This window comes from Cupressus sempervirens, chromosome 1, assembly GCF_028749045.1.
Source record: "Cupressus sempervirens isolate cs-2001-9-10 chromosome 1, ASM2874904v1, whole genome shotgun sequence".
Lineage (NCBI taxonomy): Eukaryota > Viridiplantae > Streptophyta > Pinopsida > Cupressales > Cupressaceae > Cupressus > Cupressus sempervirens.
Window position 1 is genome coordinate 643,732,896 of NC_143118.1, and position 72,089 is coordinate 643,804,984.

The following is a 72,089-nucleotide window of genomic DNA, read 5'->3' on the forward strand; positions in this document are numbered from 1 at the left end:
TGTATGTGAAACCCATTAGGGTTTTAGGATGATAAAACCTTTTGCAAATATAATATATGCTTAACATAACATTCACATATATTATAACAACTGCAGGTTTTTAAACCCCATTATAATAGCAATTGATTTCAAAAAATAAACTTTGGGTAAATATAGACCCTTTTTAAATAAAGAATATGGATATATATATATATATATATATATATATATGACATGCCAATGTAGCATTAGGAAAATACCAAGTACATGAACTCATAACCTTAAGCAACATTGTTAAATTAAATTCAACATAGGCCAATGGATTAATTGAAATTAAATCATACCAAAGCCCCACAAATGTCCAATATACAACGTATTAACATTAACATTAATAGGTGAGAAGATTCCTCCCCTTCACTCGAGTGGTGGGCCACCTGGGGCCTGGGGGTGCTGGTCAAACCTATTTGGAGTCAAACCATCAGGTAAGTTGACATTTTTGAAAGTCATTGATAAATCAGACAAGAAGAAGGGTTTCTTTGCTCTGGAAGTTCCTCAGGAAATTATAGACCACAATATCCTTAGTATGGCGAATACTCTGGTGGGAAAATATATAGGGCTAAGGCCCAACATTGATGTTGTGAGGGTTTTTACCAGGAACAAATGGGATTTAAAGGGGCATGTAGAGGTGATAGCAATGGCTAAAGATTTCATGACTTTTGATTTTTCTTGCTCAGAAGACTTTTGCAGAATCTTGTGTGCAGGGAACTGGTCTCTGGGGAGATCTACTTTAATCTTGCAGAAATGGTCTTCCAATCTGGACTTAAATAATGATTTCCTATCCCAGGCTCCATTTTGTATTAGACTCCCAAAATTTCCCATGGAATACTGACATGAGGATGTCTTTGATGGCATTGCTAGGTCTTTTGGAGAACTTCTTTCCATTGATCCTATAATGGCAGCTAAGAAGAGACTTACCTATGCAAGGATATGTGTAGGAGTGACTGAAGGATAGGATATGCCTCAAGTTATAGAATTTCAATCTCGATTGGGAAGCATAATCCAAAAGATTGACTATGAAAGTGTACCTTTTGCGTGCTTCTATTGTAAGAAGTCAGACCACAAGGCTGGATTCTGCCCACTATTCAAAGGAAAGGGAATGGGGGGAAAGGCTTGCCCTCAATGTGGGAAGAAAGTTTCTCATGTTCCCAAAAAGATTTGGAAGAAGAAAGAAACACAAGTCAAGAAAAATGGAGAGACTGAAGGAAAAGCTAATGATTCTGTTCCTGATCTCCAAGTTGAACCCTGAGACCTCCAGGTTGTAGTGGAAGCATTGGAAGGAGAAGGGAAAGAGACAACTGAGGACAAAACCAACCCTTCCCAAATGAAGGAAACCAATGAAAATCTTTAAGAGCCAAGTATTATGGAGTCTCAAATCCTTGAGAGTTCTAAGGAGGTTGATCTAAATTGTTCCTCTGTCCTGGACTCTATGGAGGAACAAAAGGAAGGGGAACCAATGTCTCAAAACTCCACAATCCCAGTTAGTAGGGAACCACCTGTAATAATGAATAGAATCTTAGAAAGGCTATCTACTTCAACATCGGAACAACTGGCCAGGCTAGATGCTTTGTTTGATTTATGTAAAGAAGAAGAAGAGCCACCCTGGATAGAAGTCAGAAGAAGAAAGAAGAAGAATAGCTGGGACCTCTCTCCTACCTCTCCTGCTTCAACTAGAAGCAAGGCCAAGGTAGATCTTGGTCATAAAACCAACCCGGTGGGAAGGAAAAATAAGAATGAAATCACGAAGGAGGAAGCAAGAAGAAACATCATGGATGGAATGCAACACACCATCCAAGAAGCTTGCTCATCAATTAAAGCATGAAGATCCTCTCATGGAATATTCATGGACTCAATGGAATCCACAAGCAAGAAGTGGTAAAGAATATGATAAGGGATCAAAGGCCTGATATATTTCTTATTCAGGAAATGAAAATGAAGAAAGAAAATTTGGAAAATATTAGATTCAACAGCAACATGAATGGAATTGCCTCAAACTCAAAAGGAGCATCTGGAGGGCTGCTGCTATTATTCAATAACAGACATTTCAATATCGTGCTCAAGTATGATGAGGATAACATCCTCTTCTGTAGAGTTCAACATTTGCAAACTAATGATTGCTGGTTTTTAGTGAACATTTATGCTCCCAACAACAAGAGAGATAGAAAAAATTACTGGGTCAAAGTTGGAAAGTTGGTGCAAGCCAGTGACACTAAGAAAGGCATAATCCTGGGCGACTTCAACTCTCCGCTAGAGGACAACGAGAAGATGGGAGGATTGCCCCTGGATTGGGAAAGTAAGTAGGATCTTTCCAATTTCATCAATGACCTAGCCCTAATGGATTTGGAGCTCTCGGGGGGTACCTTTACCAGGTCTAACAAGAGAGCTAGTCAGGACTGCATTCAGGTCAAATTGGAAAGAGCTTTAATCTCCCTAGATTGGTTGCACTCTTTTAGCTATAGATTATCTCTGCTTCCTAGAGTTGGTTTTGACCACTCCCCCATTTCTCTTTTGGTGTCCCCTCTTGAGCCCAGGAGAAATTGCCCTTTTAGGTTCGAGAAAATGTGGACTACTCACCCTGACCTATTGGATAATGTCAAAAGATGGTGGGGGATTGGTGTTGATGGCTCAGCCATGTTCAGAGTCTGATTTTGGCCATATTTTCCATGACAAGGAGGAGTTGTTAGACAATCTATCTATTATCTAAGATAGTATACAGAAGGAAGGATATAATGAGAGTAACAGGGAGGCTAAGTTGTTAATCTTGTCTGATCTTCATAACATCATCAACAGGGAGGAAAAGTTCTAGAGGCAAAAATCTCGAATCACATGGCTTAAGGATGGAGATTGGAACACGAAGTTCTTTCATCTCTCCACCCTAAAACATAGGGCTAACAACAAGATCTTTGGAATTAGGAAGGGGCAGGTGTTGTTGTCTGAAGATCCAGATATCTCGGCTGAAGTGGTCTCCTTCTTCTCTTCTCTTCTCTCTGAGGACCCCCTGCTTTCCAAGGTGGACCAAGAGGATATCATCTCTTGTATTCCTTATATTATTCAACTCCACCATAATAAAATTCTCTATGCTATTCCTAATGCTTTGGAAGTTAGAGAGGCCCTTTTCTCCCTACCTAGTGACAAATCACCTGGTTCGGACGGGTTGCCCACTTTTTTCTTCCAAATGTACTGGCCGATGGTCATGGGGGATGTGGTTAAGGTATTTTAGGAGTTATTTGAAGCTAGAAGTATTCTTAAGGAGATAAATTCTACCTTCTTGGTTCTCATCCCTAAATCCCTAGGGGTTGACTCTTTTGACAAGTTCAGGCCCATCAGTTTGTGCAACTCTATCTACAAGATCATCTCTAAAGTTCTCACTTCCAGAATGCTTAAAATCTTGCATCTAATCATTTCGCAACAAAAATCAAGCTTTTTTCCTAGGAGACAAATCTTGGACTCGGTGTTGATGGTTCATGAGGTTATTCATTCTTTAGAAGCTTCCAAGTGGGAAGGTATGTTGCTCAAACTGGATCTTTCAAAAGCCTATGATTGGGTGGACTGGTATTTTCTTGGGAAGGTCCTTTAGGCCTTTGGTTTTGACAATAAAGTGTGCAAACTCATTTCTCAATTGGTGTCTACCTCCTCTCTTACTGTTCTGATTAATGGAGCCCCCTCTGATTTCTTTAAACCTTCTAGAGGTCTCAGGCAGGGAGACCCCCTATCACCTATCCTCTTCATTATTTTAGCTGAATGCATTGGGAGGCTTATTGAACATAAAAAGTCTGATGGAAGTCTTAAAGGGATCAAGCCTTCTTTGAGAAATGTCCCCTTCACTCACTAACAATTTGTGGATGACACTATAATGGGGGGGGAAGCTTCTGTGAAAGAAGCTAAGACTTTGAAAGAGGTTCTTGATACTTACTCCAGAGGGACTGGACAACTGATTAACTGGAACAAAAGTTCGACCTTCTTTGTTAACACCCCTGAAGTTAGACAAAGGAAAATTGCCAGAATCCTTGGTTGTGGGGTGGGCTCTCTCTCTTCATCCTATCTAGGGCTCCCCTTGGGCTCCTCTCCCCCTGACTCTTTCTAGAATGGTATTCTAGACAGATTCAACAAGAAGATGGTTGGATGGAAAGGTGCCTCTCTCAGCCAGGCTGGGAAATGTTTACTAGTCAAATCCACTCTTCAGAACCTTCCCATTTATGCTCTGAGCCTTTTTTGAATTCCTATGAAATTTGCAGAGAAAATGAAGAAAATACAAAGACACTTTCTATGGACCGGACTTGAAGGAAAGAAAAGGTACCCTCTTGTTACCTGGGAGAAGGTCTACCTCCCCAAGAGGTATGGGTGTCTAGGCATCAGAAATCTTACTCATCTCAATAAGGCGCTTCTTGCAAAACAAATCTGGTGAATCTTCAATAACACTTGTGAATGGAGAGACATTCTAGAAAATAAATACCTCAGAAGACCCTCTCTTCATTTTACTTTATTCAATGAGGACATCCCTAAAGGGTCAACTATTTGGAATGGTATCCTGAAGGCCAGGGACCTGCCTAAGGCAAGGGTCTCTTGGAAACTAGGCAATGGGGAGGATATTCAGTTTTGGTTTGACAGGTGGTTATGTCAAGGCCCACTTTCTAACAACCCAGTTTTGGAGAGATGGGTGCAAGATTGCACAGAGCTATATGGGTTTAAAGTAAGCAATTATAGGGTTGGTCAAGAATGGAGAGACCTTTCCCTCATTTTTGAGGACTTGAAACCAATAATAACTATGCTTAACACTTTGATCCCTAGTAATAATAAGGATGAGCTGGTCTGGAGGGATAATCCCAATGAAAGTTATTATGTTTCTTTTGGCTACAATTCTCTCTGGGGTTTAAAGGAGAAACCCCCTTGGGCGGATTCCTAGATCATGGGTCTCACTCGTAAGATCAACATATTTTATTGGCTGGCCCTTTAGAACAAAATCCTAATGCAAGATAATCTCATGAAGAGAGGCCATGTTATGCCAAGCAGATGCCCACTCTGTAAAAACCAGTCTAAGTTGGGAAATTATATCTTCATTCAATGTGACTTTGCTAGGGAGGTGTGGAATTCTCTTAATTAGGAAATGAAGAGTCTCTGGTGCTGGCCGGATAACCTTATCGACTTTTTCAGTCATTGGAAAAGCCTCTGTAAAATTGCAGACTGGCAGGATAAATATGCCTGGTTTTTGCCTCACTTCTGCTGGAGCATCTAGAAGGAAAGAAACAACAAAATTTTTAGGGACAAAGAGGAGCCAACAATAATTTTGGGAAGGAAGATTTTGAAAAACATAAAAGAAAACCTTCAAGTGATGAAGGAGGGGGAAGTTGATATAGGGGATAGAAAGATAGTTAAAGAAAAAGACAAGGATCCCAAAAGACAGGATGCTAGATGGATTCTACCCCCAGAAGGATGGTCAAAAGCTAACTTCAATGGTGCTTCTAAGGGCAACCCTGCCCCTTTGGAAGTGGTGGAATTATAAGAAACAGTTTTGGGCAGGGGATTGCAGCCTTTTCTCTCCCGCTTGGAACCCAGACCAACCATTTGGCCGAAGCCAGAGCTGCGTGCAATGTGGTAAAGCTGGCTTTTGAAGCTGGAATTTCCAAACTTTGGCTTGAAGGGGACTCCAAAAACATAATTAACAATATTAATGGTATCTCCCCTCCCTCGTGGTCAATTGCAATTATAATTGATGAGACATGTGTCACCCTCACAAAATTTGAGAAGGTCCACGTCACTCATGCATTTAGAGAGGCAAACCCAGTTGCTGACTAGTTTGCTAACAAAGGGGTGGGAGTAGACAAAGAGATGATTTGGCATTCTAGAAAAGATATTCTGATGGAGGCTAAGTCACTAATCAAGCTAGATAAAAACCATAGAAGTATGGGTCAATCTAACTGTAATCATGTTTAATAAAGAAAGAATGGATGTTGGTACGAGCCATAATAAGTTTCTTGCTTTTTGTAATCTCAAGGAATTTTCTCCGTCTTTTTAACACATTTGGAGGATCGTTATCATTTTCACTTTCTATTGTATCAGAGAGGCAAATGATCACGAACCTAATAATAGAAACAGAGCCAAAATCTTGGCTGGAAAAAATTTGCAGAGATTGAGGCTCATGAGAATTGTTGAAGAAAAAATGGATGTCATGACTAGAGAATGGAGTAGAAAGGAGCTGACGGGTGAAGTGGAGAAGTGGAAGAATATGGGCAAAGTCTGGAAAAAATTGAAAAAGTGCGAGGTTGCAATTTTTTTTGAGAAACTCCATGGTTTTGACCCTAAGGTCACCAACAACATGGTGAACTCATGGAACAATGGCAAGGTCAAGGTGAACGGGGTTTCTTTCCAAATCACAGAGGAGGTGGTTGTGGAGGTTACTAGTATCCTTATGGAGGGTTTCAAATTCTATAGGGACAAGAAACTTTTCCAATGCAGTCAAGGAGTTTGTGAAAAATTCTATAGAGATGAACAAGTTGGAAAAGAAAGAGTCTTTCTATGTGATGGAGACTATAAAGAAGTTCTGGAGGTATGTTTTATTTTCCCTCATTGATTATGTTACCCTGGACCCTAGGTTTGATCAGGTCAGAACTCACCATTTTGTGATTTTAAATCATTTTTTCCATAAGAAAAGAATTTCCATTCCCTTTTACCTTCTCACTTTTATGAACAAGGAAATCTCTAGTTTCAAGAGGAAAGACACTATTAACCTTGCTTTGCATGAGGGATTATTGCTCCTCATCCATGAGCATTTCAAAGCTCAATCTATATGCAAAAAGCCTCTTCAAGTTGAGGATGTTGACAAAGGTAGCTCCACCTTTTCTTCTGAATCTGATGACATTAAGAGCATTAGCTCGGAGTAGGAGAATGTTTCCTTAGGAAAGAAGAAAAAAGGTCAAGCCAAGAAATAGTCCATAGCTATAACTCCCAGCAGGAAAATCCCTAGGGATCACGGCCAAGCTCAAGAAAAAGAGGGTTATGTTGAGGAGGAGGAGGAAATGGATACGAAAGATTCTGACAAAGTGTCGGAGGAGGAGTTGGAAGAGGAGAAACTTGGGAAAAAATGAAAGAGGGAGGTAGTGAGAGTTGAGGAGACTAGAAATTAGAGGATGGATGCTATTCCTCTTCCCCTCTCCCCTATCTAGTCTCAGCCTCCTTTGAAGGAAAAAGTGAATGTCATCACTAGTGAGAATGAGGGGGAAGTGCAGGTCAAAAATAGGATAAAGGCCTAGAAAAATTTCAATGTGAGGACTGCTATGATGGGGATTTTTAGGGAATTTATGAACCCTCAGATCCTGGTGGACAACCTGGAGCAGCCTAGGCTCAATGAGCTCATAGACCTAGCTATCCTGGCCATCTCAGACAATGCAAGGGAGACTGGAATGAACCTTCTAAATAATGCCTGCAGTAGTATGATTGACAACTTCAGATCAATCAAATGGCTCTTCCATGAGCTAGAGGAAGTTAGAGAAAGGGTATCCCAGATGGAAACTATTAAGAATAAGACAGGTAATGACAGCCAGGAGGACCAGGATAACAGAGAAAGCTTAAATGAAAGGAGATTAAGAAATCTTGAAAACTACAACCACAACCTGGCAAGTCAGATGATTTCTCTCCTGAGTTCAATGAATGACAACATCCAATCCCTTACTGGTAAACTTAAAGACAGGGGCTTGCTAGTAGAGGAGGGAGGATAGAATAGGGATAAGGCAAGGCTGAATGATGACAAGGCCACAATCAATACATTCACTAGTATGGATTAGGGCATGGAGAAGGTCTAGGATCAAATGGCAAAGGAGCAACAAAAGATAGTCGAGGCAGCTCAGACTATGCAAGAAATGGAGAAGATAATTGAAGACTAGTTTTCTTGTATTTTTTCTTTTCATCTTCCTGGCTTTTGGCTTTTGGACAGGCTTTCTGTAGTCTATTTTAGTTTGTTTGTTTTTTGGCCTTTCTATGGGCCTTTGTTTTGGGCTGGGCCTTCGAGCCTTTTTTTAGCTATTGGACCTTTGGCTGGGCTTCTTTTGCTTATTATCAGCCTTGTTTTTGTAAAACTTATGGGTTTCAGGATCCCTTAAATCCTGTTTATCTTATCAAAAACATTAATACTATTACACTGAATATAAATCATGATAATCATAAACAATATGCTGACATGCAATAAAATATGAAAGCTACAATCATAAAACCTGAGCTTAATTTAAAAAAATTTCAATAGTTTTACCAGTCATATTTTACCTGAAGTCTATACATAGCATTATCGTTTAAACTAGAAACATCAGACATTAATTCTAAATACATCAAAAAGTTTGTCAGATTCATAAGTGCCTCTACCAAAGCTCAAAATAGAGTATTTCTGAAACAGAAAAGTTTGTCCAATAGTAATCACATGTCCCAAGGATATTAATAAAACCAAGTTCTATAGAAATGAAAACATAACATCTGAAAGGAACTTATAACAACAAAGTCCTAATATGAAGAAAAATTGAAGTAGTGATCAGGCATGACACCCTCCCCCACTAGGCTTTGACTTTCTCCTGGAAGTCAGCAAACAAGAATGGATGACCTACTCTCATCATTTTAGTGTCCTCCCAAGTAGCAGATGTTTCATCATTGGGGTCCCATAGGCCCTTTAACTACCTTATTTCTCTTCCTCTTATACTCATAGTTTTGCTTTGCATGATTTGCACAGGTTCCAGTGAGATTTGACCATCCATAATCTGCAAATTTTTCCAATCAAGCATGTGAGCAATATCAGGTATATGCTTACACAAAACTGAAACATGAAATACAATATGTATGTGTGAAAGTCTCGATGGCAAGGAAATTTTATAGGTAATAGGTCCATTCTATTCTAGAATTTCAAATGGACCTATGAATCGTGGTGCTAACTTGGATCCCTTTCCATAACGAATAGGCCTCTTATGCGATCTTACCCAGAGAAACACTTTATCACCCACCAAGAATTGATGGTCAATTCTATGCTTATCAACATATTTCTTCTATCTATCTTGAGTAGTAATAAGGTGCTCTCTGATCCTCTTAACCTACTACTCCAAATATTACAACATATCAGGTCCTAAAAGAGTCATGTCCTCCAAATTATCCCAACTGAGAGGTGTCCTACAAGGTCTACCATACAATGCTTGAAAGGGTGCCATACCTATGGAACTATGATATCCATTATTATAAGTGAATTCTACCAAGTGTTGATACTCCTCCCATTTATTCTATTTATCCATTACATACATTCTAAGCATGTCTTCTAGAATTTGGTTGACACATTCAGTCTATCCGTCTATCTCTAGGTGATAAGCTGAACTAAAATTCAGCTGAGTACCTAACTCTCACTGCATGGATCTCCAAAGAGAAGAAGTAAACACTGGATCCCTATCATAAATAATTATTTTAGGAATTTCGTGTAACTTACCTACCTACTCCATATATATCTTGGTAACCGTTGCTGCATTACAGGACGATCTAACTAGGGTAAACTGGGCTTTGTAAATTGATCCACTACCACCATAATAGCATCATGCCTATGAGTTGTAATAGGCAATCCAGTAATAAAATCTATAGAAATGGTGTCCCATTTCCATTTTAGAATACTATATGGCTGCAATAATCCTGCAGGGTGCTGATGTTCAACCTTAACCTGCTGACATTCGAAGCATCGAGCCACAAAATTTGCTATGTCCCTCTTCATTCTAGGCCAATCATAATGTTTCTTAAGGTCAGCATGCATTTTCTTGACACCTAGATGAGCTGAATACGGTGCTTTATGGGCCTCAAACATAACCAAATCTCTCAAATCACACAACTCAAGAACGTACACACTCCCTCTAAACAATAGTAAACCTTCAGAATTCACTGAATACCCTTCAAAATTCCCTTCCAAGATGCTGCCACTATCAATAACAGCCTTAACATCTTGAAACCAATGATCGAGGGAAAGGTTCTATAAAATCTTATCCTTCAGCTCCACTATTAGGATTAAAGAAGATAATTCATGTCGCATTTTGCTAAGTGCATCAGCAACCACGTTCTCCTTCCCTTGCACATATCTAATCTTAAAGTCATATTTAGATAGGAACTCCATCCATCTTCACTACTTAGCATTGAGGTTTGGTTATATGAAAAGATATTGAAGGCTTCGTTGATTAGTATGTAACTCAAATCGTTGACCCAGAAGAAAATGCCACCACTTGGTCAAAGCATGCATAATCGCAGCATGTTCAAGATCATGAGTAGGGTAATTCACCTCATGAATATTTAGCTTTCTAGACTCATAAGCTATAAAAAATCCTTCTTGCATCAACGCTACCCCTATGCCATCCAAAGATGCATCAGTGCAAACCACGGACTCCTTAGCTGAATCAGGGACTGCAAGAACTGGTGCACTAGTCAAATATTCCTTAAGTTTTTGAAATGCTACCTCGTACTCCTTTGTCCACACAAATATCTTCCCTTTTCTCTGAAGAGAGTTGATTGGATGTTCTATTCTGGAGAAGTTTGACATAAATCTGCGGTAATAGCTTGCTAAGCCCATGAAACTTCAAACCTCAGACACATTCATAGGTGCTGGCCAATCTACAATAGCTCAAATTTTGGATGGATCTACATAAATTCCATCCCCTGAAATGATATGTCCTAAGTAACAAATATTGGATTTGAAGAATTCACACTTCTCAGGATTAGCATATAGTTTTTTCCTATGAAGGCATTCCAAAACCTACTCTAAATGCTACTCGTGCTCCTTAGCAGTGTTAGAATACACCAAAATATCATCCAGAAAAACCACTATGAACTTGTCTAGGTAAGTTCTAAACACACCGTTCATTAAGCTCATGAAGACAAAAGGTGCATTTGTTAACCCAAAAGGTAATACTATGAATTCATAGTGCCCATACCTGGTGCAAAAAGCTATCATATGAATATCAGCTTCCTAGATTCTAAGTTGATGATACCTGAATTTTAGATCAATCTTCTAAAAGACTCAAGCACCCTTGACTTGGTCAAACAAGTCATCAATTCTAGGCAAAGGATACCTTTTCTTAATAGTGACCTTGTTTAACTGTTTATAATGTATGAAAAGTCTTAAGGAGCCATCTTTCTTCTTGAAAAAGATTACTAGAGCACCCCAAGGTGATACACTAGGATGAATCAAACCTTTCTCCAAAATCTCCTCCAATTGAAATTTAAGTTCAACCAGCTCTTGAGCTATCATTCCATATGGAGTCTTGGAAATTAGTTTTGTTCCTGACACTAAATCAATTCAAAAATCAATTTCTCTTCTCAGAGGTATTCCAGGCATCCCCTCAACAAAAACATCCAAAAGACTCTGCAAGACTAGATGATCGAGAGAAGAACCTTTAACTATGGAATCTTCTAAGTCGTTTACTGATATGGAAAACAAATTATAGCCTTTTCGAGCATACTTTGCCAATTGCTTGGCAGAAATTGTCCACAAAGAGATGGGTCTCATGATTCCAGCAATAACCCTAGCTGATCCAAAATCATCTAAAAAATTAATTGTCGTATCCTTGCAATCCATAACAACTTGATGCTATTCTAACCAATCCATCCCCAAAACTATGTCATATGATCCTAAAGGTATAACCCTAAGGTTTTCTGAAGTAGTAAAAGATTTCATTTGAATCTTATAGTGAGGAGCAACAATATCAACATTCACCTTAGAACCTGATGCTAACTCCACTTGTCATCTATTCCTTTCCCTAACCATAAGAATTCCACTATATGAAACTAAAGTAGAAGAAATAAATGAGTCTGTAGCTCCAGAGTAAAATAAGATAGATACTTTCATACCTTGAGTATTACCCTAAGCTTCAATAACCGTGTTCTAGTGTTCAGCCTACTTCTGATCCAAGGTAGCAAAAACATGGTGGTTCTTGGTAGAATCACAAATTGTCACTTCAGACCTAGCTGGCTTAGGTCCAACCTTTAGCTTATCCCAGTTAGGGCACTGAGACAGGTAATGACATAATTGTCCACAATGATAATACTCAACAGATTTCTTGAATGCCATGTTTAGACTAGAAGTGCTAGGAGATGGATTATTACTTTGCACACTCTGAGGTGGTTGAGATGGTCTAGGCCACTCTAATACCAAATGTAATGCTACAATAAACATAAGTAATAAATTTGAAACAAAGGATAAGTACAATGTATGTAAATTTTTTATTTATTTTTAATATTCAACATAATACAAGTACAAGAACAATGATTAAGCCACTCTCAATTCATAAACCTCAAAATAAAAGAAGATATCATCAAAAATAAATTTCCATTATAATGCTAATACATATTGAGTTCAATACAATAATGAAGTACAATATCATTCTTAAATGCCTATGTCCAACATATGGACCCTACAAGTAACAAATTTTGTTTCTAGATGTAACTTCAACAATCATCCTTAGCTACTTGTTAATCAACATGAAGCACCTAAAAACACACAGAAATGCAACACAACACCAAGAGGGCTCAGTACACACTGAGTTGAAAAGTGTAATCCACCTGCATACATGTTAGAATAAATATATACATAACCATAATGCAGATATCTAATCCACTTAACATAGTACAATTCCAAAATTAAAATGCAAGAAGTAAACATCTACTTAACAATGCAAAATTAAACTCAAACTAAGAATAACCAGTAAATGAATCATATATATACTAAAGTGTCATCGTTATGGCACTAAGAATTCTGCACCCATGTATGGTATGCTCATAGTTGACACATAACAAAATTCTCTATTATACTTGCCAATGATAGAATAGAGGTTTTCCTTGTACTTCGTACTTAACCAATTAGGTTTAAGTCATAGGTAAGGCCAATTATCTTTACCTATGTAATTAGCCCACCCAATTCATTTTAAAGTTATCACTAAATTAATTAACTAAATAGGATAAACCAAATTCAGCCACCCCAATATATGCTCATCACAGCTATTCTTAAAATACACATCAAATAGATATACTAAGAATGTACATGCAATGGATATCAAACATGATACTACATTCTTCATCTATTTGTAACTTATCTTCTTCTACCAATTTTGAAAGTAAACTTAGGTCACTATAGAAACAAGAACAAAACTATAATATTAAGATCAGATAAATATAATGAAACTGAAAAAATAGTTTAACGATGTTTACCAATCTTAATACTATACAATTGAACCCTTTTGTCATAATAAACTAAGTTTATCCGTCGAAATGACTAAGGTAATAAAATCAAACTACATATGATATTCTTGTTTTAAAAATGAAATTTCATCAACATATATCATAAATCTACCCTTTTATTTGAAAACAACTTTCCAATTCAATCATAAACTGCAAACAATTTTGAATTCAAATAAATAACAGATTGCATCTTTAGAATAAAAAAATTCTATTTCAAAGCATTTTATTTAAAAAAAAAACATATAAATGCTAATGAATTACTTCATATTAATTGACAGATTTAAAAATGTCCAAATTCTATCAATTTTAATAGCAGATTCATAACCATGATACTGATTATTCAACTACACATTTGAATATCCAATAGCAAGTTCTTTTTAAGGACAGCTCATAAGCTAAACCTTTTAAATTTACACAATTTGTTTTACAATATTCAAAAACCCAATTCAAACTACAACAGGATAACAAAATTACAAGTATGAAATCAAATCATAATGCCATTCTCATAGATGTTTACTTTACAAAAAGATAATTAACATAATAAAAATTATGTTGTCATAAAGTAAATTTCACTATGTTTACATTTCAAGATAATTGTTTGACAAAATGTTGATGCTTATCAATACAACTATCTGCTACAATATCAATGTTCTCACTTTCTATTGTAGTATATATATATTAGCTATATCATAGGTTTCAATAAATCAAACTACCATCTAAGGTTTGCTTAAAACCACTGTAATAAACTTCAAACCATAGAATGGTCTTTAGAACATACCTATGTGTGTGTATTACTTTTCATAAGACAAACACTTTGTTAAACACATTGAATGCCTGCTGTGTATAATGAAATTGGCTGCTCTATGATAAACATATTTTGAAACCTCCATTACTTGCTATGTTCGACACAATACATCTAATCATGGTTTCAAATAAACTATACGATAAGTTAACTATGTGTCATTTAACAACAAATCAATAACTATTGTTTACTATATAGTAACTATTTTAATACTCTAACTCTATTTCAATTTTCTACAACCCTATAATGATTGAGTCTGAGTGTTAATCAATTGTTTGTTAAAATGTTTTACTCTAGTTCGTATGCCTTATTAGGGTAAATAATAGTTCCCACATAATACATGCAAACCATATGTTAAAATGCCCAAACCCAGACTTATAAACACAACATGGTATTAAGATTGTGATATATATATATATATATATATATATATATATCTCACATGCAAATTTTTTAACAAAATATCAAATAATAATATACGCCAAAACTTAAAGCACACAAAACTTGGCTCTATGGAAGCCGAAAACATCATAATGTTACTCATTTCCATAACATATAACAAAGCTCTACTACAAGCTACGATACCAAGGTGATTACACCATACCCACATCCAAGTTTGGGGATATGCAAAACTCAACAATTTCATTGCCGAACCCTACATACACCCACACTTGGGTGTCAATATGTGACATCTTCAACAAAACAACTTTTAACATTCGTAGTTTGCAATTTCAAAGTGTAACATACACAACAGAAAGAGGATAAGGATAAAGAATACCCCTACGTGAGATACAGTAGATGGAAAATTATCAACACAATGCTCTACAATAAAGCTCGTTGCCAAAGCCCCAAATGCCATGTCAAAACCACACTTCCCAATTGTGAACACTAACCAAATAGCATGCAACTGTGATAATGAAGTATAGCAGAAAAAACTTAAAAAAAAAGAAATAGAAAATCTTGCTGTGAGTAGCTTAACCACACTCATCTTCATAAGAAAGTATCTCCTTCCAACCAAAACCCTTCATGTTGCCAACTCTTCAGCAACAAAACACAAGTGTTATGCTTACACAGAGAAATAAGGTCAAATTATCGGCATTGCTTCCATAGAAGCCAAACTTGCAATGGTATGGGCGACCAAGGCCTTCAATGCTATTAAGACCACATTAAAATGCAATGAATGAATCTGCAACTCACATAGTGTCGTGCATATGGCTACCTCATAGCCACCGCCATATTTTGGCGTGGTTGTAAAACAATATTAAATCCCTTAAGCATATTGTATGCAAAACCCATTAGGGTTTTAGGATGATAAAACCTTTTGCAAATATAATATATGCTTAACATAACAATATAATAGCAATGATAAAACCTTTTGCAAACCCCATTATAATAGCAATTGATTTAAGAAAATAAACTTAGGGTATATAGACCCTTTTTAAATAAGCAACACACACACACACACACACACACACACATATGACATGCCAATGTAGGGTCAGGAAAATACCAAGTATATGAACTCATAACCTTAAGCAACATTGGTAAATTAAATTCAACACAAGCCAATGGATTTATTGAAATTAAATCATACCAAAGCTTTGCAAATGTCCAATATATAGCATATTAGCATTAATACTGTTATACTGAATATAAATCATGATAATCATAAACAATATGCTGACAAGCAATAAAATATGAAATGTACCCTATTTTTTGTTCATGTTTTGTGGCCCATTCATAGATTAGTTTTGCATTACGAGTTGAAAGACAATCATGTATGATTCTATGAATAATTAGATGAATTCCATTTCACTTTGATGTTTTCAGTATAGTGATTCCATTTATGTTCCTCAAATATGGTTTTGTTTCTTCTCTTATTAGTTTCATAGTATTGTTAGATAGTTTCATTGGGAAATGAAAGATAAATGTGTATGAATCTATTAGTTATTGGTTGGATTCCATTTTATTCAAGGCTAATAGTGATAGCAATTTCATTTTCCATCATGTGCATATCTTCTTCATTATTGAACTACATTTAGATGGTTAATTTTCATTTAGATTAGAAGTGAGGGTTATAAATATCAAGATAATCTACTATAGCCATTCCATTAAGTGTGATATGTTATCCAAAGCCATCTTGCTTGAATTGTTTCTACTTAAAAAAATTTGGTTATCCTTTACTACTCTTAGGTTAAGAGCTTATAATGTCAAAAATTATAATCTCATAAAAACATATTCATTACATATCATTGGAAATCATAGGGATATGTACCTAATAATTTATAGGGTAGTGATAGAATTCATACACTAACTCATTTGTTGTTAAACATCCTTTTGTCTCTCCAAAACATTCAATATCAAAGAGTCAGGTTATAAAATCTAATAGAAGGAAAAATTGTTAACCAACAATTTTTGGTGACTCTACTGGGAAGGATTCAAGTGAAATTTCTAAAGAATTTTCCTTCATATTAATTTTCATTTTAATTACATGTATTTGAGTTGCAAGAAAGGACTTGTGGTAGTCACATGTTTACCATAAGAACTTGATACCAGTTTTATAGCCTCAACTTGCTAAAGAAAAGAAGCAAACCCAAAGTTGAAGACTGGTAAAGATAAATTCAAAACATGGTTTTTCTAAAGAATTTGATACATCCTAGATCCCAAGTATACTAGGAGTGCTAAAGAAAGATGAAGGATTAGCCCAATATATGAAGAGCTCAAGAAGGAAAACTTTGCTATCCTAGAAGATCTTTGCAAAAGAAGAAGAGCACATGTAAAGGAATCTTAGACTAAGAGCCAAAATACTCAATTGTCTATAGTTGTTCCTCCTAATAGAAAACATAGAAGTCAATCTTCTTCTCTTGTTGTGAGGACTTTCATTCCTACTAATTAAAATGCTTTGATGTTGATTAGTGCAACACTTCTAGTTTTGGTTACTTTTTAAACAAACAAGAATATTATACTAGTAGTTATGACACAACCACGAGGAAATTATATTGGTCCTCTTTCTCTTGGGGCTAATAATGATATTCCAAGAGAATCAAGGAAGAACTTTCCAAAATTTAATGGTGATGGTACTATTGGTTTTTTGAAACATCATGGTTTCAGATTACCTTGATGAGAACTAGATAAATCTAGGTGAAACTGCTTCCAATCTACAACATATTATTTTAGACACCAAGCCAACTATAAGGCTAGACCCTTCTTCTACTTTAGGATTTGTAAAACCTAGGTAGGTGAACCTTAGATTCACTTATATTGTACTAGTGCTAAAACATACACTTGAATCTAAAAAAGTAGATAAAATCCTTAATCTTCTAACACTTATACAAAGATCCCAGACATGTAATAGCTAATAACATGGCCTAAGAAATTGATAAGCTAAGTGAGGGCATCCTTTTTCCTCTTATATGAAAAGGGAAATGGATGATTTTAATTTTGATTTCAAAAAATCCCCAAATATGCAACAGTAAGAACAAGTTGATCCTATAGCTGATCAATGTCTTATCTATTGGACAATTCCATGAATCACACACATACATCTATGATACCATTGACATATTCCATACATCAATAGATCAGATCTATCTTATCACTTTTTGAATCAGACATCGGTGTTCATAAAGACCACATTCTCATGAAGTATCCTTCTCAAATAACCAAAAACCCTATCAAATACATCAAGTATTTACTTGGCCCTTTGTTCCAATAGAAAAATATAGCAAACATACAAAGGGGATGCAAATGGGTCTTAATTCTTTGTCCCTAAGCCACATAACATTGTAGATTATAGAGATTGGAGATGAGAATCAGAATGAAACTAAGATATTCCTACTCATATGTATTCATTTCTTTGAGAGTATACATTCAAATGCATGCTACAAGCTCATAAAACCACTAAATAGATCAGAACTATCTATATTATCTTAATTACTACTATTCATACTAGAGAAATATGCTAAAGAATGTTGTGGAATCATAGCTCTAGATCCAACAATGTGGCCTCACAGACAAACTAGAACCCCCCTTACCATGAATTAGAAAGAGAAAGATATATAAAAGGAATGAAATCCTAGATCTGATCTAGAAGTGACATCTTTCCAATTGTTTCTTCATTCCATGTTGTTGTAAAGAATCTCTCATCTTTCTACCCCTAAAATCTAATTTTATTCTCATCATTGTTATGTAACAAAGTCAAAATATCTCTTCCTCAATGATGAAAACATTTGGGTTGCCAAAATATCTAAAATTCTAATAAAATCTACATTTAACTAACTTTGAGGCAAGCAAAACTACCCCTAACTACACTCATACTATCTCTTATGTTCATTCAATACACCATTTCATTAGAAATCAAATCTGAACTACCCCAACTGAATAAAATTGAAAAATGGACACCTGAGACAAATCTTGGCATAACTTGAACCAATAGCTTCTTGCTCAAAAACTAAATCAAAACATGGAAAGTTTGTTCTCTCTCGATTCTAGCAATATATAATAGTGCCATATCCACTTATTAGAAATATCCAAAATGCCATTTTGAAAATCAAGCTCTTGTACTAGCTCTCTGATTTGCATTTCATTTCTCAAAAATTTAAAATCTCCTAAAGTTAAAACTTTAGCTTATAATATTTTTTATTTTAAAATCCCTGCACCTAATTTTTTGGAAGAAATAATAAAATATTGATTTTCTAAATTTTGAAAATTTTCACCATTTTCCCTCTGGGTCAAACCTATTTGACCAAGTTGTGACACATGTTACACTTTGATTGGCCCATTTCCTACTCAGTCGTTTGACACCTGCCACCCAAGCACCACATGTCATTATCGTACTAGTCTTTGTCCCGCCACATGTTAGCCACATCATTGGTCATTGTCTACCTCAGTATGGTGCCATGTCATCACAACATAGTGATGTTGCAACATGTGGCACCTCAGTCCAAATTATCACCTTGACATAAGTGCCAAGTCATCACCTTGTCATCCTACCATGTCATCGATTGCTATGTCGTATGACACCTCAACATGGTGCTACATCATCATGACATAGTGATATCATAATATGTGGCACTATTTGCCATGTCACTACCTCAAGAAGCATGCTGAGTTTGGGTTACTTTTCCATGTATCACTCCATGACTCATCCTTCTATCGCCACATTTCATGAATCAATTTGTGGGGAAGATCCACATCAATGTCTCGATTGGTGCATTTTGGTCAAAATCTATTCTTTTTCTAATTGGTCAACAAGTCCCACCCTGTGAGCCTAATAACATACAAAATCTTTTTGTCCTTAAGACACATTGCAATAGAGTGACTTTGTATTTAAAGACAAAAAATAGTCTTGCAGCATGCATATGGGACTAAAGTTTTGGTCTGTAACTCAAAATAATGGCCATACATCCCTTGTGTTTATCAACAAGTTTTGTGGGAAAACACTGAGGGTTCTGAATGTGAGCCACCACACCTATGGTCACCATGGGTGAACTCACCTTCTATGCTTTGTGCTTTGTGGGATTTTGAAGAAAAAATACCTCAACAACCTTTATGAAATTGAATCCATATTATAAGAATGAGTAATGATGATGACCCTAAGATTTTCTTCAAGTCTAGTTTAGAGGAAAATATTGCTCCAGAATACTCTCCAATATTGACATTAGAGAAATCTTCCTATGACATTTTTAGCAAAATGAGAACACTTCCATCTCAAAACTACTTCATTTCTCCCTCTTTTTGTATAACATTAAGATTATGGTTTTTCCTTATTGCTAGACAATGTACAAGTAGATGAGAAAATTGTATAAATAGCACTATTGAGAGCAACATTATTTTAGAAGCCATTTATAATGGACATGATGGGTTTAGGGATGGATTTTAGAGTCTAAAAATGGAAAATCATCATAGTTTAGTTCAAATCACTAAATATATTAGACTTTCCAATACTACTCATTTCATTTTCACAATGGCTTCCACATTTGCATTTGCCTACTTCCTCTTTCAATCTGCACAAATTGGTCTCACTTCTGGTTCAAATGCCTCACATCTTCATGGTGGAATTCTCTTTGTTTTAGGACTACTCCTTTTATACCACATATGCTCCTCTTGCATTCAGTGCCTTGCCCATAGAAGATCATATAAGATGCAAATAAAATGCAATCAAAACACACTAGAGTCAGTATTCTGAGATTTTAGATGTCAATCCTTTTAGCATTCAATAATTTTTATTCATTTGTATGCATAACATCTCTTTCTTCATGGGTTTTGGCTTTCACATTGACTATAGTATGCATATATTTGGGCAAGCCTAGATGATGATGACTTCTACATTCACATTAGAGGATCAAGCACTCATATAACTTAGTTTGAATGTAGAAGGAACCATGGAGCATTTCAAGTAGAGGGACTTATGGGAAATACAAACTTATATTGCTATTTTCTGGAGCATCATCCCACCATTAAAGTCTATCTAATTTTCCTAGAGAAAGTGCTTATAATATTGCTACAAAGACACATTAATTTTTTTTTCCATTCAAAATAAGCTCATTATCTTTAACAACTTCTCATGGCTTTCCAATTGAGCTTTATGAAGATGTTGAAGCAATTGATAATATCCATGCTCAAAACTCTTATTTTCTACTAAGGAATGACACCTCCCCTATAGTTTTTTACTTGTAACCAGATTGTCATTAAAATATGTGGATTGTTCATCACTCTAAAACCTTCTCTCCATATGCCACTCCTCAATCAGGCTTTCCAACAAATCAAGAAGATGAGACTTTACTAGAATGCTATTGAACAACTACAAGATACTCTATCTTATAAAGAAAATCTTGTCCAACCCTTCTAGTGAATGTTACTACAAGGGTATCCCTCTGATAAACATTGGGACATCATTGATACTCTTCTTTTCTTTCTTCATATTTGGGCATATCTACATATTCCATTTTGGTCTCCAATAATGATATATCCATATGAAAACATTATAATTGTTTGGAGTATTGCAATCACCTATGTTGAGCATTTTCAATTCTCACTATCTTGTTTATCAGGTGACTTTAGCTAGGCCCCAAAGTGGGTTTGGATAAAAAAATTTTGCATTTGAAATAACCAATTCTCTCAAACTGATCTAGTTTACATGCCATACTAATTTGAGTCAAATTTCATCATTGATTCAACCCTTAAAAACCATTTTAAAACTCTTATGCAAACTACCAATTTCATGCCATGGGCTCTTCTGGTTGGCCTTGAAAACTGACCAAAACACCTGATTAAGCTCTAAGCTCTGATATGTTGATTCATTGTTCCATATTCTTGTACCTTGTCAAATCTTGTCTTATGATGAATTCTTAGTCAAAAGATATTGACTATCAAAGTTGCCTTCTTAGAACTGCCTGCAAGAAAACATGTTAGGAAATCATAAAATATGTTCAAATCTAGCTTTGAAAATAGGGGAAAATAACACTTGGGGGCATGAAAACTAGGGCATTGGTTCATTGGCATGAGGATAATATAAATCTATGATTATGGCTCATGATGAATAACTAGGCACATTTTGTGAATGGTCAAAGTGGGCTACTCAAATGTAGAGATGGGAACAGTAGCAGAAAGTTATTTTTGACAAATAGAATGGACCTAGGAAAGTGTGTAGATGGATTAATCAAAAAATTGTAAATTAGTATGCTTAAATTTTTTTTTAGAGTAGAACACAATGGTACAATCTATTTGATCTCACCTATCACAAACTTTGAGTTATGACATCCCAAATAGAGGTACCAATCAATCTACATCTTTTGACACCAATAAAACTTTACAAATTGCATATGGAATCGCGCATCCAAAAACTAATCAAATGGATTTGTCATAAGCTCAAAATTGAAACATAACAAGTCCTTGACCTCTAGAATGAAATGTTATGTGGTTTAGGGACAAATAATTGAGACCCATTTGCATCCCCTTAAGGTTGTATGTATGATATATTTTTCTATTGGAACAAAGGGCCAAGTAAATGCTTGATGTATTTGATAGGGTTGTTAGTTATTTGAGAAGGATACTTCAAGAGAATGAGGTCTTTATGAACACTTATGTCTAATTCATAAAGTGATAAGATAGATTTGATATCTTGATGTATGAAATATTTTAGTGATATCATAGATGTATGTGTTTGATTCTTGAAATTGCCCAATATATAAGGCATTGATTAGCTACAGGATCAACTTGTTCTTACTACTGCATATTTGGGGATTTTCTGAAATCAAAATTATAATCAACCATTTCCCTTTCCATTTAAGAGCTCAAAGGATGCCCTCACTTATCTTATCAATTTCTTAGGCCATGTTATCAGCTATTTCATGTTTGGGATCTTTGCATAACTGTTAGAAGATTAAGAGTTTTATCTACTTTGTTAGTTTCAAGTGTATGTTTTAGCACTAGTACCATATAAGTGAATCTGAGGTTCACCAGCCTAGGTTTTGTAGAGCCTAAAGTAGAAGAAGGGTCTAGTCTTATAGTTGGCTTGGTGTTTGAGAAGATATGTTGTAGATGGGAAGTAGCTACCCCTAGATGTATCTTGTTCTCATCGGGGTAATTTGAAACCATGATGTTTCATAACACCAATAGGTACCACTTCTATAGAACAACACTTAAATGCTTTCCATAAGGCTCATGGTGTAGTAAACACTCAACATCAAGATGTGGCTATTAAAATGTTTGTAGATACACTGATAGATAATGTCACTGATTCGTTTCAAGAGCTACCTATAGGATGCATCACAAATTGGGATACCATGAAACAAAGGTTTGAAGAATAATATAAAAGTATAGAGGCTACACAAATATTATTATCACAATTGGCATAGATAAAGAATGAACCATAATTTTCCATGAGAGATTTTAATGCAAAGTTCTATAAACTCATCAAAAGAATACCAACTTCAAGTGCACCTACAAATGATAACAAAGAGACTTTCTACATTAGCTCTATGCCTCCTAATTGGGGATATCAAATTATAAGAGAAAATGTAGCAAATTTGCAAACTTCCTAGACACTAACTATGGAGATGGAGGATGATATGATAGCTTCTAGTAAATGGAAGAGAGAATTATAATCTAAAACCATAAGTAATACATGTAGTGCTTCAAAAAATAGAGAAGCCATGCTTCAAAAATTATCTAATGAGCTCATTTCTTTGAACAAACCAATTAACAAACTTGCTCACTCTTTTCATCAACCTCATTAAGAAGGTTCAAGATACCCAAATAGAGGTAAAACATTGCAAATACCACCTATTCAAAAGAGATTAGCAATTGAACCTACTCCAAAAAGACAAAATATCTGTGTTTTTCACTTAAGAGTAGATCATGATGGAGATACATATGATGATATGATCAATAATAGGAATAGGGTGGATAATTTTATATATATATATATATATATATATATATATATATATATATATATATATATATATATATATATATATATATATATATATATATATATATATATATATATATATATATATATATATATATATATATATATATATATATATATATATATATATATATCCTAAAAGGGAGGATGATCATGCTCCTTGTGGTGACTTTGAAAATTATTTCTTGGAGTATGAATTAGATTTAGAAGTAAGAGGTGACTATTTTGCAACTATAGAAGGACCTCAATTAACAGTAATGACTAGAGGTTAGAAGAATAGAAATCAGACTAAGAATTCATTTCTTGTCAAGAATAAAGCACCATCAAACAAAACCAATAAAGATAGTGACATAGAAACTTCATCTTCACAAAAGGAGCACAATGGTAAATTAGTTAATTCTTTTGACATCATGCAATACTATGAAGAGGTAAGAATCCAAATATCTCCTTTAGATTACTTGAAGTCTAATCATGATCAATTGCAAAGAATATCTAAGCATTGTAATAGTAAAGATATAGGTCATGTTAATATTAATGCTAATATTGATCATCACAATACAAATAGCACTAGTGGAACTCCTTTGATTGATGAAGATTTTGCACTCCCTAAGTTGTTTAAAGAAGAAGAAGCTACTATATTAACCACATACCCAAATTAGAAGCTAGATCCCTTCTAAATTTCCTTTTTTATCAATGGAAATAGATTGAGTAACTGCATCATAGATTCAACAACCTCTAATAATGTAATGCCTACCTCTATAGGAAAAGATTTAGGCCTTCCATTAACTAAATTTTTTGGTAGATGTTATTCAATGAATGCAAACCAAGTCCCTTTTCTTAGATAGATGAAAGATGCTCAAGTTTCCCTTGTTGCTTACCCCTTCAAAAGACTTAAGCTCACTATTTTAGTGGCAAACATTCTTGCAAGTTATGGAATGATTCTTAGAAATTTTTTTTGTAAAGACATAGGTGGAGAGATTAAACTAGACTAGTCTTGTGCTACTATCCATGTTGGAGATAAAAAGGTGAAGTTAGAACTAGAAGAAAAGGAAAAATTTACTATCTTGAAATAAGATGACTCTAGATCTTAGATCTTGTATCATGAAATATAGTTTGGTAATTACTTATTTTCTCTAACACTCTTGATATCTCATAAGAATGAGAGAAAAATATAGGTGATCAGTTGTGGACTCTAGAATTTGATGGCAGTTGTGCTAATGCTAGTTTAGGTGTAGGGATAGTGTCGATATCACCTAGTGGGAAAATGACTTGCTTGGCTTATAAGTTAGATTTCAAAAATACTAACAATACTACAGAATATGAATTTCTTCTCCTTGGAATAATGGATATAAAAATAAGGGGCAATGCACTTAAAGCTCAAGGTGCTAAAAAGTTGGTGGTAAGACAAGTCAAAAACCAATATGCAGTAAAGAACTCAATATTGAGAAGCTATTGTAATAAGGTGTGGGATGAAATTGAGAGTTTGGATGCTTTCTCAATTACATCTGTACTTAGGGAATTCAATTCAAGAGATGATTCTTTTGCAGTTTGTACATCATCACTTCTACCACATCCTGATTTCAAAGATCAAGTATATAAAGTAGAACTTCTATTTAGGCCTAATGTCCCTAATAATGAAGATACATGACAAGTGTTTAAAAATGATAAATACTGTTGGATACAATTTTCTAATTGTGTGTTGTCTTTGATGTCACACAAATGTCACATCAGTTGTCAGGTAGTGTCTATCAAGCTCACTCAGGCATTGAAGGAAATTATAGTAGAAAGTAGTGTTAATCGAGTTTCCATGGTTAACAAAGGAAATTTGGTTAGAGTTAGTATTAATTGAGTTCATTTAGTTACCAAAGGATTTTTGTAATTTTGTAGTGTTAATCAAGCCTTTTTTGGTTAACACAAGAAATTATTTTAGGACTAGTGTTTACCGAGCTTGGTCAGTTATCAAAGGATTTTGTTGATCTGGGATATGAAGCTTAATTATTTCAAGTATTGGTTCCAGCTAACTATGGTAATGATTATTGGTCATTACAATTTGTATTGAGCTGGCTTGACAGTGTAGATGATATAAATAGAAGGTCAAGTTGTTATTTTCAAGGGCATGCAAATGTATTGATTGAATTGAAAAGGAAGGTTGTGAGAAAACTTGAAGGATAAGTAGATATCCTTGTGGAGCAAAAAAGTGATATTTGATTAGGAAGGATCAAGTTTTTGTGAGTAGAATAGAGATCTAGATTTAGTAATTCAATTGCATATCAATCAGGTCATTTCATTGTTACTTTCTAACCATTGTAGCAGTGATCTAAAATCTCTTAACAAAATTGGTTTAATAGCTAGTTGTAAATCCTCTAATAGGGTGACAATTTCATTGAATTATTTTAAAGACCTCTCACAAGGCCACTCCTAATAGGGTGATTAAATCCTCTAACAAGGTCACACCTAAAAGTGTGTTTTTTAACCTTTAATAGGGTTAGCTCCTAATAGGGATCACTTCAGAAGAGTGAAAATAATGATTAGTTACATTGGTGGTTTTTTCCATATTGGGTTTCTACATTAAATTGGGTTTCTCTTGTGTTCATTTATTTTTTGTCATGTTTAGAAGTTATTACTATTGATGTTAGATCTACTAAAGTAAGAAATACTTTGCATTTATCAAGTTACAAAATTTTCTATATGTTTATCGGGTGACAATAGTAATTAGTTTTATTAGACATCTAAGGGATCTGTGGATATATTTTTGTGGTAACTGATTCACCCCCCCTCTCAATTACTCTATTTATATTTCTAACAATTGGTATCAAAGATTTTGGTGCTTGCACAAAGGTTTCAAGGACCTAAGCTAAAGATCAAGATGTATTATAATAGAGAGATCCCAAGGCTTAATACATATAACCTTTTAGCATGGTAGGGACTCATGAGGCTTCATCTAGCTATCATTAGTGATTCATGATGCAAATACCTTGATGCAAAATAAAAAACTTTGATTGGTACATTATCTATTGAAGATCTTGCTAAGAAAAATCAAATATTGTAAAATTGCTTTTGCAATGTGGAAAAAACTCAAGGACATCTATAGAGGTGATGAAACTGTAAGGAGAGTCAAATAAGAAAGTCTTAGAAGAAAATTTGATCAGATGAGAATGAGAGAAGATGAAAATGTTGCCAAATATGTGGAGAGAGTCAAAGCTAATGTCAATTCAATTAGAGCATCTGGCGGTAAAATCAAAGAAGAGACTGTTCTAAGTAAAATTCTCAGAACCTTACTTCCCATCTATGTAATTAGAATATCTGCTATACAAGAAGTGAGATGTGATTCAAGTAACACAATAGGTTTTGATGTTGCAGTAGGAAGATTGATAGCTTTTGGGTTAGACAATTTTGATAATTATGTTCCAGCTTCCAAAAATGTTGAGTTTTCTTTTGAGACCAAACTTTCACTCAAAGAAAAAGGGAAGAAGATAAAGGAAAATTAGTCAAATAGTGAAGAAGAAACTAAGGAAAGCTCAAAAATTGATCTTGAATTTGTTAAAGCTTTTCTTGCAAAGAAATATTTTAGATGCAGAGGAAAATACAAAGGTAAAATTCCCTTAATCTATTTTTCATGTGAAGAAGTTGGTCATATTTTTGCTAGGTGGCCAAACAAAGATAACAAGGCTAAAAAGAAGAGTCACAAGTACAAAGGAAAAAAGGATTTCAAAGGTCATAAATCACAGAAGGGAAAAGGTAAGAAAACTTGTTTTATGGCTAAGGATTTTGATAATAGTGAAGATGAAATAGTATACATTGTTGTGAAAGATGAATACGATGATGAATTAGATAAGATGGCACTTATCTCTCATGTTACAAAAAATGATACATGGATCATAGAAAGTGGATGTTAACATCACATGACTAGAGATGGAACCAAGTTTGAACATTTTGAACATTATGATAGAGGAAGTGTAAGATTTGAAAACAATGAACCTTGTTGCATAAAAGGAAACGGTGGTATCTCATTAACTGATGAACTTGTATGTGAAAATGCTTATTTGGTTGAAGGACTAAAGCATAATGTACTGACTGTGGCATAGCTTATCAACATTAGATTCAAGGTAGAGTTCATGCATGGCAATGAAAGACTATTAGATGACAAAGGAAAACTAATTGGATTAGGAAAACAAACAAAATGTAACCTATTTTACATTGACCTTGGTGTTTGCTTATGCTTTATTGCTCAAGTTGAAGAAAGTTGGTTATGGCACAGAAGGTTATGTCATGTAAATTTTTATAACATGGTGAAAATAAGAAAATTCAGGAAAGTAAGAGGTATTCCTAGTTTGAAGAAACTAGATGTTGCTTTGTGCAAGAACTGTTAGATTGGAAAAATGGGAAATACTAGTTTTAAAAGAAAAAACTATCAATTTGAAGATATATTGGAAATTGTGCATACTAATTTGTGTGGACCTATTGGAGTAGAAAGATATAGTGGAGAATAATTCTTTATTCTTTTTGTTGAGTACTACTCTAGAATGACGACTGTTATGTATCATAGAGAGATTCAGAAGCATTTGAGAAATTCAAATGGTATTTAGCAAGAGTAGAGAAGGAAACAGGAAAAAGATTGAAATGCCTAAGATCAAACAAAGGTGATAAATTCATCTTTAATGAATTTAATAACTTTTGCATTGGAAGAGGAATCAAAAGGTAGGTATCAACACCTGGTACTCTCAAGTAGAATGGAATAGCTAAAAGGAGTAATAGATCCATCATGGATTGTGCAAGGACCTTGATGATTGACAAGAACATTGCTATCAAATATTGGAAACAAGCTATCAACACTATAGTCCATACTTTGGATTGAGTTTAGTTCAAAAAGGATTCAAACAAGACTCCCTATGAACTTTGATATGGCTACAAACCGAATGTAAGTTACATAAAAGTATTTGGAATTAAATGTTATATCTTGAAAGATTCTAGAAAAGGAAAGTTTGAAGTAAAAGATGATGAAGGTATATTTCTAGGATACTCCAACAAAGGCAAGGCATATAAATGTTTGAATTTGTCTACACATAAAATCATAGAATGTGCACATGTGAGAATTTATGAGTTTGTAGAAAAGGCTAAAGAAGAAAGCAAGAAAGAACCAAAGACTACAGAAGATTTGTCTACTATGAATTTGACACTTTGCTAGGTATATTTGATAATGAGACTTCATCTACCAAGACCTGTATAGAGTTGTAAGTAGTTTAGACCAAGTCATAGGGACTCAAGTTACAATCTAAAGCTACTGAGCTAATGCCTACTAAGCCTGAAGGACCCAAGCCATAGAGAAAAAAAACTAAGTCTCAAATTAAAATTCAAGAAGAAGACAATGTGATTCATTCAAAAGGAAAGTAACCTATATTAGCCAAGTATGTTAGAAGGAATCATACACCTAATCATATTATTGGAAATAAATTAGAAGGTACTATGCTAAGAAGTAAGCTAAAAGGTACATGTTTACTTGCTAAATTTGAACCTAGAATTGTTAAAGATGCATTGGAAAATGAAAGTTGAATTGAGGCTATGAATGAAGAAATAGAACAAATAGAGAAGAACAAAACATGGACTCTTGTACCTAGGCCCAAAGATAAAAATGTGATAGAACAAAATGGGTATTTAGGAATAAGCTGAATGAAGATGGTAAGGTATCAAGGAAAAAAATTAGATTGGTATGTGAAGGCTACTCTCAAGAAGAAGGCATTGATTATGGTGAAACTTTTTCTCTTGTTGTAAGATTGGAAGGTGCTACAACCTTACATGCATATGCAACACATAAATGATTTAAGGTATATCAAATGGATGTCAAATCTACGTTTCTCAATGATATTCTTGATGAAGAAGTCTACATTAAACAACCAAAAGGTTTTTTTGATCCAGATAAAAGGGACATGGTTTGCAAATTACACAAAGCTTTGTATGATCTAAAACAAGCTCTTAGAGGTTGGAATGAAAGATTACATAACTAACTTATACAAATTAGTTTTTACAAAACTAATGATAATAATAGTTTATACATCAAGGAAGGACTAGATAACAAGATTCCATTGGCAAAAATATTTGTGGATGATACTTTATTTATAGGGAATGGTGATCTATGCAAATAATTTTTAGAGCAAATGACCAAAGAGTTTGAAATGTCTATGTTTGGTGAGATTAAATTCTTTGATGGATTTTAGATACAACAAAGCAATAATGGTATCTACATCACTCAGTCTAAGTATATCAAGGAGATACTAAAGAAGTTTGGTATGGAAGATTCAAAACTAGTTGGAACCCCCATGTGTACTGGATTAAAGATTACCAAAGATGATGAATCAAAAGAGGCAAATTAGACCATGTATAGATCAATGATTAGAAAATTATAGTACATAGTTCATACAAGACCTGGTATTGCTCTTGTAGTTGGTATAGTGGCAAAATTCTCAGAAAAACTTAGAGAAAATCATATGATAGAAATCAAAAGAATCTTGAGATATTTGAAAGGCACTGAAGACTATGGTTTATGGTATAAACATGGAGGAAATATAGATCTAAAAGTTTTTACTAGTGCTAATTGGGTGGGGAATATTGATGACATGAAAAGAACAAGTGGTGAAGCATTCTTTCTTGGTAAAAGGTAAGTATCTTGGACAAGAAAGAAGCAAAATTGCACATCCCAATCAATGACTAAAGCAAAATATGTTGCAGCAATAGTCAATTGTTCTAACATTGTTTGGTTTAAACAATTTTTGCAAGGTATGAAGGTTGAAATCAAGGAACTAGTTGTCATGTTTTGTGATAATACTAGTAAAATTAGCATACCAAAGAACCCAGTGATGCATTCCAAAACTAAGCACATTGATATAAAATATCATTTTGTCAGAGAACTAGTGTAGGACAAAGAAATTAGATTGGAATATGTCCATACAAAAGAATGGATTGTAGACATATTTACCAAGCCATTACTCAAGGATGCATTCTTATATCTAAGAGGTAAGTTACGGGTCATTCCCCTATCTAAAGCTCGCTAAGTGAAGTTTTAGTGATGCATCAACAAGAACCTAGTTGAAGATCAATTACTTGATGTTGCATAGTCAAGAGAACATTGCATATGAATTAGTACTTAGAGTACATTGATACTAATTCAATATGTGTTGTCTTTGGCATGTGCAATCAAAGAGGGAGAGTTTACTATCATATCTTTCTGAACTTTTTTTTTTGTCATTTCATAAGGAAGAGAGTGCATAATTTCTTCACAAAGGGAGATTACTACACAAATGAGAAGCTTATGATATAAAATCTAAGAGGGAGAATCTTTCTATTAGAGAAAGTCTTGTTCTCAAATTTCATTATGCTATGACATGTTGTGTTGGCATCAATGACAAAGAGTGTGATTTTTGGATACAATTTTCCTTTGATGTTATATAAATGTCATATCATTTGTCAAGTAGTTTTTTACTAAGCTCACTTGGGCATCGAAGGAAATAATGGCAGAAAGTAGTGTTAATCGAGTTTCCATGGTTAACGAAGGAAAATTGGTTAGAGTTAGTATTAATCAAGTTCATTCAGTTACCAAAAGATTTGTGCAAGTTCATAGTATTAACTGAGTCTCTGTTGGTTAACACAAGAAATCATTTTAGGACCAGTGTTTATCGAGCTTGGTTGGTTATCAAAGGATTTTGTTGATTTGGGATATGAAGCTTAGTTATTTCAAGTATTGATTCTAGCCAACTATGGTAATGATTATTGGTCATTATAATTTTTATTGATCTGATTTGACAATCTAGATGATATAAATATAAGGTCAAGTTGTGATTTTCAAGGGCATGCAAGTGTATTGATTGAATTAAAAGGGAAGGTGTGTGAGAAAACTTGAAAGATGAGTAGATATCCTTGTGGAGCAGCAAAAAAATATTCAATCAGGAAGGATCAATTTTTTATGAGTAGAATAGAGATCTAGATTCAACAATTCAGTTGCATTTCAATCAGGGCATTTCATTATTACTTTCTAACCATTGTAGTAGTGATCTAAAATCTCTTATCAGAGTTGGTTTAACAACTAGTTGTAAATCCTCTAATAGGGTGATAGTTCCATTGAATTGTTTTAAAGACCTCTCACAAGGCCACTCATAATAGGGTGATTAAATCCTCTAACAAGTTCACACCTAAAGTGTGTTTTGTAAGCTTTACTAGGGTTGGCTCCTAATAGACCTCACTTCAAAAGAGTGAAAAATAGTTACTAGTTACATTGGTGGTTTTTCCCATATTAGGTTTCCATGTTAAATTTGGTGTCTCTTGTGTTCATTTCTTTTCTCTCATGTTTTCAAGTTATTACTATTGATGTTAGATCTACTATAGTAAGACATAGTCTACATTTATCGAGTTACAACATTTTTTGTATGTTTACTGAGTGACAACAGTAGTTAGTTTTATCAAACATCTAAGGGATCTATGGATATATTTTTGTGGTAACTAATTTACCCCCCCCTCTCAGTTACTTCATCTATATTTCTAGAAAAATACATACTAGAATTCATTGAAGGAGAAGATTCTTTTGATTGCTTGTATTTTGAAGGAAGCATTAATGCAATTGGTGATGATTTAGTGATAGGTAATATAAAGAGAATAGAGCCTGATATGATTCAATTAAAAGGTAATAAAATTCCACTTCATCTAATCTCTTTAGATTTTTTTTTTTGATAGGAATGATGCATACATAAAGATAAAACAAGATAAGAAAGGAAAAGCCTATGGTGAATATGATGGAATCTATTGGGACTTAAAATTTAGCATCTAATTTTGAGCACTGTTCTAAAAATCAAGCCCTATAAGGACTTTTTAATGCATGTATACTTGAACATCCTTTTGAGGCCTAAGAGGTGTTTAATGTTTCTAACACCTTGCATTTAGTATGTCTATGCATTCCATGAAGATAAATTTTGATTCTGAGTCATTCCATGAAGTTATGTTTTGAGCATTGTCTAAATCTTCATTTTTGCCTTAGTGTCAAACAACGACAAGAGGCCTTGTTTGGATTTGAATATCTCACATCTAGTTATGTTTCATGACTCACTACTTTAGGAGTATTTGAAATCCATACTAGAGAACGTATGTTTCAGATTTTGAGTCATTTCAAATTTTTTTTACTAGATTTTGAAACCCTCAAAGTCAGCCATTTATGGTTATCATGTTGATTGTGAATTGTTCAAAATTTTGGGAGGCCCTATTTGACCAATTATAACTTTGACTCAGTTTACCAAAATGAGATTATTCATTTTGCATTGTATTCTAGAGGTCAAAGAATTTTTATGTTTTAGATTTGAGATTATGATGAATATGTTTAATCAATTTTTGAATGTGATTCCATATGCAATTTATAACTTTTTACTAGTGTCAACAAATGAAATTTTTGGGTACCACTATTTAGGATGCCATAACACTAAATTTGTGATAGGTGAGATCAAATGGATGGTACCATTGTGTTTTAATCTAAAAATTCTTTAGTTATGCTAGTTTGCAAGTTTTGATGAATCCATCTGTACACTTTCCTAAGTCCATTCCATTTGCAAAAATCACTTTTCTACCAGTATTTCTAGCCTACAAATTCTAAGTAGCCAACTTTCACCGCTCACCAAATTCACCACATTATTTTTCATAAACCCTAATCATAGATTTCTATTCTCCTAAGGATATTGAACTAATGCTATAGTTCCTATGCCCACAAGTGTCAGTTTGACCTATTTTCAAAGCTGAATCAAAATGCTTTTTATGGTTTCTTGACATTTTTTCTTGCAGGTAGTTTTAAGAAGGTAACTTTGACAGTCAATATCTTTCGACCCTGAAGTCATCATGAGATGAGATTTGGCAGGGTGCAAGAATGTTGAACAAAGAATTAGAATGCCTAATTTTAGAGCTCAGTTAGGTGTTTTTGTTAGTTTTTAAAATTGTTCAAAGGACCCCTTGGCATGAAATTAATAAATGGAAGAAAGAAGGTGAATTGAGTTTTAAATTCTTATTCAATCATCAAATTTAACTTCAATTAATGCCATATGTTCATCAGATTGATTTGATAGTTTAGTTGTTCGAAAAGAAAAAAACATTTAGTTAGACTTTGGGGCTTGACTGATTTTGTCAATTTGATTTTCATTATGTAAAGGAAGGGGTTAAAAGGAATTATAATATTTGTAATCCTATAATCTCTTAGCCTTTAGTTAGCAAAATCATGGTGTATATTGATGAGATACAAGTCATTTCCTTGAAACAAGATGTTTTATTAAGTGTTCCATGAGGAATTGGAAATTAAGAATTTTAATGTTGGTAATATTGTTAAAGAATCTATTATTAAAGAAGCAGGAAATACCATAGCAGATGGTATAGAGCTAGGTCTTAGCTCACTCTCCTCTTTGAAAAATTTGTTCTCGATGTCCAAAATATTTGACTCTTCTCATGAATCTCTAGAATATGAAATCCATTACCTCGTGTTGGTATTTGAATGCCAATGAAGGTAAAGATTTAATAATGGATGATGACTCCATATTGCTACAAATGAGCTATGAACTATATGCCACAAATTTTTCTTTACTAAAAAGAGACATGTAGCTTCATCATATCTAGGATAAATCAATGGAAGATTTGAGGGAATAGGACAAATCACAAGCTTAGCTCATATCCATGAAAGAATGTCTAAGGAAAAGGAAAAGGCATGTAGTGCCTGCCCTCATTCACATTCTTCTAGATACATTGTTGCTATCATGGTCGAACTCTATTAGACTAGTTTTATGTTGATGGTTAGTAGCATTGTTTTGAGACTATCAGATATTGTGTTATGGATTCAGTAGATATGTGATGAGATTATCTAGACTCTACATTTCATGTATGCATGATGATTATTACATTATTTCTAGTTATTGATGATGATTAGTCAGATGGTTTATGATCACATGTGTTTTCTTATGGATACTTACCCCATACTTGCATGTGTATGGTGTGCATGTTTGTTCTCTTATTGTATGGCATTTCTGATGTGGTTAAGGAAGGGAGTCGTAGTCACCTACTAGTCAAGATCTACACAATGCACCACTTCCTGACATTGCCTGTTTAGCTTAGCATATATATATATATATATATATATATATATATATATATATATATATATATATATATATATATATATATATATATATATATATATATATAGTATGTACATGCATGGTTTTTATGCAGGTTGCAGGTACCAGGTATCGACTTTCCTGAATTGCCAAGATAAGCGTACTCTATCACACTATCTCAATGGTAAGAGAGGGGAGATAAATTCTCAAGTCCAAATCCTAAACCCTTAAACCATTTGTCCTAGAAAGGTAGGAAAAGTATCTGAGATATTTTACCTTCCGACTGTGTCAGATGACATAATTCATGATTTTTAACCCTTTATATGGATTGTTCTGTGATGGGTTTTCATATTTTATCTTGGAGGTCAATGGTGAATTTTTTATTAATTAAGTCTAAAATTAAAAGATTTAATTAATAATTTAATCATTTTGGGTTAATTAATATAATATCAGATCTTTTGATATTTTGATTTTAATTAACTAAATGTGAATTAATTGAGAAAAAGAATTAAATAAAAGTAACTAAAAATAATAATAATAATAATAGAAATAATAATAAAAAATAATAAATAAATAATAATAATAGAAATAATAAAAGAATTAAAATAAAAGTTATAAGTCTACCTAGGAGTAAATGCACCTCTTGATTGCACATATGTCTACAAAACAGGAGTTAGCACACAAATTAAGCACATGGTGTCTACAACCTTGTGACTCATCTAGAATGTTAGAAAAAGCTTGTGCTTAGTTGTCAATGCTTATCTCATCTTCTAGTTGTTTCTAGAGACATTGTAGATGCTTCCTAAGAGTTCTTTATATTCAAGCACTCCTAGAAGCTCGGGAAACATGTTTGGAGGACCCAAGAATGTTGGAGAAGGAAGGAGCTTATTTTGCAGTTTCTGAGGAGAAGTGATTTAGCATCATTGTCTAGGTAGACATTTGTGATTTTTGCATATGCTATTTTTACTTCTTGCACTTCCTATCTTCTTCATATGTTCTGAATGCTTTCTGAGGATTTTCATATGTTGAATATCTTGGTTGTATGCATTTTTTCATGGGTAGTTAAATTCTTTATGAGAAAACTTCATTTGTGTAGATCTGAGGAATCTATGGGGTTAGGGTTTTTAGATGCTTATGGACAAACCTATTAGAAGGATTAGTGAGTAAATTTAGAGAACAATTATTTTAAAGAGAAATTCTTAACTTATAGATTTGGAAAGCCCTTTTTGTTTAAAAACTATGTATATGTTCTCTTTTTAAACATATATATATATATATATATATATATATATATTAGAGAACAATTATTTTAAAGAGAAATTCTTAACTTATAGATTTGGAAAGTCCTTTTTGTTTAAAAACTATGTATATGTTCTCTTTTTAAACATACAAATCTGCATACATATATATATATATATATATATATATATATATATATATATATATATATATATATATGTTTATTATAAAAAAATGCTATAGTAGTAACAAGCTAGGTGTATATACACACACACACACACACACACACACACACACACACACACACACACACACACACACACACATAATTAAATGCTGCTTATTTAAAAAAAAATGCAATGGAAAGATATATATTAAAAAATCCAAAAATGCATATGATAAAATATTTAATAAAAAAATGTTATAATAAAAAATGATTTTAAAAAGTGGGAGGGATGGACCCGTGCCCCATGCACCTGCTAATCGCAGGTACCTACCATTGTAGGTACTGCGACATCAGTGGGTACTATGTACCTGCTACCACCGCAAGCCTTGTGACAACAAGGTTTGCATGCTGCGACAATGGATATGAATATGTAATGCATTTTTTTTTTAAATTTTTTTTTTTTAATGTTATATACTCATTTTAAAAGAATTTTGTTTATTATAATGTTATAAGATATTAATAGTTCTCAAATATTGATTATTATATATATTACTAAATATTAATTATTATATAATATTAAATATTATATAATATTAATTAATATATTATTATAAATTAAATTTTTATGGAATATTTCTTTTAATAACTAATCATTTTATAATATTTTAATCTAAAAATATAAATCTAATTTAATCAAATTTAAATGAAGGATGATAAATGAGGATGAATTGTATTTGTTTACATTGAATTTTCTATGTGTTCTATTGGATCACGATGGGGGTCTTTTTCAAATATTGTATACTCTTAGAAAGGTCTTAAAATATTGATTTAATCGGTTATGGGGAAAGTACTTTCATCTATTAAACAAATACGTGGGTTAGGTAAAATGTACAAATTTCTCCACTCAATATCTAAATTTGAAAACAAAAATTAAGACCTCCACACTTTATTCAACTATGTAATTTTAGCAAACCAAAACATGTGCTTGAGTTTGTGTTTTCTCTATGCTTCTTGTTTTGGGTTTTTGGGTTGACTAGTTGTTGACTAGATATAGGACATCTAGAAGAGGCTCGAGGGTTATGATTATGATGTCATGATGATGTCTTTTGATCTCGATCTTTATAAACCCAACCATGGTTATGTGATGACATGTTGATTGATATTGTTTTCAATCTTCTTGTGTAAGCTGTGACATATGTAACCTTTTTATGAGTTATCGATCAGTTGTATTTGGATTACTTTCGAATCACTTTGATGGAATTGAATTGTTTATCTAATCTTGATGATGTCATGTTTTGACTTGACCAATTTGGAGTCTTTGATCAGTACTACTTTGAGATACTTTTTGGTTTCTTGTTGAGAACCAATGTATATTATGTTTACCATTGATACCTGTTGGTGTTCTTTTTGGTAAAGAACATACCAGGTAGATTTAAACCTAATACCAAGAAACAAAGACTAGGAACATGCCTAAGGACGAGCTAAATCCTATATTCAGCAAGGCTAAATCTTAGTTCTTGGCCAATTAATAGAGTCATATCAGGACTCACTTCACTTTAGGCTCTGCAAAGCCAAGGTGGGCAAACCTGAGGGATTTGTCTAATTTATCTTGATACTTCATTACAAGACTACCCTCTATAGCAGATATGGTCAATATTCTTCTTCAGTTTGATGGTAAATCTCCTGATCATAGTAGCTAATCATAACCAAGGAAAGTAACCACAAATAAGCCATGACCTACACTTATAGTTCTTCAAAACATAAAATGGGAAAATAATATTCATTTTGATTTGGTTTCTCAGCATAATCAAGTATGCAACAGAAAAGAAGATGCATCCTTCAAGCTGACTAGTCCCTTATCCATTGGGCACTAACTGAATCTTCACATACAGATGGATACCTAAAATATAATCATATATTTAGGTATATGGTCTATCTGCTTGACTTGCAAACATACATCAATATTCATTAAAGCTCTCATACTTATGGTGATATCCTTTTGGTGTAACCTACAATCCTATCAGTATAAACAAGCAATTTACTTGGAACTTTGTTCCAACAGCAAATCTATTCTGATATACAACCTTAAGGGGATGTAACTGGGTTCAAGCTCTTAGTTCTTAAACACAAAATATTGCAAGTAACAAAAGTAGGAGATGAGAATCAAAATGAAACTAAGGAAGGTGAAACTCTTGCATTAATTTCCTTGGAAACAATATATCATCTGCATATCAAAATTCAAAAAATACACATAAAATGACTGTGTAATACAAATGCCTCAAAAGGAATAAAATATGCTATTCATAACAAGAAGAACACTAAGAAAAATTGGTATCACAACTCAGAAAAATTGGAGCTAACCTTTTGGTCTCCCTAATTCTAAAAAATTAGAACCTCTCAAATGATAGAAAGAAAGAAAGATATAGACAAAGGTGAATTCCTAGATTGAATTTGCAATCAACATTTGTCCCTTCAGAAATTCCCTCTCTTTGAAAATGAAAAAGCTTCTCTCTACATTCTCTCTTCCATCTAATTTCATCATTGCCTTGTAACTGATTTCTAAATATCTTTGCTCAAATGATGAAATCCATTTATGCATCTAAAAAATTTGAAACCTTATGCAATTCTAGTGAGATTGTGAGTTTTTACTGATTTTAATGTAACCAATTCAACCCCAACTGCATTATTACCATCTTTTATGCATATTCAAGTCACTACCTTGCTAAGAACCAATTCTGAACTTCCTCACCTGAAATCAGTGGCAATTTGGAAACCTGGGAGAAAACCTCCTATAGTTTGAACTAGCTACTTCCTGTGTAGAAACTGACTCTAGAATCAAAAAGTTCATCTTCTCTCAATTTAGACAATATATAATAATGCCTATCTGGCCTTTAGGAAACCCCTTGAATCTCATTTTGAAAAAGTCCTCTTTTGCTACAAAACTCAGGATTGCAACTTCAAATTTTAAATTTTTAAATTTCAAAAATTTAAAATATCTAAAGTTGGCACTTTAGAATAAATCCACTTTTGAAATTTTAAAAACATGACGTACATTTTTGACTTAGTTTTAAAAGAATAAAATATATTTTTTATTCTTTCACATTTATCCTTGGTCTTTTAAATCTGAGGTCAAACCTCGGCTGACCAAGCGCCATGTGGCACTTTGTGATTGGCTCACCATCTGAGCAGGCCTGATCATCACCTGTTGCCTTCCCACTTTCTCACACTTTTTATCTCTTGAGTATCTTTATTTTGTGAAATTGCGCAGACCGTCTGATCTTGCCACATGGCAAAATCTGACAATCTCATCTTGTTCTGCTTGTTTGGCACCACATCACCACATTACTGACTCAGCCCGTGCTGCCACATGGCAATTTTTCCTTTCTCGCATTTTTTTATTTAGCGTGCATCTCTAAAATGTAGAAATGCCCCTATCATTTGATCAAACCTTGTTTTGGCATCTCGTTCACTATCCACTTTGTGCACCATGTCACCACTGATGCATTTTTGTTTAAAATTACACTTTTACGTCCAGCTAACGTTAGCAGACTTGGTTGGCTACAGGGGTCCCGCGCATACCTTTGCCTTTACAAAAGGCCTCTTTCTTTGGACAACACATGTTTACAAAGACTTTTATTTAAAGACTTTAAAGCCCTCCCACATAATCAATATGGGATAAATCTAATGACATGTTCTCATTTCACTACATTTAAAATTGACTCCATTCTTCAATACAGGTGGAGCCTACTCTTTTATAAAAGGCATGGACTATGTTCCTTAAAACTTTCTAGAACTTACCTTTTAAAAGTCAACTCCTTCCTCCATTTGTCTGTCGCTTTGTGTTCTTCAAACAACGGCTCCCAACTTCCATCCTCTTGCTTTTAGTGCTAGCTTCTTCAATCATTTCTTTGTTTTGGAGGCTTTGACTTTTATGTTTTCTGGTCCTCTATGTTTTGCGCTGATTCCATGTCATCCTTGCCTTTTAAAAATTTGATGATTACCTACTATGGGCATTTTTCTCATGAGTTCCTCTGTTGATGGCATTTTTTCTTATATGGGTTGCCTGGCTTCTTTGAGAGACTCCTCCCTCAAGCTGTGTGTGAGCTTCTTCCTTGATGCACTGCATTCATTCTTTGTTGCATTGCATGAATTAGTTTCTTCTAACGTTGACTCTTGTAGGGATCTTCTTATCTGCCATCATCTCTTTCATGTTTTCTATTGACTGGCATGATGGAGGATGAGTGCTTGAACTCATTTTGTTTTAACATGCCCCCTACTTGGTGTTACACTATGAGTTGGGCACCTTTAATCAATTTGGTTGTAGTTTCTCTTGAACATGCAATTCCTTTGAAAATGCCTTTTCAATTTTGTTGGCTTCTTCTTTTTATTGCAATGTCTCTGAAGGGTGAGTGTACCATTTCTTTTTCATGGCGTGCATTCTCCCTATCACACGTTATGACTAGTCACATTGATTTTTAGCTTCACTTTGCTCACGCGACCTTTTATGGATTTGGTGCCTCCCCTACAGCTGATAAGAAGGAACCTTCTTATCACCATTGAGTAATATCCTCCTTGCTATTCAAACATGGACATTCTTCATTGGTTGTGTGGGTATGTGTAGGATCATGGTGTACCAAACTATGGCCTTAAGTGGCAGTGAAAAACCAGCAAATCAGGGTTATGTCAACTTGACACATAATTTTAAAGTGGTTCTGGACTTTATATCAAAAATTTGTAAGAAAATAATTTGTAGGAAATTGAATCTAGTTTCTAAACTATAAGGCTTTATCTAGAGAAAAAAATATTTGATTGGTCAAAAGTTTGGATTTTAGTGCAATACTACAAACATTTCAGGGCAAAAATATAAAGTAGGTGTATGTCTGACCACCTTAATCATAATCAAATGATACTATTTTTAAATATAATTTTAGATATTAAAAGTAGACTAATGCTTGGATGTGATGCATATTTTTGGGAATTTTTATTCCAAATAAATAATTAATAATGAATTTTTTACTATACTATTTTCAAAATTAAAAAACTCCTGTGTCTGACCACCTTAACTAGTTAAAAAAAATTCAAAATTAAGTTTTTTAAAATTTTATCTTATACTAGTCGAAGCATAGAATGTGACACATCTTTTGGATTTCACAAATCTTATACAGTTTGAAAGTTATAGCTATTTTTCAACCAGTATGTCAATCAACACTTTGTAGCTAACTCCATTAGAAAATAAGTAATAATTACTTACTAAACTCGTAATTTGACAAACCTTACATTTATGAAAAGATAAGAACATTCTTAAGAAACCCTTTTCATTAGATCAAATTTTGGTTTAAAAAAAGTCATTAGCTACATGCTTGAAGTAAAAAAACACATAAGAACATGCCAAAAATACATTTTCGGGATGTTTTAAAGATGACCATATAAGGTTGGTATCGAAAGATATAGTAGGAATTATAAAGGTATTAATGGTTTTCATTTAGTGTCAGGATGGGTGGGAAAAAAGTTGGAATAGATTTTGAAATTCTTTGAGGCATTTCAGAACTACATATTTTTCAGATCGCCACTTTTTGGCACACCATAATCTTGCACATACCCGTGTGTGACTATTCTTTTATACTGTCGGCTCCCTGTTCCTTCTCATGCATGGTTTCCCCTTTTAATACGATTGACATGCTTTAGTAAACTATATCTACTCCGTAGTTTGATCATTAGATTAAAGCATATCCCAAAGAAATTATTTAACATTGATAATTTATGACTTCTTCCTTGATACGGCTTTAAGATGGGGGCTACTTTATTTAATTTACATAATGTTCCTGTGCCTGTGACTTCTACAAAGAGTCACACATTCATTTTAAAAAATTAAAAATGAAACTACATTGCCTACCAAAAATGGTAGCCTCATCTATCCTTTAACGCCATGGGGTGTTTTCATCAATAGAAACTCTTTCATTGTATTTGTGAACTTTATTCATACATTCAAATAATTTGAATTATGATAATATTTATTAAATATTCCCAATCACCCATGCCTGAAAACAGTCGGACTCCAAAGCGGGTCCGGCTAAAATTTTTTTTCCTTCTAAACAACTGGCATGCTTGTATTTGTCCCTTGACCCCATTGGACATCTCAAATTGATTGGATTCAAATCCAATCATAGATTCATTATTTTAAAACTCACTTTTAATCAAACCTGCAAATTGTGAATTTGTGTTTGGAGGCTTGCCAGCTGGCCTTAAAAACTGATTCAATCAAGTAACCAAGCCATGAAAATTGGCATGAGTGTTCAATCCTACATGTTCTACCATACTGCAAATTCTTAGCCCATGAAAAATTCCCAATCAAAATATTTTAATTACCGAACATCCATACTTCAAATACCCTACAGGCAAACAATGTTAAAAAACATAAACTGGGCTCAAGTTTGGCATTATAAAACTAGGTTATTGATCACTTGGGGTTTTGAAAACTAGGATATAAGTTCTTTTCCATGGAGAGAATATAATTCCATGTTTTGGACTCATGAAAAATCACATGGCACATTTGGCGAATTTCTGAAAATAGGCACTTGGAAATTTTAACTGGAAATTGTGTCAAAGTAATTTTTGGCAAATGTACGAACATGTGAAAGTATGCAGAAGGATTCATCATGACTTAAGAACTGGGATACTTCAAGGATTTTTAGGACACAATACAATGGTACAATTCACTTAGTCTTACCAACCATAGGATCAAATTTATAATGTACCGAACAAGGATGTGAATCAATCTGGATACCTTAGTCGTAACAAAGCAATGCAAACTGGGTTTTTAATCTTGTTAGAAAATTGATCAAATGGATTCATCATGACCTTAAAACTTGAGCATATGAAGTGTTTGAACCCTAGAACACAATGTAAAAATAATTTCTTCTTTTGGGTCAATTGGGTCAAAGATATCATTGGTCGAACAGGGCTTCCCAGAATTGTGAACTACACATGCACAAAATAGTAAATGACCAACTTTGAGGGGTTTGAAACCGAGTCAAATGGATTCACAATGACTTGAAAACTGAAACATAGGTTCTTGGGTATGGAAATTAGATATTCTCAAAGCAGTGAGTCTTAAAACATTTTTGGGTATGAGATATTCAATGGCAAATGCAACCTCTTGCCACTATTTGACACTTAGGACAAAATACAGATTTGACATTTGCTTCAAAACAATACTTTGCCAAATGACTCAGAATGATGATTAATCTTTATGGAATAGGTAGACGGGCTGAATGGAAAGTGTTAGAAACATTGAACACCTTTTAGGCCTCATATTGATAGCCAAGTACAATCTCATCAAAAGGGCATTTTTAGAGCTTGGTTTTTGCAAAAGTGCTAAAAATTGACCACGCAATTTTTAGTGCCAAAAATACCTTCAGTTGCCAATAGAGAACTATTATGGTCATGATTATCTAGGGATGCCTTTTAGTTGCTCATGGAGATTTGATGCTTTTATTATGGATTATCTTTTGGTATTTCTCCACTCACTTGTACAGGGCCATGGTGATTTTGTGATTTATGATTCCATGAGCTTAGGGTAGGTTATCTAATTGTAGTGTCAAGAAGTGGCTTGCAATGGGGGCCGGGGCCCTAAGTGGCTGCCAGGGTAACTCATTGTAAGTTGTTTTAAAAAGTGAAAACATTAAACCTAATACTAACTTAAATGAACCTAATAAGATAATTGTTTGTTCTTGCCCATGCCTCGATTGCTAGTATAGACTAGGATGGGAGTAGAGAGAATGCTTGGTTGTGACTTTGCATTTCGTAGTATGCCTCGTCAGTATGAAAGGATACTAGTGACTATGTAGGGATCACTAGGGGGCCAAGATCTATTGAGAGACTACCAAGGTAACTCTAGCATGATCCGTGCAATGACACTTTCCCGCTTGCATAGTAGGTTTCCTACATGTCTTTGTTGTGCCTCTGGGATTAGATGTCAGGTTTGTGATTAGAACCTTTAAGTTAGTATACTTTTAGGATTCCTGGACATAGAGAGTATTTGTGCTAAGTGTTTTGATAGCCTATTTGGGACTTGAGATTATCTCCTCAGTGCGGTGGGAGTGGACCATTTAGTTTCCACGCGGTCGGGTGGTAGTACTTTTTCACTCTTACCATTTGACATCCATTCGAGACACCATGGTTGATGCATTATTTGATTATGATGGTGGACACATATCCTTATATTTGATGATTAGCTTATGATAGATGATGTTATTTACTTGTCTTATGCTTTATTTTACATGATTAGATTTCTTATGCATATGTTGTAGCATGTTAGATTACTTTCTGCATATGATGTAGTATGTTTTAGGAGTAAAATTCCTACTATGATAATACCAATGATCTCTTCGATGATTTGGAATGTTATGCACAGAGGGATGACTAGGGCCCATGATGGTCTGATGATGCTATTTATGATTGGGAGGAACTGTGCACTTAGTTAATTATGTGTTATGATTTAGTATCATGTATGACATGTGGTTTCATTTACTTTATTGCATCATGGATTAGAATTAGGATGATTATGTACTTTATTTTCACAGATGTATATTCTTTTATATCTTTCATACCCTATGACATGTATAGTGGATGATTGAGCATTTTGAAATGTAATTTACTAAAGGAACATTTGGAACAAAGTACATTGTTTAAGAACATTGGATTTATCATTATTATTTCATGAGGATGTGGTATTCGATGGAATTGATATTAGTTAATTTAGATGTGATTCAATGTTAAGGCATCCTTGAAGAATGTAACCTGTTATGTATGTTTACTTTCAGTTAAATGATGTTATTGCTTTCACTACTATGTTGTGAATGGATTAACTTTCATATTTTAAAAAAAAAAAATGCTACCAAACTCAGTGAAATTTTTAGGTTAATTCTTTGGATCCCTTGGCAGGGTGTTACATTTGGTATCAGAGCCTGAGTTTCTACATTGGGAGCTCTAGGTATTTTGGAACAAACTAGGAAAACTTGAAAACTAGATGAACTGAAAACATAATCTAAAATTGTGACTTGCATATGTATCACATTGCAACACTTAGCTTTCCAAACTGAAAATTTTACTTAAACCTAAACATAGGCAAACTGAAATTGAACTTAGTCTTTTTGCAAAACTTGTGCTTTTTGGGTTGTAATAGTATCGTGTATCTTGGATATTGCTGTAGGATGGTATCTAGGATGAGGTCTTCTGTTAGAGGCCATGGTAGAGGCGGTGGAAGAGGCCATGGTCATGGTAGAGCTATCAGTGTTCATGAGTCTATTTGAGGAGGATTTACTCATGAAGAGAGCAGAGGAGAGCACGCCAGTGAGCAACAAGAAGAGAGCCATAGAGAGGACCAAGCTGAGTTTGAGGAGGTTAACTTGAGAAAGATGATGCAGACTATTCTCGATCGCTTACCTCCTGCTCATGAACAACATAGAGCACATCAGACAGAACAAGAGCATAGACCCAGGTCTAGGAGCCCTCAAAAGGATAATCAGAGATCCATTGTTTCTACTCAGATGAAGGACCTTTTAAGATCCAAGATCAAGCCCTTTAATGGGTACGGTTCTGGATATGTGCCCAAATAGTGGCTTATTGCCCTTGATAGGATTTTTTCCATACAAATTTTTTACAATAATGTTAAGGCAAGATTCATGATTACCAACTTGGATAATTTTGGGGCCACTTGGTGGACAATTGAGGAAAAGAAGCTGGGTATAGATATGAACAGTGTCACTTGGGAGCTTTTCTTAGAAAGTTTCCACAAACGATTCCTACCAGAGGAATGGAGACAACAAAGGGTAGATGAGTTCTATAATCTCAGGCAATATTCTATGACTGTGATAGAGTACGAGCACAAATTCTACGAGCTCACATCTTTTTCAAGATTTAGTGAGAACTCAACTCAGTTGAGATAGCACTTTATTAGAGGATTGAATAACTGTATAATTGGGGGTGTCAAGGTATTTGAGCCTAAAACCCTTGAGGATGCAGTATGAAAAGCCATCCTTGTTGAAAAAAGTTTCAACCTTGGTCAAGGAGGTTTTGTGGGAGTGCTTGCAGCATCAGGATCTAAAGGCAACTACAACTTAGGTGGAAACAAGAAGCCTCCTTTTTCTAAGGGGAAACAATATCAATAGTAGTCTCAGGAAACACAATAGTAGGAGGGATCAAACTCTCATGGTCAAGGTGGTGGCGGAGGTTCTAGGAACAACCATAATGCTCAGTGTAATAAACAAAATCAGCACAATCAGCTAGCTCAGAGTAGTCAATGTTTTGTTAGTTGAGACAACCGTCAATAGTCAAATGCACCACCTATGGGTAGAGGATCTGACAAAAATATAGGATGTTTTACATGTGGGCAGATTGGACATTTTGCATCTCACTATCCAAAGGAAGCACCTTAGTATTTAGGACCTAGGCCAACAACATTCGAACCTACAATTAGAGATGTAGGTAGATCTCATAGAGTGTTTACAGTAGTAGATCACTGTCAGGTAGATCATTGATCTGAAGAATGAATCTAGACTAATTGCAGTATTGAATGATTAAATAAAATCAAATTAAATAAATCACAACTTAGTGGAAGTCTTAATTCATTTACTATCAATGAAATCAAAACTTAAGATGAGAAACTGAATTGAGAGAGAAGATAAGAAGATGCAAACAGAGTTTGATTTCGGAGTTCGCCACAAACGTGACTACGTCTCTAGGTTGGCTCCAATAGAGTACGACTGACCCAATTAATCTCCAAAATAAATTACAAATGCACCAAGATTATTCCCTTAAACACATCAGCATAGCATGCCCTCGACGTGCAGAATAGTCTTCAAAAATCTCTTAAACATTCTCCTGTTCTCACCACCTGAATATCCTAAGAGTTTCCTAAACCCCCTTTTTATACATGAAATTAGCCCAAATAAGGCTATAACCAAATTTACAAAAATAACCCCTTCAATTAATTCCCCTCTCGGAATAACCTGTTAGCCATTTTTAATAGATTCGGCTCATGTCAATTTTGGGGTTAAAAAAAAGATTATAACCTTAATTTACTAAGGTTGGAGGTTTGTTTGGCTAAGGATAAGACAAAAATTGTGCAACACATTCCCTAAGCGCTAAAATGGTGCAACGGTTAACCATAATTTTATGGTAACCACCGGTCGGGGGTTCTAAACCTGCCAGTGGTCTACCTCATTTGAAATTGGTGCTAGCCAATGTTCAAATAGTAGTTGCCGCCCATAAGTTGTAAAAGCTATGCTTGGTGCAACGGTAGAGGCACAAATTTTGAAGGTAAAGGGTCACGAGTTCAAATCCGACCATGAACTCTCTTTTTTTTCCTATTTCCCCATTTTGCTGACATCATGATGACATCAACTATATTCATCTCTTACCTTGAACTTCAAAATGGCATAACTTCCACGTACGGGCTCCGTTTTTGATGAAACAAACACCGTCGAAAAGCTCTCGATGAGCTCTTTAGTTTGAAATCCATTGTTGACCGCTTTGGAGATGATTATTTTTTCACCTTTTTTATGACCTTCATTCTCGATTTGACCAACCTTTGACTGACCATAACTTTTGCATATGGACTCCGTTTTTGTCCGTTCAAATTGCATTGGGTCCAAAATTTCAAGGAGTTTAATTTGATGCTGATTGTTGGAGTTTTGGAGATACTTCAATTTTGACGAAAGTATCCCCCGGATCAAGCCTCCCCAGTGAAGACCTTTTGGACCTCCAAAAGTGACATTTATTCTAGCATAAAGTGAGAACTTGGCCTCCCCACTTGTCCTGTATCATCTGTACATTTGAATACCTGGCTCACAAGCACAATGAAGACTGCAACAACATTTTTGATCATAAACATTATTCTATCACTTCCATAAGCATCTACATCAGTTGTCGTAGCCACTAACCAACAAACATTGACTAGCATCAAGCTGAACAATAATGCAGAAATGAAAGAGAATAAGTCAATGCTTTCAATCATCATTCCCTCATGTTGTACTGCAGGTGCATCCTGCAACATCTGACCCTGGTTAGCTACTCCAAGTTCAAGTGTAGAACCACCTGTACTGATAGACATAAGAGTTAACTCTTTACTTACATTAATTAACCTCTTTAACTGCCCTGTATTTGCAAAAGAATGACCAGTCTTAATCTTGTGAGAATGTACAATATACTGAATGCCATCTTTAAATAAGTGATAATGATTCTTTTCCCTGTAGAAAATTGCTTTTCAATCATAAAGATAAGGACTACCAAGCACTATCCCACAGATATCCAATGGAACAACATCAAATTGTACTTCATCCACAAACTTACTAGTGATTGCAAATCTTAAGGTGCATTGTCTTGTTACTTGCAACTTATCATTTTCACAAATCCAGCCTAGTGGATAAGGTTTCTTATGTAATGTAGTTTTTAATCCCAAGTTTCTTACAACACTTTCGGAAATCAAGTTCACTTGAGAACCACTATCTATGAGTGCATTAATTTTAGTGTTCTTAGAAACAACCCCTCAATGAAACAACTCATTCCTTTTTTTATCTTTAGGGAAATCATTAACTTTAGATGAAGAAGCACAACTATGAACAGAAACACCAGAGATAGGAGCTTTACCTTTTACACCCATAGCTATTATCTTAGTCTCATCATCTGAATCTGAACCAAGATCCATAACAACATTTGTGGCTTTCTCCTTACCTTTTTATTTCTGATTCTGTCTTTGAGCCCACTTAGGCTTCAATTCGGGATGCAACTTCCAACAATGTTCTTCATCATGACCCTTCCTGTCACAATGAGTGCAAGAAAGTTTCTCATCCTTCTTAACTATAGCTGCCTTCTTTCCTTTCTCTAGCTCTGCATTCTTAAAAGATTTCTTTATAGAGTTATCATCATCAAACTTATCAATAAAAGATCCTTTACCCCTTGACTCTAAGTGTGTAGCTTGAACTGACACTTCATCCAAATTACAAGGGTTTAATACCAAAATAGAATGTCTAAGGTAGGAATGAAGACCTCCTATGTACTTCAACAAAGTATCTTGGGTGTACAAAGGAACATTCAAAGCAATAGCCCTTTTCCTAAATTCATGGGTGTACTCTTGTACAGTTTTCCCTTTCCCTTGCCTAAACATTTTCCAGTCCATCATTAACTGTTGCATATGTCCTAGGGGATAAAACTGCTTCTTAAGAGCATTAACAAACTCTGCCCAAGTTAAACTGACTCTACCATGCTGTGAAACTTCTGCCTTAGTCTTACTCTCCCACCAGGTTAAAGCTGTACCCCCTAACCTAAGAGTAGCTAATTGAATCCTATCAACATCATCTAATAGGTTCTGGACTCTACAGTAGACTTCTACTTGCTGAATCCAATCATCCAATTTTTCTGCATTAAGTTCACCACAATACTTAGGCAAGTCAAATTTTACATCCAGTTTGATCTTAGGCTTATACCCACTCTTGAAAGGATTAGAAGAAGTAGAATGAGGAGAATATGGAGAAGAAGGAGAAGAGGGAGGAGAAGAAGAAGAGGGTGGATTTGGTTTCTTGTCACCCTCTCCATGATGTTTCCCTTTTTTGTCTTCACATTCTTTTTGCTCTTGCCTTTCCTGAAAAAGAATGTCCACCTTAGCCTTCATCTCGAGGAATGCTCTTCGGAATTCCTGCTCACTAATCTCAGCAGGAACCTCCATTCTAGAAATAGACATATTTGGAAATTTTCTTCGCTTCTCGATCTCAGGATTAAATTATTCAAGCTTGCCTTCACCCTTTTGAATCTTGGATCTTGTTAGCATTCATGAAAATAACTGCAATAATAGTCAACTGGGCTCTGATACCACTTGATCTGAAGAATGAATCTAGACTAATTGTAGTATCGAATGCTTAAATAAAATCAAATTAAATAAATCAAAACTTAGTGGAAGTCTTAATTCATTTACTATCAATGAAATCAAAACTTAAGATGAGAAACAGAATTGAGAGAGAAGATACGAAGATGCAAACAGAGTTTGATTTCGGAGTTCGCCACAAACGTGACTATGTCTCTGGGTTGGCTCCAATAGAGTATGACCGATCCGATTAATCTCAAAAATAAATTACAAATGTTCCAAGATTATTCCCTTAAACACATCAGCATAGCATGCCCTCGACGTGCAGAATAGTCTTCAAAAATCTCTTAAACAGTCTCCTATTCTCACCACCTGAATATCCTAAGAGTTTCCTAAACCCCCTTTTTATACATGAAATTAGCCAAAATAAGGCTATAACCAAATTTACAAAAATAACCCCTTCAATTAATTCCCCTCTCGGAATAACCTGTTAGCCATTTTTAACAGATTCGACTCATGTCAATTTTGGGGTTAAAAAAAAGATTATAACCTTAATTTACTAAGGTTGGAGGTTTGTTTGGCTAAGGATAAGACAAAAATCGTGCAACACATTCCCTAAGCGCTAAAATGGCACAACGGTTAACCATAATTTTATGGTAACCACCGATCGGGGGTTCTAAACCTGTCGGCGGTCTACCTCATTTGAAATTGGTGCTAGCCAATGTTTAAATAGTAGTTGCCGCCCATAAGTTTTAAAAGTTATGCTTGGTGCAACGGTTGAGGCACAAATTTTGAAGGTAAAGGGTCATGAGTTCAAATCCGACCATGAACCCTCATTTTTTTCCTATTTCCCCATTTTGCTGACATCATGATGACATCAACTATATTCATCTCTTACCTTGAACTTCAAAATGGCATAACTTCCACGTACGGGCTCCGTTTTTGATGAAACAAACACCGTCGAAAAGCTCTCGACGAGCTCTTTATTTTGAAATCCATTGTTGACCACTTTGGAGATGATTATTTTATCACCTTTTTTATGACCTTCGTTCTCGATTTGACCAACCTTTGACTGACCATAACTTTTGCATATGGACTCCGTTTTTGTTTGTTCAAATCGCATTGGGTCCAAAATTTCAAGGAGTTTAATTTGATGTTGATTGTTGGAGTTTTGGAGATACTTCAATTTTGACGAAAGTATCCCCCAGATCAATCATCAGGGAACAATGGTTGAAACCACATGAGCTATTTGAGGTACATCTCTTTTAGTGTTGTTTGATTTAGGAGCTACATATTCATTTATATATCCATCTATAGTTGATAAGTGTAAGTTGGATGTGGTAAAGAAAGATCATGGTTGGCAAGTAGAACTAGCCTTAGGGATTAAGGTCTCCATAGATTCTATAGTTCATAAGTGTTAGCTTAGTCTAGGAGGATTTGATACTACAGTTGACCTTCAAGCTATACCTCTTGGTTCCTATGATGTGGTTTTGGGTATGGACTGGCTTGGATCTCATAGAGCCAGTATAGACTACAGGAAGAAGATTATATTATGTTAGGATAACCAAGGGAATGATTTGAAGATTGTTGGGATATTGAGGCCTATATCTCTACGGATGATTTCTACTATGCAATTGAAGCAAAGTTTCCATAAGGGATGCCAGATATTTTTTGTCATGGTAAATGATCTTGATGAGGAAGATCTTGTGAGAAAGACTCTAGATCACGCAATTTTATAAGAGTATGCAAATGTTTTTCCAAATGGATTCTACGTATGCCTTCGAAGAGGGACATTGACTTTAGTATTGGCCTAATTCCAGGAGAGGAGCCTATCTCTAAAGCTCCTTATCACATGACTACATAGGAATTGGGTAAGTTGCATCTTTAGTTAGAGGAACTTGTGGCCAAAGGGAGCATTCAACCTAGTGCGTCACCATGGGGAGCTCCAGTGCTCTTTGTGAAAAAGAAAAATGGTTCTTTGTGCCTTTGTATTGATTACAGATAGTTGAATAAGGTGACCATTAAGAATAGGTATCCTCTGCCAAGGATCAATGACTTATTTGATCAAATCAAGGGAGCTATAGTATTCTCCAAGATGGACCTTAAGTCAGGATATCACCAACTTCGCATTAAGGAAGCTAGCATTCACAAGACTGCCTTTTGTACTTGCTATGGGTATTATGAGTTCACAATGGTACCTTTTGGGTTGACAAATGCTCCATCTGTTTTCATGAGTTTGACGAATGGGGTGTTTTGATCATATCTTTGTATGTTTGTACTTGTGTTTCTTGATGATATATTGATATATTCTAAGACTTAGAAGGAGCATGAGGAACACCTATGATTGGTCTTATAGTGCTTGAGAGACAATTAGCTTTATGCCAATGCAGCTAAGTATGAATTCTTTAAATCAAAGATTCAGTATTTAGGGCATGTCATTTTAGGTGATGGTATTTTAGTAGACCCTAAAAAGATCCAGGCAATAGTAGATTGGCCTACATAAACTAATGTGTTAGAGATTCGCAGTTTCATGGGCCTAGCTGGCTATTATCATAGATTTGTCCAAAACTTCTCTAGAATAGCGCATCCTATCACTTCCCTTTAGAGGAAAGGAAAGAAGTTTATATGGATGGAGAAATGTGAGGAAGCATTCTAGAAGCTCAAGGAGCTTTAGACTAGTGCACCAATCTTAGCAGTACTTGATCCAGAAGGTGATTTCGTGGTGTGTATAGATGCTTCCCTTGAGGGGATTGGAGCGGTTTTGATGCAGAATGGACGGGTGATTGTGTATGAATCACACAAGCTCAAGGACCATGAGCTAAATTATCCTACACATGATCTTGAGTTAGCAGCAGTAGTTCATACTTTGACAAGGTGGAGACATTTCTTGTTGGGGCACAGATTTGAGCTACATAGTGATCATCCCAATCTTTAGTATATCTTTACACAGCCTAATCTAAATGCTCACTAGAGGCAATGGATGGAATTTCTTTGAGTATGATTATGAGGTGAAGTATATCCAAGGGAAGGAGAATGTGGTGGTAGATTCTTTGAGTCACAGGAGACATGTGATATCATATATGACTCTCAGTGTTGATTTAAGGAGTCAGATTCTTCAAGTACTTCCTATATATTCTTTGTATCAGGAGGTGTGTAGGGAGATAGATTTAGGAAGACCTTTGGAAGGTAAGTTTGAGGGCTATGTCTTAGATTCAGATGGTCTTTTGAGACAATTAGGAAGGAATTGTGTGCCACTATAGGGGAACTTCACACTCTGATTTTAGTAGAGGCACATCGTGCACCTTACTCAACACATCCAAGTGTCAAGAAGATGCATGCTGATTTATGACATTTGTTCTATAGGTCCAAGATGAAGTGAGACATTGCTGATTATGTGGCTAGGTGTCTTGAGTGTCAGAGAGTCAAGGTAGTACACTAGCACCTAATAGGACTTTCACAACCGAATCTCATTCCTTCATGGAAGTGGGATGTCATCTCTATGGACTTCATAGTAGGATTACCTATGACTACTCGTCGTCATGATGCTATCATGGTTACCATTGATCAATTGACTAAGGTGGCACATTTTTCACCAATTAGGTCTTCCTACATGGTAGCTTCTATAGCTAATGTCTTCATGCATGAAATTGTGAGACTACATGGTATTCCCCAAAAGATCATTTCTGATAGGGACCCTATGTTCACATCCGCATTCTCGACATTGCTACAACATGAACTTGGAGTACAATTGAATTTTAGTTTGGCATATTACCCAAAGATAGATGGATAGATAGAGAGGGTGAATCAGGTTTTGGAAGATATGTTAAGGGTGTATGTGATGGATAGGCAGACATATTGGGAGGACTACCCCTACCTAGTGGAGTTTTCTTACAACAACGGGTATCATAGTTCTATTGGCATGGCACCTTTCTAGGATTTATATGGATGTCCTTGTTGTATAACCTTGAGTTGGGACAGTGTTGAGGATCACATTTTGTTGGGTCCTAAGATGCTTCCTGATATGGAGCAATAGGTAGTGCGCATCCGTGAGCACTTGACAACAGCACATGATAGGTAGAAAAATAATGCTGATGCACATAGGATAGAAAAGCAATTTTTTGTTGGTGATAAGGTTTTCTTGAGAGTACATTAGTGGAAGAGTTCGATCCGATATGGAAAGGGTTCAAAGGTAGGACCTTACTTTGTGGGACCATTCGAGATTCTTGAGAGGATTGGCCTAGTTGCTTATCATCTTGCATTACCACCTAGCCTAGCTCACATTCATGATGTTTTTCATGTTTTAGTACTTAGGAAATATATCCCTGATGTAGTACATGTTCTTGATTGGAATGTGTTGCAGGTAGAGGACATGCAGCTAGCTTTGGAGCCGATTCATATTTTGGAGCAGCGGGAGTTGACCCTCAAGGGTCAAACCATAGAGTAGGTAAGGGTCCAATGGGACCCTATTAATGACTCTTCAACTACATGGGATGATGCAGCTAGATTACGGGAGTTATATCCCTACTTATTTAGTGGGGGATGTAGTGCCTACCCTCATTCACATTCTTCTAGATACATTGTTGCTATCATGGTCAAACTCTATTAGACTAGTCTTATGTTGATGATTAGTAGCATTGTTTTGAGACTATCAGATATTGTGCTATGGATTCAATTGATATGTGATGAGATTATTTAGACTCTACATTTCATGTATGCATGATGATTATTACATTATTTCTAATTATTGATCAGGATTAGTCAGATGGTTTATTATCACATGTGTTTTCTTATGGATACTTACCCCATACTTGCATGTGTACGATGTGCATGTTTGTTCTCTTGTTGTATGGCATTTCTAATGTGGTTAAGGAAGGGAGTCGTAGTCACCTGCTAGTCGGGATCTACACAATGCACCACTTCTTGCCATTGCTTGTTTAGCTTAGCATATATATATATATATATATATATATATATATATATATATATATATATATATATATACATATATATTAGACTAGTCTTATGTTGATGATTAGTAGCATTTTTTTGAGACTATCAGATATTGTGCTATGGATTCAATTGATATGTGATGAGATTATTTAGACTTTACATTTCATGTATGCATGATGATTATTACATTATTTCTAATTATTGATCAGGATTAGTCAGATGGTTTATTATCACATGTGTTTTCTTATGGATACTTACCCCATACTTGCATGTGTACGATGTGCATGTTTGTTCTCTTGTTGTATGGCATTTCTAATGTGGTTAAGGAAGGGAGTCGTAGTCACCTGCTAGTCGGGATCTACACAATGCACCACTTCTTGCCATTGCTTGTTTAGCTTAGCATATATATATATATATATATATATATATATATATATATATAGTATGTACATGCATGATTTTTATGCAGGTTACAGGTACCAGGTATCGACTTCCCTAAATTGCCAGGATGAGTGTACCCTATCGCACTATCTCAGTGGTAAGAGAGGGGAGATAAATTCTCAAGTCCAAATCTTAAACCCTTAAACCATTTTTCCTAGAAAGGTAGGACAAGTATCTGAGATATTTTACCTTGCGAATGTGTTGGATGACATAATTCATGATTTTTAACCCTTTAGATTGATTTTGTGTGGATTGTTCTATGATGGGTTTTCATATTTTATTTTGGAGGTCTATGGTGAATTTTCTATTAATTAAGTCTTAAATTAAAAGATTTAATTAATAATTTAATCATTTTGGGGTAATTAATATAATATCATGATCTTTTGATGTTTTGATTTTAATTAACTAAATGGGAATTAATTGAGAAAAAGAATTAAATAAAAGTAATTTAATTTAATAATAATAATAATAAATAATAATAATAATAAATGAATAATAATAATAGAAATGATAAAAGAATTAAAATAAAAGTTATAAGTCTACCTAGGAGTAAATGCACCTCTTGATTGCACATATGTCTACAACACAGGAGTTACCACACAAATTATGCACATGGTGTCTACAACCTTGTGACTCATCTAGAAGGTTGCAAAAAGCTCGTGCTTAGTTGTCAATGCTTATCTCATCTTTTGGTTGTTTCTAGAGACAGTCTAGGTGCTTCCTAAGAGTTCTTTATATTCAGGTACTCCTAGAAGGTTGAGAAGCATGTTTGGAGGACCCGGGAATGTTGGAAAAGGAAGGAGCTTGCTCTGTAGTTTTTGAGGAGAAGTGATTTAGCATCAATGTCCAAGTAGACACTCATGATTTTTAGATGCTTATGGACAAACCTATTAGAAGGATTAATGGGTAAATTTAGAGAACAATTATTTTAAAGAGAAATTCTTAACTTATAGATTTGGAAAGCCCTTTTTGTTTAAAAACTATGTATATGTTCTCTTTTTAAATATACAAATATATATATATATATATATATATATATATATATGTTTATTATAAAAAAAGTGTTGTAGTAGTAACAATCTGCATGTATATATATATACATATACACACACACACACACACACACACACACATATATATATATATATATATATAATTAAATGCTACTTATTTAAAAAAATGTAGTGGAAAGATATATATTCAAAAATCCGAAAACGCATATGATAAAATGTTTAATAAAAAAATGTTATAATAAAAAATGATTTTAAAAAGTGGGAGGGACGCACCCGTGCCCCATGCACCTGCTGATTCTACGTACCTGCTGTTGTAGGTACTATGTACCCACTGCCGCCGCAAGCCTCGTGACAGGAAGGTTTGCGTGCTGCGACAACGGATATGAATATGTAATGCATTTTTTGTTTTTTAAAATTTTTTTTTAATGTTACATAATCTTTTTAAAAGAATTTAATTTATTATAATGTTATAAAATATTAATAATTTTTAAATATTGATTATTATGTATATTATTAAATATTAATTATTATATAGTATTAAATATTATATAATATTAAATAATATATTATTATAAATAAAATTTTAATGGAATATTTATTTTAATAACTAATTATTTTATAATATTTTAATCTAATAATATAAATCTAATATAATAATATTTAAACGAAGGATGATAAATGAGGATGAATTGTATTTGTTTACATTGAATTTTCTATGTGTTCTATTGGAACATGATGGGGGTCTTTTTCAAATATTGTATACTCTTAGAAACATCTTAAAATATTGATTTAATGGGTTATGGGAAAGTACTTTCATGTATCAAACAAATACATGGGTTATGTAAAATGTACAGATTTCTCCACTCAATATCTAAATTTGAAAATGAAAACTAAGACCTCCACACTTTATTCAACTATGTAATTTTAGCAAACCAAAACATGTGCTTGGATTTTTTTTCTCTATGCTTCTTGTTTTGGGTTTTTAGGTTGACTAGTTGTTGACCAGTTATAGGACGTCTACTAGAGGCTTGGGGGTTATGATTGTGATGTCATGATGATGTCTTTTGATCTCAATCTTTATAAACCTAACCATTGTTATGTGATGACATGTTGATTGATATTGTTTTCAATCTTCTTGTGTAAGCTATGATATATGTAACCTTTTTATGAGTTATTGATCAGTTGTATTTGGATTACGTTCTAGTCACTTTGATAGAATTGAATTGTTTATCTAATCTTGATGGTGTCATGTTGTGACATGTTTTGACTCGACCATTTTGGAGACTTCGATCAATACTACTTTGAGATACTTTTTGGTTGCATATTGAGAACCAATGGATATTGTGTTTATCATTGATACCTTCAGTTTCCAATAGAGAACCATTGTGGTCATGATTATCTATGGATTCTTTTTAGTTGCTCATGGAGATTTGATGCTTTTATTATGGATTATCTTTTGGTATTTCTCCAGTCGCTTGTATAGGACTATGGTGATTTTTTGATTTATGATTCCATGAGCTTAGGGTAGGTTATCTACTTGTAGTGTCGAGAAGTATCTTGCAATGGGGGTTGGGGCCCTAAGTGGCTGCCAGGGTAACTCATTGTAAGTTGTTTTAAAAAGTGAAAACATTACACCTAATACTGACTTAAATGAACTTAATAAGATAATTGTTTGTTCTTGCCCATGCCTCGAGTGCTAGTACAGACTAGGATGGGAGTGGAGAGAATGCTTGGTTGTGACCTTGCATTTTGTAGTATGCCTCGTCAGTATGAGAGGATACTAGTGGCCACATAGGGATCACTAGGGGGCTGGGGTCTATTGAGAGACTACCAAGGTAACTCTAGCGTGATCCATGTGATGACACGTTCTCACTTGCATAGTAGGTTTCCTACATGTCTTTGTTGTGCCTTTTGGATTAGATGTCAGGTTTGTGATTGGAACCTTTGAGTTAGTATACTTTTAGGATTCCTGTACATAGAGAGTATTTGTGCTAAGTGTTTTTATAGCCTGTTTGGAACTTGAGATTATCTCCTCAGTGCTATGGGAGTGGACCATTTAGGTTCCATGCGGTCGGGTGGTAGTGCTTTTTCACTCTTACCATTTGAGATCGGTTCGAGACATCGTGGTTGATGCATTCTTTGATTATGATGGTGGACATGCATCCTTATATTTGATGATTATCTTATGATAGATAATGTTATTTACTTGCCTTATGCTTTATTTTACATGATTAGATTTCTTATGCATATGTTGTAGCATGTTAGATTACTTTCTGTATATGATATAGTATGTTTTAGGAGTGAAATTCCTACTATGATAATATTGATGATCTCTTTGGTGATTTGGAATGTTACACATGGAGGGATGGCTAGGGCCCATGATGGTTTGATGATGCTATTTACGGTTGGGAGGAACTGTGCACTTAGTTAATTATGTGTTATGATTTAGTATCATGTATGGAATGTGGTTTCATTTACTTTATTGCATCATGGATTAGAATTAGGATGATTATGTACTTTATTTTCATAGATGTATATTCTTTTATGACTTTAATACCCTGTGACATGTGTAGTGGATGATTGAGCATTCTGAAATGTAATTTACTAAAGGAACATTTAGAACAAAGTATATTATTTAAGAACGTTGGATTTATGATTATTATTTCATAAGGATGTGGTATTCGATGGAATTAATATTAGTTAATTTAGATGTGATTCAACGTTAAGGGATCCTTGAAGAATGTAACCTGTAATGTATGTTTACTTTCAGTTGAATGATGTTATTGCTTTCACTACTATGTTGTGAATGGATTAACTTTCATATTAAAAAAAAAAAATGCTACCAAACTTAGTGAAATTTTTAGGTTAATTCTTTCAATCCGTTGGCAGGGTGTTACAAGGCAATTGGAGTTTGAGTGAATTAACATGTTGCGGTGAAGGAGTATTGCAAATCATTACAACTAGAAAGTGGAAGTTGTAGGTTAAGAAGGGGAGACTAGACTTAAGCTAAAGTACAACTAAGATGGTGAGGATAAGGATGCCCATCATTGCCTTTGTCATGTTAGTGCTTCCACCAAAAGTCAACATGGATGAAGTTGGTTTAGAGACTTATGGAAGATCTCAGTCCATGATTTTCTATGTTGTTTGGTCAAACCCATAGCTTACATTTTATTTAGTAGTTCCACCTCTAGTGGTCCTTTGCATACTAATTAGTAGATTAGGATATGGAAATCTGTTGTTGACTCTCTTATGCATTCAATCAAGAGTAGTGAAAAATATAAATTAAAGGGTGTGGAAGCTATCATTTGAAAATAATGTGGAGGATGCATTAGAGGATGCTAACTATGTAATAGAATAATAGGGGCAATATTTGCAAAAGGAGATGAATCAATCGACTAATACCCAAAGTGCAAAAATGAGAAGTAATAGTATACATGGAATCCATGACACATATTTGAAGAATGTCTTCTATTTTCCATGGAAACAAGGGCCAGTTCACCCACAACAACATCAACACATCTGTTGTCAGTAGTTTGGGATGACTTGATTTAGACGAAGGTTTTTAACTACATTAGAAGCAAAATATATAGTTGTATGGAATAAGGAGAACATTCACTTTGTCTAGATGGACATCACCCCCCTTGAATCTTCAAATTGCAGTCAACAATGGCATCTTCATTCCTATAATACTCCTATTCAAACTTTGAAAAAGACATCTACCACCACATGATCCAACAGTTGGAGAAGAAACTTATTTTTATATAAAATTGAATGCCTCTAGGCATCACAGCTTATCTAGATGACCATATACATGGTCAAAGTTAAATGATTCTTTGAGATTTCTAAATGAGATTGTAAATTCCAATACGATGCTATTGATTTTGATTCCTATAGGAGACAAAGGAGAAGTTTAGAATTTGAAATAGAACTCAAAGCCTTTTGTCCTAGATTGGTCTTGTGGTGAGTATTTTATCTTTTTAAATACCCAAAGTCTTTATAGTTAATTGTCTTTGTTGGCACTCAAAATTGCATTCCCATTTTGAGCATCCTTTTGAAATTTTGAGAAAATCAAGCCCCATAATGCTTGTGTAATCAACTGTACCTTTAAAGCCCTTAAGGTTTTTAGTATTTCTAACACTTTTCATTCAGTTTGCCTAAATGTTCCTTGATAATAATTTGTCATTCTGAGTTATCTGACAAAGTCTTATTTTGAACCAATCCTAAACCTTCTTTCTACCCCAACTAATATGCAGAATCCAGTCAAGAACCTATTACTTTATGCAAATTTGCCACGTCTTTTGAAATCTTTTAGCCCTTTCTCATTTTCTTGCTCAGGGTATACCTTTTAAACCTTAGGCAAATGTGAAATATTGTTTTGATTAAATCTATTTTAAGTTTAAGGTAACCATACTTTACCTAGATATAAATCTTAAAAAGCTACATTTCAAACTTACCATGCAAGTCTTGGTGATCGTTGATCTTGTTCAGATTGACGGACCATGCATTCTTGCATTTTTGAGATGCAAGGCCATTACAAAATGTGAGGAAGCACGAAGAGGACACGTAGCATAGCCTGATTTTGTGGGTCCAAGATAATTCAAAAGCTTGACTCACCATTGATCTTGGATAGATTAACAGATGCCGGTTGCCTGCAAGATGAAGATGAGCATGGTTTAAACAAAGTGGACAAGTGCATAAGTGACATCTATCCCTAGTGAAGACACAAAGAGGTTTTCGTATGAGCGAAGAGGGCAAGTTATGAACAACGTTAATCTGTGAGAGATCGACGAATGAGGCATACTCGTATTTTCAAGATGTGAGGTAGATAAATATTGCAAGAATGCCACTTTGCGACATGTGGCACAGTGGGACCAAGTGTGGAGGTAACGATGTTGTGGGCACCAAATTTTTGAATGCCGCGGTCAAGTTTGTCAGAGCATGTGCAATAAAAGGTTGTGGACATGTATCGCAATTGACCAAATCACACCAATTTCATATGCCATGTGTTTTGTGATAAAGGAACAGTGCAATGGTTATTGAGCAGTTTTTCATCAACCATTGATCTTCTTTAGATCGATGAAGAGCGTTGGCCCACTTTATCAACATACAGGGAGATTAAGAAAAGCAGGAATGCATCGTGAAGACACGTATCCCCGGTGATATCAAGTCTTGCCTTATGAGCTTACACAAATTTTTCTCGATCGTTGATCTTAGTCAAATCAATAGTCGGTGCATTCTCACTTTTTGAAGATGTTCACAAAATAAAAAATGCAGGAATGCGCAAGCCTGACACGTGGGGAAGATTCAGGTCATTGATTCAATTCAGATCTACGGCTCTTGCACGTCTGCATTTCCTTAAAAGCAAGAAGCACCAACTAAAAGGGAAATTGCACACATGACTAATTATGATTGGGTTATTTCAGACCAGCTTGTCTAGTAGATTTTGAAGTCATCATGTTCACAGTTTCAACTTGGAAGATCTTCAAGATCGATGGTGCATATTTTACTATTGAAGGTGGTATCATTTTACACATTAATGAGACTTAAAAACCTTCACATGTGAAAGTGAAGAACAGAGTGTAATAGGTAAGATTTTCCCAATATCAACTTGTGCGAGTAGAAATGCTTGAGTCACCTCTGAATGGAAACAATTACTGCTAGGATTTATATAGATTTGGCACGAGTGTCAGGTAGTTGGCTCAAGGATAAAGTGCAAAGTTACAGAGATAAAAGGAAAAGGATTCAGGTAAGTTTGTATACCATAGACTTTGCATTTTTCAATCTGGGTGATTTATTCAAAAGATTTTTCTAAAGATTTCACTAAGTCTGAGGGTATGGATAGTGGAAGGATTGCTCGTTAAGAGTAGTTGGTTCTGGGGCACTGATATTTTGAAAATGATCTATTTGTTTTCAAAGGATGGTTCACAAAAGGAAAGTGGTTAGCTTCATATGCCTGTATATGGTTCTTTGATAGAGGAAAGCTAGTAATCAAGTGTCATAGTCAACTCATTAAGGTGGTAAGAAGAACAAGGAATAGACTTGGTAAGCTAACAACCTTTCTAGCAGTAACATCATCTTTTAAACAAATTTTCAAAGCATCTTAGTTTGATGCCAGGGTAGCAGAAATATTTGAGACCCTGTGCATAGTTTTGGAAGAAGGTGAGGAAGATTTTATACCCTTGGGTATAGTCTTTTTTATTTTTTGTGCATGTCCCCCCTTCTTGTGTCAGTGGATGGAAAATTTTGGCAAGAAACTAGTTAAGGAAGCAGACGTGGCAGGGGATCAAAGGATCCCTATTTTGTTATTTTTAATAGCCACATTGTTTTTTGGCTTCTGTACTACATGCTAAGTAATGATTCTATTATTTCTGAAGCCTGACATGATCAGTAAAGAGTGGGAAGTAAAGATGAGTCTCATTCAATAGTCATCTTGACAAAACCCACGGGCCTAGGTTGGTGCAAATTTTTTAGAGTTGATTTTATCATTGATGGGGCGGTCTTAGCAATTGCGTACACAACAAATCAATGGTAAAGCCGAATCAGCAAAAGATTATAACAAAAAGGAGCTTACAGGAGAATACTTGATTTACATGGTGTTTTGTTAATCATTCCTCTCTTTTTTTCTATTATAAACTTTTGATATCTTTTGTAAGGGACACTTGTCAGTTCTCTATGCCTGAAGCTTGTTGCATCTCACAGTATTTAAGTGAGATCCCAGGGCTAGAGAAGGGGTTGGTTGTTGGTTGATTTTCAATTTCTAGTTCTTGGAGCTTTGCTCAGGCTGTGAAAGCCACACACCCAACATATCTTGTATAAATAGCATATGGATTTCATAGATATTTTTGATATAGTAGTGTGATCTTGTATCTTTTTTTATGCATTCCTAATGTACTTATTTCAAGGAGATAAATACAATGTGCAGAAGGTTTTGAATTTCAATATAATTATGTCTCCTTTCTTGTTGAATTTGTAATTTTATATGTTCAAGAAAAAAGGCCTTGAACCTATTTGCAATTTCCCAGTTGTATGTTTGAAGTTTGCTTGCCTTTGACTCAAGGAGTCATATAATTTCTTGTGGTTTTAGACAAGGTTGCAGATTCACTAAGAAGGATGTGTGAAAGTATGGGGTTATATTGGATATTGTTGTCTACTTCATAAGGTGAACAGACCAAACATGAATGTTTCTACATATGCCATATGTTGATTGATATTCAAGGATGCATAATTCTAAAGTATAGGATTTCCCAATGGATAAGGCATTGGTCATTTGTAGGATCATTAAGTTTTTGCTGCATATTAGACATGCTATCTTTTCTCAATATGAATCAATCATTTTCCCTTCATGTTGAAGTGGACATAAAAGTTTAAACCCTCACTTAGTTTATGAATAATATAGGTTTGCACCTAGCTATTGTAGAATTTGTATTACTTCATAAGCCACTAGGAGATATTAGGGGTTTCATCTGCTATCACAATAGATTTAGTGTATGCTTTGATAACTAGTACCATATAAAGAATCTATAGGTCAACCCACCTAGGTTTTGTAGAGCCTGAAGAACAAGAAGGCTTATGCCTTATAGTTGGCTTGGTGTCTGAATGGGCATGTTGAAAATGGGAGTTAGCTACCCCTAGATGTGTTTTGGTTCTCATCAGGGTAATTGGAAATAGGTAACATTTTCAAACACCAATGAAATGGTGACTCTGCTGGGGAGTCTATGAAGAAATTCATTGTTAGAACTACTAGAATCTCTAGTATAAATAGCAAGGTCATGAATTGTTTTCTATTTCTTTTCTGAAGATTCATGTCCCCCAGTGTTCTTATTCATTGACAGCAGAAGTTTAATTGAATTGAATAATTTGTAATATCAATGTTACTTGAAGTTTTGATAAAGTTGCTATCAAAATTTAGAGTTTAATGTCATGTTCTTTTAGCATGTCAAGAATTTGAAATTCCCCTGTTGTTAAATACAGTTTGCAAATACCAGTTGTAAGTTTTGGACCATCTTGTTTTGTTTTGCAAGTTAGTTAACCTTTTCTCACTAAGTGAATGGTGACTCTAAGTATATCTCTGCACCAATGCTTCAAAATGTGAAGGTATTCTGAAGGAAACAATAGTGGGAAGGCAGATTTGAAGAATTCATTTCAAGTTCTTGACACTGGGTAAAAGAATCAAACGAGATGCAGTGCAAGTGTTAATAAATCTGGTTAAGATTTGAATCTGCTGTTATTTGCAGCATTGAAGTAGTTGCAAGTATCCATATTGAGAGGTATTTTCCACTTTCATGTGTTCTTATTTACATGAAAGTAAGATTTCAAAAGTTTCTCCATCAAATGGTTTATAGCATTAAATAGGAGATTGGTTCAATATAGTTCAACATGCTTTGTGGAAATTAGATTTAGCAAAAGTGTTTTATATGTCAAAGTATGTTTGAAGTTTTGAATTGGTAGAAAGAACTCCAGATCTGCTACAATTAATAAATTCTAAAAGTGTTTAATGGTGAATGAGTCTTGAGTTTGAAGAATGTCGAATTTCATCTCATCTAGTATGCAGCTTGTTAGTAAAAGTTTTGCATCCATTTCTACCAAGCGATATATGCCATTAAATTTTAATGGTATCCATGGTTTCCCGAATACTATGCCTTGTAACGTCAGAAAGTATTTGCCTAAGTTTGGTGGAAACCATAAAAATTCAGCCAGTCATCATGTTCAGTTGTTTAGTGACTTGGTTGGTGATTTTGAAATTACTCATAAAGACATTCAGATGAAATTGTTTGTTTAGACTTTAGAGGATGATGCTAGGGACTGGTTTTCATTCCTACCAGCATGTTCAATTTCATCCTATGATGAATTAATGTCAGCCTTCATGATGCAGTTCAGGGAAAGAGTAAGCATCTCTAGTTATGTTGATAAGTTTTTGAAAATTCAAATCAGGAATGGTGAGTTAGTTCCTGAATTTAATATCAGATTTGCAAAGATTTTAAATGAAATTCCTAAAAGCTACAAGCCAAATGATCAAATGTGTTTAGTGGTTTATCTCAGTGTGTTTGATAAGAAGATGAGCTATCTATTGAGAGATAAAGAACCTAAGAATTTGCATCAGGCATTCATGACAGTGATAAAGATTGAGAATAATATAAAATATGGATTAACCAAGAATCACTTTTCTAGGAATGTTTGCCGACAAGATGAGGTGCAAAGCACAAGTCAATGTCATAAGGAGTGTTTGATTTTAGATCAACAAATAAGTACCCCTACTGTTGTAAATAATTTTGCTGAAGATTCAAAAATAAAAACACGTGAACATGAAATCTCTTTGTTGAAATTGAATGCACACGTTTATGGCATTACAACAACGAATGATAGAATTGATTCACTTGATGAGTTATCCATACAAGATGTGAATCCAATCATTCATTTTCACATTGATGATTTGCATTGTGTTGAAAACATAATAAATCAGGAAGAGGAAAGCTATTTATCTCAATATGAGGATGAAGAACCTGGAAGTGATGTATCAAGTGATAAAGATGAAATTGCTGATCCAACATATTGTGAAGAAGCATCATGTGAAGACAATGGTGAGACTTGTTGCTCAAGTCAAGAAGAGGATTGTGATAGTACATATGTGTCTTCATGTGAATCAGATGCTGATTGGGAAGAAGAAAGCAATGACAGGAGTGAGTATTCTTATGTCAGTGAAGGTATGAATTCTTTTCTTAAATCTGAAAGAAAATTTCTAGTTCAGGATTGTGCAGATCAATTTGAGGTTGAAAGTGGTGAAGAAGAGTTGTCTACAAAGTATGAGGATAAAAGGATTATTTATAAAGATGAATTGGTAAGTTGTGTAGATGAATGTCTTGAAGATACAAACAGTAGTAACCAGCAGTATAGAAAAGATTATGAGATTAATGCATCAACACCTAAAGATGATTTTTTTGCAAGACATTTGAATTACCTTGATAAAGAATATGCAACTAATATTGATTCATATTTTGCATGTTTTGTTGATAGAGTTAATGGTTTGTCAACGGGTGATGATTCTGATTTTTCTTCTTCATATGTTGAAAGTCTCCATGACAGCGATGTTAGAGATGGTTTTAAAGTTTTCACTAATCCGTTATATGGTGAGGAGTTCGACATTGATCAGCACATCACTTCTCCTAATGTCTACAAAGGCATTTTGCATGGAATTATCAATCCTCTATTTGAAGAACACATGGAAGTTTCAAATTTAGAAGAGAATAAGTTTAATGATGATACTTTGTCTTACTGCTGTAAGAGGTTAGACTGTTCTTCTTCCAAATATGACAGTGAATACGATCATGATGTTGCATCTGATTATGGTAACAAGGTGTTTGATGAGATGGTTATTAAGAAACTACCTATACCTTGCTATGATTTTTATGATGAACTCTCTGATGTGAAGACTAATCTATTTGCTTATTGTGAAGAACCATTTGAAGATCTCGAATTAGTTTCAGATTCTGATATGGATGACATATGTGAGTATCAATCAGATTGTTCATTTGATTATCAACCAGTTATGCTTAAGGACACCCATTTTCAAGGTATGTGTGATCCCTTTCCCCAAGTTGAATATGAAGCCTTCATATTCAAGAATGATAGCATGGACGAGTCTTTTGTTAGAGAAGGTTTTCAATTTCAGTTTGACATTTTTGAGCATGTTGATCAGAACTTTCATAATAAGCAAGTAGTTGAACATGAACATAGTTTTTATTTGCATTGTGAAAGTCAAGGTTTAGATTTAGTTTTGCTAAATGAGTTGATCCAGAATGATAATCTGATTGGTGAGACTGATAGGAGAAGAAATTTCAGTTTACCTTATGAAAGTGCAGATGAGAATCAGGTATATGACAGAGGTAAATAATTTTATTCAAGTTCAGTGGCCCGGGGCCATCGTGTGTATATAATCTTGGTAGTTGTAGTTGTTTCCCTACTTTCAATAAAGTTGTTTAGGGAAGTTTTTGCTATCAGGTGTGTGGTCTTCTTCTCCCAGAGATCTGAAATCTTTTCATGCCCACAAGGGGCATGCATCCCCAAATAGAGCCACTGTTGGCACCCAAAATTGCATTCCCATTTTGAGCATCCTTTTGAAATTTTGAGAAAATCAAGCCCCATAATGCTTGTGTAATCAACTATACCTTTAAAGCCCTTAAGGTGTTCAGTATTTCTAACACTTTTCATTCAGTTTGCCTAAACATTCCTTGATAATAATTTGTCATCCTGAGTTATCTGACAAAGTCTTATTTTGAACCAATCCTAAACCTACTTTCTACCCCAACTAATATGCAAAATCTAGTCAAGAACCTATTACTTTATGCAAATTTGCCACGTCTTTTGAAATCCTTTAGCCCTTTCTCATTTTCTTGCTTAGGGTATACCTTTTAAACCTTAGGCAAATGTGAAATAATGTTTTGATTAAATCTATTTTAAGTTTAAGGTAATCATGGTTTACATGGATTTAAATCTAAAAAAGTTGTATTTCAAACTTACCATGCAAGTCTCAACGATCGTTGATCTTGTTCAGATCGACGGACCATGCATTCCCACTTTTTTGAGATGCGAGGCCATTACAAAATGTAGGGAAGCACGAAGAGGACACGTAGCACAACCTAATTTTGTGGGTCCAAGATAATTCAAAAGGTTGACACACCATTGATCTTGGATAGATTAATAGATGCCACTGGCCCGCAAGATAAAGATAAGCATGGTTTAAACAAAGTGGACGAGCACATAAGTGACATCTGTCCCTAGTGAAGACACAAAGAGGTTTTTGTATGAGTGAAGAGGACAAGTTAAGAACATCGTTGATCTGTGAGAGATCAATGGATGAGGTATACCTGCATTTTCAAGATGCAAGGAAGATAAATATTGCTGGAATGCCACTTTGCGACATGTGGCATGGTGGGACCAAGTGTGGAGGTAATGATGTCATGGGCACTGAATTTTTGAATGCTGCGATCAAGTTTGTCATAGTACATGCAATAAAAGGTTGTGGACACGTATCGCAATTGAACAAATCATGCCATTTTCATATGCCACATGTTTTGTGATAAAGGAACAGTGCAATGGTTATTGAGCAATTTTTCATCAACCGTTGATCTTATTTAGATCGATGGAGGGCGTTGGCCTACTTTATCAACATGCAAGGAGATTAAGAAAAGGGAGAACACGTCATGAAGAAATGTGTCCCCGGTGATATCATGTCTTGCCTTATGAGCTTACATAGATTTTTCCCAACCGTTGATCTTAGTCAAATCAATGGCCGATGCATTCTCACTTTTTGAAGATGCTCACAAAATAAGAAATGCAAGAATGCGTAAGCCTAACACGTGGAGCGGATTCAGGTCATTGATTCAATTCAGATGTACGACTCTTACACATCTGCATTTCCTTAAAAGCAAGAAGTACCAACTAAAAGGGAAATTACACACATGACTAATTATGATTGGGTTATTTCAGACTAGCTTGTCTAGTGGATTTGAAAGTCATCATGTTCACAGTTTCGACTTGGAAGATCTTCAAGATCGATGGCGCATATTTTACTATTAAAGTTGGTATCATTTTGCACATTAATGAGACTTAAAAACCTTTGTGTGTGAAAGTGAAGAACAGAGTGTAACAGGTAAGATTTTCCCAATATCAACTTGTGCAAGTAGAAATTCTTGAGTCACCTCTAAACAGAAACAATTATTACTGGGATTGATATAGATTTGGCACGAGTGTTAAGTAGTTGGCTCAAGGATAAAGTGCAGAGTTGCAGAGATAAAAGGAAAAGGATTCAGGTAAGTTTGTATACCATAGTCTCTATATTTTTCAATCTGAGTGATTTATTCAAAAGATGTTTCTAAAGATTTCACTAAGTCTGAGGGTATGGATAGCAGAAGGATTTCTTGTTAAGAGTAGTTGGTTCTAGGGCACTAATGTTTTGAAAAATGATCTATTTATTTTCAAAGGATGGTTCGCAAAAGGAAAGTGGTTAGCTTCATATGCCTGTATATGGTTCTTTGATAGAGGAAAGCTAGTAATTAGGTGTCATAGTCAAGTCATTAAGGTGGTAAGAAGAACAAGGAATAGACTTGGTAAGCTAACAACCTTTCCAGCAGTAACATCATCTTTTAAACAAATTTTCAAAGCATCTTAGTTTGATGGTAGGGTAGCAAAAATATTTGGGACCCTATGCATAGTTTTGGAAGAAGGTGAGGGAGATTTTATACCCTTGGGTATAGTCATTTTCATTTTTTGTGCATGTTCCCCCTTCTTGTGTCAGTGGATGGATAATTTTGGCCAGAAGCTAGTTAAGGAAGCAGACATGGTAGAGGATCAAAGGATCCCTATTTTGTTATTTTTTATAGCCACATTGTTTTTTGGCTTCTATACTACATGCTAGGTAATGATTTTGTTATTTCTGAAGCCTGGCATGATCAGTAAAGAGTGGGAGGTAAGGATGAGTCTCATTCAATAGTCATCTTGACAAAACCCATAGGCCTAGGTTGCTGCATATTTTTAAGATTTGATTTTGTCATTGATGGGCGGTCTTAACAATTGTGTACACAAAAAATCAGTGGTAAAGTTGAATCAGCAAAAGATTATAACAGAAAGGAGCCTACAGGAGAATACTTGATTTACGTGGTGTTCTGTTAATCATTCCTCTCCTTTTTTTCATTATAAACTTTTGATATCTTTTGTAAGGGACACTTGTCAGTTCTCTATTCCTGAAGCTTGTTGCATCTCACAGTATTTAAGTGAGATCCCAGGGCTAGAGAAGGGGTTGGTTGTTGGGTGGTTTTCAATTTCTAGTTCTTGGAGCTCTACTCAGGCTGTGAAAGCCACACACCCAGCATATCTTGTATGAATAGCATATTGATTTCATAGATAGTTCTGATACAGTAGTGTGATCTTGTATCTTTGTTTCTGCATTCCTAATGTACTTATTTCAAGGAGATAAATACAATGTGCTAGAAGGTTTTGAATTTCAATATAATTATGTCTCCTTTCTTGTTGAATTGTAATTTTATATGTTCAAGATAAAAGGCCTTGAACCTATTTGCAATTTCCCAGTTGTATGTTTGAAGTTTGCTTGCCTTTGACTCAAGGAGTCATATAATTGCTTGTGGTTTCAGACAAGGTTCCAGATTCACTAAGAAGGATTTGTGAAAGTATGTGGTTATATTGGATATTGTTGTCTAATTCATAAGGTGAACAGATCAAACATGAATGTTTCTACATATGCCATATGTTGATTGATGTTCAAGGATGCATAATTCTGAAGTATAGGATTGCCCAATGGATAAGGCACTGGTCATTTGTAGGATCATTAAGTTTTTGCTGCATATTAGACATGCTGTCTTTTCTCAATATGAATCAATCATTTTCCCTTCACGTTGAAGTGGACATAAAAGTTTAAACCCTCACTCATTTTATGAATAATATAGGTTTGCACCTAGCTATTGTAGAATTTGTGTTACTTCATAAGCCACTAGGAGATATTTGAGGTTTCATCTGCTATCACAATAGATTTAGTGTATGCTTTGATAACTAGTACCATATAAAAAATATGTAGGTCAACTTGCCTAGGTTTTGCAGAGCCTAAAGAAGAAGAAGGGTTATGCCTTATAGTTGGCCTGGTGTCTGAATGGACATGTGTAAAATGGGAGTTAGCTGCCCCTAGATGTGTTTTGGTTCTCATCAAAGTAATTGGAAATGGGTAACATTTTCAAACACCAACAGTCTTAAAGATGGAAGGATTTTGGAAGTTGCAAGTTGCATGGTGGTCCCATGATCAATTAGATGTGACCAACATAAATTTTGACCAAACATACAGACAAACTTGATGACATTAGCATTGACAACATGAAATTAGTGACCAATCAAAAGATGACATATGATGAGGGCAGCCTAATCTTGATATCAATGTTCTTATCTAGCATGAGGGGGACATGTTTTGCAAAGGTGTATCTCTACATGCATAGTCAAAAGCTATTGACTGTGATGCAAGAATGCACCTAGTTGACATGTGACATCAAGCCCAAGTTAGTGGTAAGGTGGCATGCATCAAGCAAAAGGTTATGTGGTATTGATGAGGCAGTCTAGAAGCTAGTAAGATATTGACACATGGTAGTGATGTGTGAACCAATTAGAGGGTGCCATGTGATGCTTGGATGGAAGGTGATGTGGTAGACATTGACCAATGGTGTACTACCATGTGGCATAGAAAGTCAAATAGGTTTGACTTAGATTCATGGGTAAGGAGAAAAAATAGAAGTGATTTAAAATGGATTTTAAATAATTTTCCTTAAAAGAATCACATGCATATTTTTTAAATCAAAGGAGATATGAGCTAAAGTTTTGAACTTTAGAAAATTTTAATTTTTGCATAAAAGATTTGTAGACCTATGAGGCCATGCTAGGGGCATGATTTTCAAAATGATATTCTAGGCATTTCCAATAAGAAAATATAACAATATTATATATCACCAAAATCAAGAGAGAACAAACTTTCTATTTTTGGAGTTTTTTTCACATAGGAAGCAATCTACTCAAGTTATATGAGGTTTCATCCTAGATTCTCAATTTGTGACCACATTCAGGTATCACAGTTCAAATTTGGTTTCTTGTGAGGTGATGAACTGAATGTGTGTAAAAGGTAGTAAAAATGTAGTTATGGGAAAGTTGTGTCACCTCCAAGTTAGTTGAGTCAAGGTATTATCAAAATTTCATGATGTATTTTAGATATTTTCACAACACAAGGGTTTTCATCATTCATAAGAGATATTT